Source organism: Talpa europaea (assembly GCF_964194135.1).
Source record: "Talpa europaea genome assembly, chromosome: 14".
Taxonomy (NCBI): domain Eukaryota; kingdom Metazoa; phylum Chordata; class Mammalia; order Eulipotyphla; family Talpidae; genus Talpa; species Talpa europaea.
Window position 1 is genome coordinate 78430674 of NC_140082.1, and position 72089 is coordinate 78502762.

General features: G+C 36.8%; 1 protein-coding gene across 1 annotated transcript; it reads right to left on the reverse strand.

The window, feature by feature from the left end:
* Positions 1 to 26275: 26275 nt before the first annotated feature.
* On the reverse strand, positions 26276 to 37675 carry SNRPN (small nuclear ribonucleoprotein polypeptide N). The gene is made up of 7 exons (XM_084253719.1): positions 37517 to 37675; positions 36231 to 36382; positions 28710 to 28821; positions 27810 to 27962; positions 27261 to 27399; positions 26503 to 26628; positions 26276 to 26405 (listed from the first exon to the last, which is right to left on the reverse strand). The coding sequence occupies exons 1-7, from the start codon at positions 37517 to 37519 to the stop codon at positions 26368 to 26370; spliced, it is 723 nt and encodes a 240-aa protein (XP_084109845.1). The 5' UTR covers positions 37520 to 37675; the 3' UTR covers positions 26276 to 26367.
* Positions 37676 to 72089: the final 34414 nt, after the last annotated feature.

Below are 72089 nucleotides of genomic sequence, written 5' to 3' on the forward strand. Positions count from 1 at the left end.
AAAAAGAACCAAAAGAGAAAAGGAAAGAAAAGTGCAAAGGAAAAGAATGAAGAAAGACTTCGGGAACTATCTGACTTCATGAGGAAAGGAAATATAAGAGTTATAGGAATCCTAGAAGGAGAGAAGCGAGACGTAGGAACAGAGAAAATATTCAAGGAAATAATTGAAGAGAACTTCCCAAACATGAAGGAGCTGAAAATAGACATACAATAAGAAAGAAGAACATCAAATTTCCATGACGAAAGGAAAAATACAGCAAGACACATAATAATAAAGCGCCCAAGAATCCAAGACAAGGAAAAAATAATGACGCTGACAAGAGGGAAGAAGCAGATAACATTCAAAGGAAAACCAATCAGACTGACATCAGACTTCTCCAAAGAAACACTATTATGGGCAAGGAGAGAGTGGAGGGACACAGTCAACAGACTCCAAGACAACAAATGCCAACCAAGAATACTCTATCCCCCAAAGCTTTCCTTCCTCTATGAAGAAAGAATAAGGACCTTCCCAGACAAACAGAAACTCTGGAATTTCATGACGACTAAACCCTCACTCCAAAAAATACTACAAGGAGTCCTAAAGCCAGAACCAACAGAGGGATGAATAACAACGAATGAAGGCCAAAAAAAAAGTTATTAAAAGAATAAATAAAACCAGAGGAAAGACAAACACAATGGCAAACACAGATACTAACTAACATATCAATATTAACTCTAAATGTAAATGGACTAAAAAGACATATAGTTGCAGGCTGGATTAAGAAACATATAAGCCAAAAAGAAAAAGAAAAATACCGGATGGTCTCACTCATAGCAGGAATCTAGAAAACTGAAATAAGGGACCAGGAAAATGAATAACTATAAGAAAGTTAAAATCAAAATCAACAAAAACTATGAACCAGAGACACTTTTAGGGGGGCGGGGGCGGGAGGGGAGGGATTGGGGTCAGAATGGGGGGGCTGCAATTGTATGGGGAATATAAAAATAAAATTTATTATTTAAAAAAAAAAGAAAAAAGAAACAAAACCCAACCTTTTGCTGTCTCCAGGAAACATTTAACTACGAAAGATAAAAATAGACTCAAAGTTAAAGGATGGAAAACAATCCTACAAGCAAATGGACCAAAAAAGAAAGCAGGAACAGCAATACTTGTATCAGATAAAACAGACTTCAAACTCAAAAAGGTAAAAAGAGACCCCATAGGTCACTACATTATGATCAAGGGGACAATAATTCAAGAAGAAATAACACTCACTAACATATACTCACCAAATGAAGGAGCACCAAAATATATTTTCAAAGATGATCATAGTTGTCTGATAGACAGAGAAAATACGTATGTAGTAGGTGACTTCAACACATCACTATCAACAATGGATAGATTAATGAGACAAAAAATAAGTAAAGACACTAAAGCTCTAAATAAGGATCTAGAGCACTTGGGCTTAACAGACATCTACAGAACACTAAACCCAAAAAAATCTGAGTATATATTTTTCTCAAGCGCACACGGATCATTCTCCAAGATCGATCACATACTGGGACACAAGACAAACATCAACAGATACACCAAGACCGAAATCATACCCCATCTTCTCTGACCATGAAGGCATCAAACTAGAAATAAACCATAAAAAGAAAGCAAGGAACTCTCCTACCTCATGGAGATTGAAACCCACACTACTGGAAGACCACTGGACTAATGAGATCAAAGAAGGAATTAAAAAATTCTTTGAGTTGAATGACAAGGGGGACACCAATTTTCTAAATGTATGGGATGCAGCAAAAGCAGTAATAAGAGGAAAATATATAGCAATAAAGGCTCATATCAAGAAACACACTATGGGGGCGGGGGGGAGGGGGGAAAAGGAAGGACTAGAGTCAAAATAAGTGGGGGGTGCAATTGTATGGGGGATATAACCAAAATGAAAATGCATACATTGTGCAAAGATGAAAAAAGATGCAAGAATTATATAAAATATTTAAATAAAAAAACAACCAAAAAAAAAGAACTCAAAGAAACAACCTAATCTCAAAGCTCAAAGAACTAGAAAAAGAACAACAAAAAAACCCCTAAAACCAGTAGAAGAAATAATAAAAACCAAAGCAGAAATAAATGAAATTGAAACTAAAAAAACAATCCAAAAGATCAATGAAACCAAAAGCTGGTTCTTCGAAAAAATAAATAAAACAGACAAACCCATAGCCAGGCTGACAAAGGAAAAACGGGAGAAAGCACAAATAAACAGGATCACAAATGAAAGAGGAGAAATCACAACGGACACAGCAGAAATAAAAAGAATAATCAGAGACTACTATGAACAGTTATACGGAAAGAAGTTCAACACTTTAGAAGAGATGGACTAATTCCTCCAACTCTACAATCACCAAAAGCTACATAGAGAAGAAATAGAACACCTAAACAGACCAATTACATGCAGCAAAAATGAAATGGTAATCAAAAACCTCTCCAAAAACAAAAGCCCAGGACCTGATGGATTTACAAATAAATTCTACCAAACATTCAGAGACGAATTAGTGCCTATCCTTCACAAACTCTTCTAAAAAATTGAGAAGGAAGGGATAATACCAAACACATTCTATGAAGCCAACATTACACTAATACCAAAACCGAACAAGGACAACACAAAAAAAGAAAACTACAGGCCAATCTCCCTAATGAACACTGATGCAAAAATCTTCAATAAAATTTAAGCTATCAGAATCCAATAATGTATCCATATGAAGTTCATATGGAATCACCAAAAACCCCGAATAGCCAAAGCTCTCCTGAAAAAAAAAGAAGGTAATGGAGGCATCACACTCCCAGACTTCAAACTATACTACAAAGCCATAGTCATCAAAACTGCATGGTATTGGAACAAGAACAGACACACAGACCAATGGAATCAAATACAAAATCCAGAAATAAACCCAAAGATTTATGGTCAACTAATATTTGACAAAGGAGCAAAGAATATGCACTGGAGCAAAGAAAGTTTGTTCAATAAATGGTGTTGGGAAAACTGGGTGGCTACATGCAAAAGAATGAAGCTTAACCACTATCTCACATCATGCACAAAAACCAACTCAAAATGGATTAAAGAACTAGACATAAGACCTGAAACCATAAAATACATAAGAAAATATAGGGGAAACACTACATGATATGCACCTCAAAGATTCTTTACAGACACATCACCCAAAGCAGTAACAGTGAAGGCAAAGCTGCTCCCCTCAGCAGTGTACTTCAATCAATCTACATGTTTTGTTCCCCACTTTGTCTCTGGCAAATCCTCTCATCCCCCCAACACCTCTTGCTTGTAACCCAGTATTTGTATGCATAAATAAATAAATCTTTTTTTTTAAAAGAAAAACAACCATGTTTTTTATGCCAATATGAGTAAAAATAACTTGCTACAGAGTAATTAGCAATTTGAATAGTTTCTATTGACTAGTTGCCAGCAAAATTTCACTAATTTTACTTAAGAAAAGCAGGCCTGTCTAGCCAAAGTGCCCCTCCATGAATATTACAAGCATTAAAACATCCTTACAATCTTATCACTAAAGGGTTATTCCTGAGAGCAGAGATAAGACTGAAGAGCTCTTAAATAAGAAATACAGCAACAGGTCTGGTGTACCATTCTTGGGATTAAAAACAAGATGATAAAAGTATCTTTTCTTCTAACTGTAATGCCCTGTCAGAAAAAAAAAGAAACATTTTAAGGTTAGGATATGTACCATTCTGATGAAAAAGCTGTAGTAGCAAGTTAAGTAGTAGCTCAGACTGACTTTGTTACCATTAACATTCAGTAACAATTTCTCATTAATTTCTATAACTGACTCAACTTTAGAAGAGTCAGCTATGGCTTCATTGACTTATTTTCACTATCAATACAGTTATACAAGTATTTTCTTGGGCCAAGACAAAGCATCTTCCTACAACAGCACTTCTTATTCTGGAATCTTCTTACCTGTGTCGTGCAGTTTAGTTGCATGAATTAAAAGGAACAGAAATGCTCTGATGATGTTACTTGTCCTCAGTAGCTCACTAGCTACCACCTCAAATTATATGCAAATTTTTTATCATGGTCACCTGATGAGTAAAAGATATAGCCAAAGTTACATACAAATAGGACAACAGATATAAACAAAGATATAAACAAGACATGACATTAGAATGGAAATGGTAAGGAATATTCATAGAAGATAATTACAAAACCCGTAAATATTACTGCAAAATATATTAACTTTCTACTTTCTTAAAAAAAAAACTTTTCTAAGCACCATTAGCACAAATGTAGAGAATATAAATTTCATTCTAATTTTGAAAATCTTAAAACACCAAAGACCTATAAAATCCACTGACTGAATCAGTCACTATACAAGTAGAAAATCCATTCTCTTATTACTCACATAAATTAAAGCAATTTTCAACCAATGCTAAGAGACTCTCCAACAATTTGTTTGACCTAGTCAATAAACTCAAACATGGTAATGCCTTAGGAAAATTCACCCTCTTTATAGACTGTTTCAATGACTACATTCATTACTCATCTATTGCCAATCCAAATATAAATAAATGCTTATTTAGCACCTACCTCAAAATCCCATTCTTGTCCCTTCTTCTTTCCTTGGGTAATCCAATACTTTTTTTCACTTGTAAAACTTTGCTGCGCTAGTCTCTAAGTCACATATTCTTCATGGTCACTCAAAACTCATTCACAATGGCAACTTGGAATACAAAGTTTGATATACAAGCCCAATGCTTTCAAGATGTTGACAGGCAAAAATGAAGACAGGAACAAATTGGTGTACTCATTAAAATTCCCTTGATTAAAAGTGTTCATTTTTGACATAACATTAAATTTTTGATTGCAGAAAGCAGAAGCACTTCCCAAATCCTATCCCTGTATACAATACTGTCATCATTTTATCATGTTCTTCCAGGCAATTTTCTATTCAATAATTTGAAAACTCATTTTAAATTGTCAAGTAGCAATGTACAAATATATAGACAATGCTTTTGTATTTATCTCAGATGTACAAAATATCTAAAAAAAACATTCAAATAATAACTCATTTTTACTTTATTATAATTAGGGTTTTTCCTGGTCCCTTATTTAGGTTTTCTAAATTCCTGCTATGAGTGAGACCATCCGGTGTTTTTCTTTTTCTTTCTGGCTTATTTCGCTGAGCATCCCCTTCCAGCTCAGCAACTATAAACCAGAGACACACTACAGGGAGGGTAAAGGCAGAAGAGGATGTAAGATCAAAACAAGAGGGGTGGGAATTGTATGGGGACTATACCAAGATGAAAACGAATACATTGTGCAAAAAATAAAAAAAAAAATGTATAAAATAAAAAAATAAAAAAAATAGGAAGGTAGAAAAAAATACTCATCATAATTACTGGTGAGTAAACATTAACTCAATAATCTTATCAAAGACAATCCCCTTTTCCAGGAATAATGATTATCATTTCAGAAAGTAGTGGCATACACACATGTCCCTGCAACTAAACAATTAGCTGACATTTGTTCAAAAATGACATAATTTTCAAAAAAATCAACGTGAAGTACCCACCCTATGTCAAGTTACTTTTTTTGGTATTTGATATATTCATTGGTATGATTATAAGCTATAATTATTATAATCTTTTATTGATAGGAATTTGATACATTCAAATTATGTGTCATGCTCAAATTTTAACATACTTGCTGTTTTGTAAATTTAAGTGCTGGAACAGATAAAAATCCAGCAGTAAGCTACATAATTTTGGAAGTTTTATACACTCAATTGATTGTCATTGCCCAAATGTTCAAAAAGATGATCAGAAATTTAATCAATACTGAGTAAATCTTTGTAAGAAATTCTTCATTATTTACACATTTGTTTCAAATTTTCAAATTTGTTTCAAATTTTACCACTTAACACACAAAAAGTAACTGTTTTCTGAAAAATCTGATAAAGTTCTCAGAAAATGATAATTAAATTTTATCTTTATATACATCTTGTATCGATGTCATATTATATATGAAAATAGAAGAAAGATATGGACCTGTTTGATCAGTTATACAAAAATTAACATTTTATACATGAGATGGGCCTCTTGAAATGTTTTTAATGTTATAAGTAAATTATTTCTATAATCTTCAAATAAAAATAAAATTTAAAGCAATAAGCTAATAAATGAGGAAAAAGTAAAACACCTGAAGATGAGTGACAGTTGATCTATCCTGCTAAAACTAATTTCACATATTTAACACACATGTATATGCCTATAAATATTTAAATTTGCAGAGTATACTTATATAGCATAGCAAAATATGAATACTTTAGCAATGCCATTATCTGCTAAGTGAATGCATCTGATTAAAATGGCCATTTCCTTCATGTCTTCCTCTTTTATTGACAAAACTATATCCCAAGACTATTTACATTTGTTATCAAATATACTGTAATCTTAGACTCGAGAATCTAAAATCTGAAGACATGTAGGCAATAATTTCACTCTTTCTAAAACCCACTGAACAAACATGAAAATGTTACATAGCCCAAAGAGGTTGATTATTAATTACCTATTTGTTGTACTGCAAAAACATTTCCAGAAGCCATTTTATGATATTTTACAATGAAATTATTTACACAAATGTATACTTGTGTGCTTGATTCATCTAGAAATGTCAGTTTTAAATGATTATCTGACATTTAGCAAATTGTCTTGAATACTGTCATGCATCTTGATACAAAATTATATAATTCAAGAGGGAGAATAAAATTCCTTATAAAACACATTTCCTATGATTAAAATACATAATGCCCCATTAGCAATACACTATAAAATTATGATTTTGGCTTTTTGAATGCATAATACTGCAAACACTAAACAAAGGTTAAAATCTAAAATCTGAATTTTAAATGAGAATGTAAAAGTGAAAATATCCTTTTCATTTTCTCCTTTCCCTAACAATTCAATAAACAAATATCAAAATATGTATAGCTCAAAAAATAATTCTCATCAATTTCAATGTAAAGAAATTGAAGGAAACAAGGAAAACATGATATTTTACAATGAATTATATACAAAATTATACTTTATGAGACTCCAATACATCTAGAAATTCTAGATGTTAAAATTAAAAATCTTGTATATACCTATTATTTACAAAATTGTCTTGAATATTGTCATGCAACCAAGGGAACATATACAAAATTGTATAGTTCCAAGAGGTAGTATAAAAGCCTTTTTTAACAAGTCACTTATATCATGAGTGCTAAAAAAAAAAATCAAACACAAAATAAACGAAAGGGGAGATATGAACAGGCAGGACACAGAGGATCAGAATGCTGTGTACTGATGTTATTCAAAGGATACCTGTCATTCTACATCTGTGCAAGTCCTAAGTATACATCACCAAGAGTTGACAGTAACATAATGTGTGGACTTTGGATGATTATGATAGTTCAGTGATTGTAGTTAATTAATTTTTAACAAATTGTACAACTCTGCTGGGGGATGTTGATAGTGGAGATGGGGAGCTATGAATGGAAGGGGAGAGTGAGGGTATATGGAAATGTCACCTCATGCTCAATTTTTACTTAACTTAAAAACTGTTCTAAAAAATTAACTTTTTATAAAAAAAATAGTAACATTAAATAAATATTTCAGGAAATTTGGTACATCCAGAAACACCAAATCAATTTACATGGTGTGTTTTTAATTATAGATTCACACTTGATGCCATGGTGAAGTTCTACATGAAAATGGGGTAGATGCATCATTTTGTCAATTTCTCCTCTTAACCAAGTATGATAAATCCTGCAAAAGCTCCAACTGCCTGTTCATTAAGAACTAACATGCTAATTATAAATGTACTAACAAACAGTACTAAGAAATCTACAAGGAGATATTTACAAAATTATACTTTGTGAGACTCTCAATACATCTAGGTATACTAGATGTTTTAAAACAAAACATTTCAACTACCCATTATTTACAAAGTTGCATTGGTTACTCTGCTAAGTAACAAATGAAAATAGAAACAATTTAGGAGATTCTATAAAATATACTATGAATCATGAATCTCAGATCATCTGGAAAAATAAAATATACCTACATGTTCGTTATATAGGTTGAGGTATTTTCATATAATATAGAGTCAAACAATGTTATGACTACAATCTAAATTTTCTTCTAAATAAAAATGAGGTAAAAATACTAAATGACTCTAGGTCCTCCTTAACATAACAACATGTATACAAAAATTATAGTTGAAAAAGGATTTGACTCAATTTGAGTAATTTGTCTTTAATAATTCTAGCAATCCAATGAAGACTACACAAAACTAAAATGGAAATATCAAATATTAAAAAACTACCACTACCTTCTCTTTCCATTTATAAACAATTTTATATCTTTACACAATAAAAAATATAATAAAGCAACTATTATAAACACAACTGTTTAACAATAAACCCTAATGAGCCCACCCATGTTTTCTAAGATAAGCTGCAGAAGTTAAACAATTTTAACTTATAGTCTGGAAATGGCATGATTACAATACTTATATGCCCACAATCTCTATAAACCAGAAAGAACAGATATAAAGCAAAAGTATATTATAGATGAGGTCAGAAATCCTAGTCCATATTCCTCACAACAACAAACCACTGTACACACAAATAAAAGCTAATTATTATATTGGAAAAAAAACTTTCTAATATTTAAAAGTATAATAAGAATGTCTTTACATAAAAAATTAAGTGTTTAAAACTAGCTGTATACACAGCAGTGTAGAAATCACACTCAACAATATAAAGGCTTGGTGTACCATTTCATTTCTACAAGCAAAAAAAAAAATGCTATAATTTTAAGTAAAACATGTTCAAAAGTGAGATATTTCTTCACATCTAAAGTTACATGATATAAAAATCTATGATCACATGTACAAAACTATCAAATAATTCCCTCAAATATATCAAGCAAGAACATATAGGAGTGAAACAGTTCTATTGGTAATAGAAATTTTTCACCACAGCTCAACATTACAATATTTATTGTATGCATGTGTATACACATGTATGTGGAGAGGACATCTATACACATTTAAGAAGTTCAAATGCTACACAAGAAGCATATGTATTATATCTATAATTACTACTTACTACTCTATTCCAACATTCAACAACTGGATGTAATTAAGAATTAAATTATACACATACAATAAGAAATGGCAGTGATTTCTGTAACAAATATCTAATTAAAAGCTAAAGAATATAAAAATAAAAAAACAAAATGAAGGCTAACTGATCTCTGTGTCTGTGATTTAACAGTGATTCTACCAGTAACATTTCAATGAAAATATTCTGTAATAATGACAAAATTACATATCCTCTCCAAAAATATTTTATGAAGTGACATTATCTTCTACATAAGAAACAAGCAAATGCCATCAACCAAAAACTTTCCAATTTGCCCAAATAGTGTTTTTACCTTTATCTGTTGGGTATTAAAATTGTGTCTATCAGCAAATCTTATGTAGATGTTAAAAAATAAAAATATTTATCTACCATGTATGTAGCCCTCTCAGAATATGGTCCACCAACATAATAAAATTCATAAACTTTAACTATGTCATGATCCCTACAACAAAATACACGGATGATTGACAAAAAGCTTTCTGTGAGTTTCCAAAAAAATTGTTTTAAACACACTACTACAACTGTGCATATATGTATGTGTAAGTGTGTTTATAAACAAACACATGTCAGCAATTCCCAATAAATCAGGGAATAAAAGTTTAAAGCAAAAATTATTTCATATTACATATTGTAATTATTTTATATACAATCATCTAACAAAACACCCTTCAGCTGCCAAATTATTTACACAGAGATAGTCTGACATTAGTGGAAAGTAGCTACTCTACATAGAATATATTTACAAAACATGCAGAAATACCTGTTCCTTGTTTCTTAAAAAATAGTTAACTATTAATTATTTTTACAAAAATACCAAAACATTCCTTTGGTCAGCCCAAGATTTTATGAACTTGCTAACGTGCCACATAAAAACTTAGAAGCTACCTATGAAACTAAAAATAAGAATAATTCAAAACAATAATTCACTATCATTAAAATTTAAATTGTTTTGGCAAATGAAAACTTAACTATCTTATGCTATTTTATCACATGCATATTATACAAAGAATTCTTTTTGTATCCAAACATAGCTGAAAACCATAAAAAGGGGCTGACCAATAGTTAAAGATATTTCTATCATGATGAAATTTGTCATAAAATAGTAACAGTAGATTAATATTAAACATTGAAGGTAGATTTTACACATTAGGAATATGACATACAAATCAAGTATAATGATGCATTTTTTACCAAAAATGATTCTAGCCTTATAAATTGATAATTACTCACAATGTCAATACATGTAGAATATTTGATGTTAAGCCAATAAAATTAACATTATAATGTTGTTTATAACAAAATGTTAAATATCTATCAGAAATGCATTATGTCCAAAGGCAACTTAACATTTCTACTGGAGAAAGATGGATTAAAAAATTCTTTGTTAGAATATTAACACAGATTCCCATCATCTGGCCCTTTAAAAACTATCTGTGCACATACACTCTATATATCCACAGAGGCCTCCAAAATTCCTTAGTGTCTTATCTCGTAATTCAGCTCTTTACAAAGTGATCTAGAAACACCTCTCAGCAATCAACAAATCATAATAATTGAATGGCCATATGTATCAGTCATCTATGTACTTCAGAAAAACATAACACACAGTACTTTTTCTACTCTATACACAGCAATATATGTTTTCTCAATCCTGAACATGCATGTGTTCATAGAGGCTCGCCTCCTGTGCAAATATTCCATTCCTGTAGAAAAATCTCGTAAATCACAAGAATTTTCAGAGATCATTAGGGAATGTCATCTACATCAACAACAGCCTTACTGAAATTTCTTACATGCCTACTGCTAACAAAATAATTTCCCTCCTCCCAATAAAACCCCATAGCAATAAAATAATTTTTAACATCAGTTTTGTTAACAATTCTATTTCTTTCATTGTATTGAAAATATGTCATCAATTTAACCAAAGTCTTTGTTGGCAATCACAATTCATTAAATGTCACAAAGCCACTATATTTTTGATAATTTCATACACAATATTACCAAGGTTCACAAAACTGATGACTTACTTTTTCTCTAAATAAAGTATTAATAACTTATTTTCTGTTACCCATAAGCAGTAAAATCATGAATATAGAATTGCGTACAGTTTTACAGAGTGATCTCAAAATTCTTTCTGAAATATTTTTCAGAAGACAGCCCCAAACATGTTTTTAGAAACTTTCTTAGGAAATTAGCTATGTCTTATCACAGTAACAATTTCATAAAGCAATTTTAAAAGCAGATATTTTTATAAATGTATACCTCTGTGCTAGATTATTAGATTACTGAACTAGATACTGAACTAGAATATTTAAAAATTTATGTTTAATAGCAATTCTTTTCATCTTTTAATATCCAATGAATAGTTCATACCTATTCAGTCACTAAAGATTTCACTTTCATTTCCTTATTACCCAGACTCAACTTTCCTAATTAAACATTCTTATGCTATTTATGTCCAATAAAGTAGTTAGTAGGATAATATGCCGAGCCATTCAAAAGTGCCAGGAGGGAAAAAAAATATGTTTTGTTTTTTGTGTGTACAGATGTCACATATGCAGGTATTTTTCTGGCAAACCTTTAGAAGACAAATTGATGTTCCACAGCAAGAAAAAATTCTTTGTTTTTTTCTGTTTGCAAATCCCAGAATTGCCAGTAACAAGCAAATATTTAAAAAGCAAGATTAAGTTTTCAAACTGATATTTTGTTTGCTGATTTTCTGATTGTGAAACTTTTCTCTGGAATCAAGAAGTATTGCCTTTCCCTTTCTATCCAAATACAGCTTCAGAGTTGGCTTCAGTCTACTTGAGATTGTTCAGAGAAGCACAATTCTGCAAGTTTTATCCATGTAATAATTCAGTAGATAGAACCCTTCACACATTTTTGGTTGAAATCTTCAACGTCCTTACAGTGTTTGGCAAGGCAAACTAAGTAGAAAATCTTAGGACACAGGAAGGTGGGGGCCAAAGATCTCCTAAGTCTACCTGAGGTCCACAGCAGTCCAGAAGACAAAGTTCTTAGGATACTCCAGAAGAATTTTGAAACAATGTTACTGATGCAGTTGTAGTCACTCATGCTGTACTCTCCTACTATGTTAATGGCAAAAAGGTTTGAAAATGTGTTCTACATAATCCCAGGCTGGAATCATTCATTACTGCTATACACATTTCTAGAGATTTTTATGGACTTGAGGATAAAGATGAAGGTATGTCATAAAATATATGAATCTGTATGTTCAGTGACTAAAAGTAGAAAATTCCCAGTTTTTGGTAGTGGTGAAAGAAGCTCTAAATATTTTATGTTTATATAATATTTGACATATATTCTGATTGTTGGTTATTTGTAAAATTCCTGTAACATATCACCTGAAGATTTATTTAGAAGTGTGGCGGCATTCTTCATGTTCTTTCCCAGAAACTGCTTTGGCAGACAGATGAATTAATGTTAAAATTCAGGGGCTTGATTAGAAACTTGTAAATATAATTAAAAGACAGCAGAACTTGCATCTAGAAAGTTATCCCAACTACAGTCACATATACTAGTTTCAACAGTGTCTACCTAAGTAACAAATTTCCTATGTTGAATGAAATCCATGTCCATCTGTCTTAGGTTCCATTAATGTCCATGAATAAACAGCCCTTTCTTACTTGGGATCATAGTTTTAAAACTCTGTAAAATTCATAGTTGAACATATCAAACAATGATTTTTAAGGGATTCTTATGAGTGATTTTGAGACATTTCAAATCCACAATCACATTTTCTTCTTTGAATTACCTTCAAGTTTTTGTCATTTTAAAATCATTTCAAATTCCTCTGTTTTAGTGAGTTGCACAATTTTTTATGTATATTACAAAGACTGTAATAATAACCAGTACATTTCACCATTCAAAATAATACAAATGATGACTTTTCACATATTTTTATGCAATCAAAATAGTCATTCATTACCAACAAATAAAACTGTCATATGCTCATCAACAACAAAACCCCCCTTGATTTCTATTAGATTTACAAAAGGGACAAATTCAAATGAACATATACTTAAAAAAAAATCATGGATGGTTCTCTCCAGCCAGCTAGCCTGAAGCAGGTGAAGTCAACTAAAAAATAGGCAAAAAAGGAATGTTATCTTCTGTATCCACAAAACCCAAATAAAAGCTTGGCAAGCTCATTTAAGTATTGTTCTAATTGCTGGAGCATTACTCAGTATGGCACCACACAACGTCCTTATTTCGTGACTCAAACTCCTACAAAGAATGGGAAATTTAGGTTTACACTAGAAGGCAAATTTTGCCTCTACAAAAGGCAAAATTACACCAATAAAGTTATTGAACTCTCAAAATTATTTATGTAAATGAATGAAAAGAATCAATGAAACATAACTAAAAATAAGTAAAAACCAGTAGTACCGATACCAAAAGGCAATTATCTATCAAACACCTACTAGATGCTGACTATCATTCTAGGCCTTGGTGATAGTGGGATAGCGAGATAGTGTTTCACTTCCATAAAGAAAGAGTATCAGAGAAGTCATGCCTTCTTGAAACCATTTTCCAAATCTTGTCATGTTATATCATCTTAGACAAACAAAAACTATTATTCAGTAAGCTTTCACAAAAGTTTCTTCTTTGGAATTTAAGCAATTTTTGAGGGAGGGAGTTATTTCTTTTGTTATTTTGACATCACTTATGGCCTTAATCCACTTAGGAAAACATCCAATCTATCTAAAATACAAAACCACTGCTTTGTACCAAGCTCACTGGAGAGGGTTACCCATCATGCAAAAGGTAATTAGGAAAAAACTGTTCCACATTATCTGACACCCAATAAATATAACAAAACCAGAATCACAGCAATATCTTACTCTCAGAAAACCCACAAAGTTACATTTTTTTTTAAATCCTGTGATTTCTTCTTGTATTCAGTTTAAGTCACAGAAAGAAATCTTGTTTCAAATGTCTTGGTTCCTTCTTCAGTGGTTCATAGCACAGCAATAGACTGTGCAGCACTTCCAAACTTGGAGGAATGCCAAATAAAAAGCTAATCTTCAAAGCTTCTATGTAACATTTGAGAATCCCTTAATAACATCTGTACAGAGAAACATCATTAGAAAACAATTCTAGATTGCAATAACTAAATACACCCAACACAGAACTCTGTGCCAAATTATAATACATATGTGGCAATTTCCTCAGAAAACAGTATTTCTCTAACTCAAAACCAAGAAAGCCACTAGTATATACATTTTATGGACCACTGAAAAAAAGTATCGAGAAGTGGATACAAAACATACCAAATGCAAAGTAACAAAGGTTACACATATGCTAGTCACATCAGCAAACCCCTTCCAAAGTTTTAATTATTAAGCAGAAATGATCACATCTAGAAAGTCATGTTATTCAGTAAAGCACACCTTAAAAAGCTTTTCAAAAAACTACTGTTTTCTGGAAATTTCTTTACTGGTCATTTTTATCCAATGTAAACTTAGTGAAAACTTGTACAGTTGATTCATAACTAGGAAAATTAGTAAAAGCAAACCTGTTTATTCAAATGATATACATAATTTAAATATATACTGGAAGCTTATTCTGATAAAATATTTGCACTCATATTCTCAGAGAAATTATAGGAATGTCTGTTTTCCCATGTACTTCATTCCAATGACCAAAACCAGTCATTCCGACTTTTGTAATAATCTTCAAAGGATAAAAAAAAGGTATTTTGATTATACAAGTTGATGAATTTTCTTTCAAAATTCAATGTTCATTTCATATTTATAAACATATAACATATTTCATTATCCATACTCACATAAGTACTTATATTCCAAATAAAATCCAGTTTTTTCCTGTACACACCTGAGTCAGAAACTTAGTATGGGACCTCCAGGTATTTTTCATGTGTATTAAATAAGAATATTTTATTTCATATAAACTGCCTAGAAATGTAATACTTCATCTGTTCTAGTATCTGTGGTAGAGAGACAACTGATGATGGCCTCCTGGTGGCGCAAGGGATTAAGCAGTGCACTATGAAGCAATCCGCAGCCTCTGCTGCACAAATTTGATCCAGGCCGGCCAGGGAGCAACCCACATGGCACAGCAGACCTCTCCTGTCTCAGCTGCTACTCCCCTCAACAGCTGTACCTCGGTCAATCTGCCTGTTCTGTTCCCTACTCTGTCTCTGATGAATCCTCTTACCCCTGCATCTGTGGCCTGTACCCCAACTCTTGTATGCATAAATAAATAAATCTTAAAAAAAGACAACTGATGATCACATTTTGCAAATTACAACAATCTCAACACAGTAATACCTATAATAGTCATTTCAAGAAATCGTACAGAAGCTTACATGACAAAGCAGGTAGAGGCCCACACACTTAAAGATAGCACCAGTTTGTAGATGAATACTAATTCTGATGCCTATGCTACCTGTTGTGTCCTAATACTCAAACAGTGCAGTTTCCATATAGCCAACATTGCTCTCGTCACTTTAAATCTATCTTCTTCCTTCTTATCTTTCTCCATCCATCACCATGCTCACTGTCTATTATTGCTGCTTTGTTCCTTCCATTACTCTTCTCACTAAATTGCCCTTATAAATGATCTTGTCTGGACCACAGAAAAATGAAAGATGTCATCAAATGCAAGAAAACAATGCATCTAATCATTAAGACAGCCTTTGCCCCTCAAAAAATTCTAAACAAAAACTAATCCTCTTCCCGACATTGACATCTACAGGCAAATTTATTTAAATAAAGAAATAGCATCCCGGGATGGGGTTAAGATGTGGCTGAGCTGCCAAATATAACTGTATCTCTTTTCCTACTAACTACCCACTCTACATTGCACCAAACATCTGAACTTATTAAACAATCTTAAGTCAATACCATACCTCAAGAAGACCTGAACCTCATTCCTTCCCCTTGTCACGCAACAGTATGAAATCTTTCTAGTAATTCAGTTGATAAAACAGGTAGCTCAGTAGGTTCTCAGTTCTTCCAATACATCCACACTGGCCAGGATTGGCAACACTGAAGACAACCTAGACAACTCTGAGAGGTTATAAATACACTATTTATATCGGAGCCTCCCTGGTGGTGCAAGGGGTTAGACACAACCTATGAAGCTTTCAGCAGCCTCTGTAGCATGAGTTCGATCCCCCAGCCGGCCAGGGAGCTGCCCACATGGCACAGCAGATCTCTCCTGACTCACCTGCTGCTCTCCTGGGCAGTCAGTCTGCCTGTTCTGATCCCATTCCGTCCCCGGTGACTCCTCTAACCCCCTCACACCTCTGGCCTGTACCCCAGATCTTTTATGTATAAATAAATATTTTCAAAAAATAAATGCACAATATATGGCCAAAAAAAAAGACTTGTAAGGGAAAGAGGGAAATAATTAAGAAAAAGGCTTACCAACCAACCATACAATTCTCTGAAACCCTGATAACTTTGTATTATAAACTGATCACCTGTCACAGTATTAATATCCTTATACCATATATGTGTACATATATATACATGCCCATATAAATAGACATACATACACACATCTCAGCAAATTAAGATGACTATTTGAAAATAAGAACTTGGTATAATTAACTATCCCTGATTGCATTTTTATACAGGTTTTCAAAAAGCTATTTTTTCAGCACCTACTCACAGAATGCCAATCACAGATAGCAAAATATTCATTATTTATATTTGCAAGGATTAATTTTAAATAGTCATCTTAAATATTCAGTTGATAAAAATGCATGGTATTTAGCAAATCAATTTCTTTCTAGGGCTTAACATAGACAACTGCAAACTGACAATTTCATTGTCTTCAATCACAAAGACTTAAACTCTAAATTTCCATGTATTCTTTGTCAAGATGCACAGACAGTTAATTTATTAAGAATAGTCCCTCTGGATGTGACTTAAACATCCTGCCAAAAATTAAGTCAAAGCAATCAATATCTCACCAATAAATTCGTAATTTCATATCTGTGTGGTAATTGGAGCTTCCTCATAGAGGTTGGAACCAGGACCTGAGGAATCTTTTGGCATGAGTTTGGAACTGCATGATGCGAATAATGGAAAGGGAAGTAGTTATTTTCTCAAACTGATGTATCAGTTGAAATGCATTATGAAAAAGACGGGTGAGATGTACAAATGCTACAAAAACATAGACAGTACTATCCAAAATTAAATTCTAATGAATCTAGAACAAACTTCCCTGTATTTCACTGGAAAAACCAACAGTTCCATTCTCCCTAACATGCACAGTATTGATGGAAAAAACCCTTTTGAAATTTAAACTTATGTTCAAAAAATGTATATGCCTTTGGATTGACTTTGGATTGACGCTTCGGCTGGACTTCAGAGTACTCACATTGAGCTTCACATCATCATGCTCAGTAAACACAGCTCATCATAAATCCAGTCAAGGTCTTTCCCAACAAGAAGTAAACTATATAAAGAAAAGTATACCAGCAGGCAGTGCATCTTCATAAATGGAGGAAAATCACCTGGTCTGGGAGAATGATCATCTTTAACAATGGATGATATATATAGCAGCACTATCAACAACTGATATAAACTAAGGCAACAACAAAAAATCAAAGACAATAAAAGACCCTAACAATCTCCTAGAATTACATTGAGATCTTCCATGTCACTGAAATACATATAATGGCTTACATTAGATTTTAATAGTCCAAAAAAAAAAAAAAAAACCTGAAAGTAAGACATTCAAATGTCACCACAGATACAAAAAATAACTTCATATTTTCCACAATAACTTATTATAAACCAATTAAAGACCGACATTATAGTTAAAACATCCACCAAATATTTCAGAGTTAAGTATAAAAAATGCCAAATAATGAGGATACTCAAAATTAAGGCAGATGAAATAGGTAAAGCAGAAAGTCCAACAACAGCTCTATCTGATACAATAAAGGTCATATAAGCCAAGGTCTAACATTTCTGACACAAGGGACCAAATTGGAATGGTAATATAATCCAAATTTTACCATGGAAATAAAAGAGCATACTATTTTTCCAGTTATATATCTCCTAACAGATGTGAAATTAATGATATGGGGAACTGTATTTTTTAAAACTATCTTTGACACCATAACAAATGATAAGATACAAGGAACAAGGAACTCTATAAATATGCTACACAAATTTTATGAGTAGGAACCCCAATGAATTGAGATGTACAAATAGCTATACCTCTATGTCACTGTATTATCCTTATCAGCTATACATTAAATGCAAAGTGACTCATAATAAAAAATTCAAATGAGGAACTCCCTGGTGGGAGTTAAGTAAGGGGTTAAGTATCAGAACTATGAAACTATCCACAGCCATTGCAACATGAGTTCTATCCACAACAGGGATCTAACCCACATGGCACAGCAGACTTCTTGTCTCCATAGTTGCTCCCATCAGCAGTGTATTTCAGTAGATCTGCCTGTTCTAATTCCCCACTGTCTCTGGTGAATCCTCTCACCAACCCCTCCTGCCTTACACCTCTGGCCTACACCCTAGTTCTTGCATGCATGAATAAAAATTAGTCTTTAAAAAATTCAGTTGAAATATAACATTTTTTGAATCTTGACTACCTTTCCTAGTTTTTAAGATTAATCTTGTCACTCAAATTAAATTAACCCAGTAAAGTCTCCTACAAATGGTTTCTGTTACACATTAGAACTTCCTAAATCATAGGCAAAGGAACATCATTTTAGCAAAGCAGATTCAGAACCTAATGAGATGACATTCAATGTGTGAAAGTACCAGTAGAATTGCTTCTTCTAGCCTGTATCCCTGGCACAAGAAGGTGACAGATACCCCTGAGGATGACAGCGATTCCCCTTTCAATACAAGGCAGAAGTCATTTGAGGTTTCTTCATCTACTATTTGGGGGCTCAACGAAGTATAGTATACTCAGCTCTTAGCTGCTCCCCTACACTAAACTATCGGTTTATTCCTGGCAGAGCAAAGCTACTTAAACACCTGAAGAGCCATTTATCAACATACTCAACAATCATGTCCTTAGAAGCATCTATCAAATGTTATTAGATCTTCATCACATCACAAAGCAAGGGAAGTGTTCTCACCTCTGTAAACTCAAACAGCATTTGTAGTTCCACATTTTTACCAAAAATAACCAAAACTTAATTGTACAAATACACTGTAAGAATTATGACAGGTTACTCTACAACATTAAGACAAGTCCTGAGCCTTCCTGGTGGCGCAAGGGGTTAAGCACCGTACTATGAAGCAATTTGCAGCCACTGAAGCATGAGTTCGATCCCGGAGCAACCCACATGGTGCAACAGACCTCTCCTGTCTCGCCCGCTGCTCCTCTCAGCAGTGTATTTCAGTCAGTCTGCCTGTTCTGTTCCCCATTCTATCTCTGGTAAATCCTCTCACACACACACACCCCGCCCCTGCATCTCTGGCCTGTACCCCAGCTCTTGTATGCATAAATAAATAAATCTTTTTTTAAAAAAAAGACAAGTCCTGGTTAACATGAAATGATTAGGTAAAGTGGTGCCTATGTAAGATGGGCTAACTAGAGTGTAGACTTACATATCACAGGGGTATAGAATATATCAAAATATTCCACAATAAACAATTTAACTTTCTTATATTTAAAAATTGTATTATAAAATTTAAAACAATTATGAGTGTTGACACATGCATTTAATTAATATTTTTTAAACATCTATTGTATTGGCTCTATAATTGTGAGTCAACTTCATAGAAAAAAAATAAAAATAAATAAATGTCCCTCAAACATCAACAACATCCATGTGAAAGCACTCACCAGAGACACTATGTTTCATAAATACGTTTCCATAAATATTACTCACCCTCCTTCCTGTACATCACTTAGACACCTACAATTGACATTCAATGTTCATTCTAACAGGTGGTAGTTACTTGTTTGCACGTACTTTCTTCCATCTCATCAAGTACATTTGCCTTCTAGGATCCATGAATGAGCCTTCCCTTTTTTTGCTTTCAACAACACATAGATGTAGTATTGAAAAAAAAAAAAAAAGAATTAGCTCAGAATATATATGAAAATAAAAAAGGTTGTTTGTAGACTGACAAAGTGTAGTACTACACCGGCCATTTCTATTTATCTGAAGATTTTACATGCCAAACCAACATATTCTATTGAGAATAATGTTCTATGAGAAATCTAAATCAAGTGAGGCACATTGACTAGATTTCAGAGTGTCATTTTAAGCTCAAAATTTAAAATCATTATATTCAAACAAGGTCCTATGTCATCATGAACCTAGCCAAGGCCTCTGCAATACAAAGTTATTTTTTTTTTTTAAACAAGGTTATTTTACCTGGAGTGGTTTACATTTGTCCTAAACGCAGTTAACATGATCTCAGCCTCGGTGCACCACTACTGGATAGGATTCACAGTGACATGCCAGAAAAATCAGTGATCAATTCTCTTTCAGTCACCAACTAAGTGATCAAAAAGGCATTGTATAAGACTGAAAATGTAATAATATGAGAAACTCAAGATAACATGCTTTGCTTTTATGCTATAAAATCAACTAATGAGTAACTATAGGTCAGTCCTAAGATAACTGAAATGCAAATATGAGAAAGAATGTAGCAATACTACCAAGTATATATTATATATTTAAAAATGTAATATGGGGCACTCCTGGTAGCCCAGAGGTTGCGCCGCTGGATTATGAAGCTGCCTGCAGCCTCTGCAGCGCCGGTTTGATCCCCAGCCACCCAGCGAGGGTCCCACATGGCACGTAGACCTCTCCTGTCGCCCGCTGCTCCCCTCAGCAGTGTACTTCGACAGTCTGCCTGCTCTGCTCTCCCCTCTGGCTCTGGTGAATTCTCTCACCATCCTGAGCTTCTGACTTTACCCAGTGCTTGTATAAATAAATAAATAATTTTAAAAAAATAACTAAAAATGTAATGTAGGGCCTCCTCTGGTGGCACAGTGGTTGAGCCCTGGGTTGCGAAGCTGCCCGCTGCCTCTGACCTCTCCTGACTCACATGCTGCTCCCCTCAGCAGTGTATTTCGTCAGTCTGCCTGTTCTGTTCCCTGCTCTGGCTCTGGTGAATTCTCTCACCCTCCCGTGCTTCTGACTGTACCCAGTGCTTGTATAAATAAAATAAATGAATCTTTAAAAAAATGTAATATAGAGTCTATAAGAATTCAGGCGGGCCTCCCCTGTGGTGCAGGGGTTGAGCACTGGGTTGGAAGCTGCCTGCAGCCTCTGCAGTGCCAGCTCAATCCCTGGCGGCAGGCTAGGGTCCCACATTTCATGTAAACCTCTCCTGCCGCCCACTGCTCCCCTCAGCAGTGTACTTCGTCACTCTTCCTATACTACTCTCCGCTCTGGCTCTGGTGAATTCTCTCACCCTCTTGCGCCTCTGACTGAACCCAGTGCTTGTATAAATAAATAAATCTTTAAAAAAAAAAAAGAATTGAGGCTACTAGAGTGGGAGGAACTGAATGGGTGGGAACAAAAGGGGACAAGTCAATATAAAATAACACCTGAAAAAAATTGGAAATGTAGATGCCTAAGTACATATTTGATAGAGTCTAAAATAAAATTTAAGATACACCATTATTTACATACCAGTAATGCTACAATTAAAAAATAAAGTATAGGACCTCCTGGTTAACATGGTGGCGTAGGGGTTAAGTCTCAACACTATCACTACTATGGCCTGAATTTGATCCCTAGCCAGGGAGCTGACCCATATACTGAGCAGATGTCTGCTATCTTGCCCACTGCATCACTTAACAGTCTATTTCAGTAAATATACCTGCTCTGGGCCTCCCTGGTGGTGCAAGGGGTTAAAACACAACCTATGAAGCTGTCCGCAGCCACTGCAGCACGAGTTTGATCCCCAGCTGGCCAGACAGCAACCCACATGGCACAGCAGACTCTTGACTAGCCTCGCTGTTCCCCTCAGCAGTGTCCTTCTGTCAATCTGCCTGTTCTGTTCCCCACTCTGTCTCTGGTGAATCCTCTTACCCCCATACCTCTGACCTATACCCAGTTCTTTTATGCAAAAAAATAAATAAGTATCAATTATAAGATTATTAAGTTCTGGGCTTTAGTGTAGATCTCGGTAACCATAGTTATTAGTATTGCATTTTATACTTGAAACTTGCTTTAGTTGATCATAAAAGTTCTCAACAAAAGATTAAAAGGAAACAAATGCTGAGCCTCCCTGGTGGTACAGGGCTAAAAGTCTCAGTGCTATCAAGCTAAAAGTCTCAGCACTATTAAGCTAAGTCTCAGCACTATCAAGTTATCGCCAGCCACTGTGGCATGAGTTTGATCCCCAGCCAGGAAGCTAACCCACATACTGCACAGAAGACCTCTCCTATAGTGCCGTCTGCTCCTCTCAGCAGTGTATTTCAGTAGATCTGCCTGTTCTGCTCCCCATTCTCTCTGGTCAATCTTCTCAACCCTTTTCCCCACTCACCTCTGTCCTATACCTCAGGTCTTGTATGTATAAATTAAAATAAAGCTTTTATATAAGACAAATGCTTACTATGTAAGGTGGTGGATGTTTTAACCATTTTGTGGAAACAACTTCATAATATATACACATCATTATCATCCTATACATCTTAAACTTACACAATGGTCTATCAATTTTATATTAATGAACTTGAAAAAATGTAAAACTTCTAAAATGTGACATAATTATATGATTATGTATCAGTAAATTTAGAAAGGGAGGAAACTACTTTTTTTTAAATATCCGTTTATTCTCTTTTTTTAAATTTATTTATTTATGCATACAAGAGGTGGGGTAGTGGCCAGAGGTGCAGGAGGTGAGAGGACTGACTAGAGACAGAGTGGGGAACAGAATAGGAGGATTGACTGAAATACACTGCTGAGGGGAGGAGGTGGCAAGACAGGAGTGGTCTGCTGTATCATGTCCATGTGGGTAGCTCCCTGGCCTGGAACTGAACTCAAGCTGCAGTGGCTGTGGATAGTATCAAAGTGTTGATATTTAACTCCCTGTGCCACCAGGGAGATCCACAACCTTTTATTCTAAGTTCAGTTTACCAACATGATAACATACAATTAAAAATATCCTCAAAAACATAAAGGTATTAGGTAGGCAAATGTTAGACTTACAATGTTTCAAGTTTACAATGGTGTGAAAGCCATTTGTAGAAATCAAGGATTACAGATTTCATTAAAAGTTTTCTTGAGAATTCAGAGGTTAAAAAAAAAAAATAGAAAGAAAATCCCACGGTAAAATACTCTCTTGTGATGCTGGACAGTGCCAGAAAACTGATGTTCCCATTCACCATTGTGTACTTAAAGTGATTTTTTTTACAACATAGCCTAATCATTTGTAGATCTGTGTTGACATGCCACTTGTATATAATAATGGAGTCACAGTTAATAAATGTGAGAGGAAACAATTACGTTGTTGCCTGTGTTTTAGATGACATATATACTTATTGGAATATAGGATAAACTCTAGAGAATACTGCATGTATCAATGGCATGTCAGTAAATATTCACAATGACATTATCCAGCTTAGATCTAGCAAACCATAAGAAAAAGACCCAGGCGCGCAGACCTCTCCTGCCGCCTGCTGCTCCCCTCAGCAGTGTACTTCATCACTCTGCCTGCTCTGCTCCCGCTCTGGCTCTGGTGAATTCTCTCACCCTCCCGCGCTTCTGACTGTACCCAGTGCTTGTGTAAATAAATAAATCTTTAAAAAACTAAAAAAACTAAAAAAAAAAAAAAAGAAAAAGACCCATACCTTTATGTTAACATACACATTTATAAGATTGTAACCCATGTTGCCTATCAGTATATACAATCCACAAATAATCAGGGATCTCAAAAAATTGAAGCACCTGAAAGTGACTAGTATCATCAAAACAAAATACCTGTGTCTTACAGAATCTAGAGTTATAGTCACTCACACCTTTGCAAAAGAGGCCATCTATAGTGAAGAAATTATTAGAGAACAGGTTTTCCTCAAATGTGATACATTATCAATCAAGCCAAAGTCCAAGGGCCATCTATGAGAGGGATATTTTCTTCTAAAACCAAAAAGGGTGCCTCCCTGGTGGCGCAGTGGTTGAGCGCTGGGCTGTGAAGCTGCCTACAGCCTCCGCTGCAGGGCGAGGGTCCCACATGGTGCGCATACCTCTCCGGCTAAGCCAGCTACTCCCCTCAGCAGTGTACTTTGTCAGTCTGCCTGTTCTGTTCCCCACTCTGGCTCTGGTGAATTCTCTCACCCTCACTCACTTCTGACTGTACCTAGTGCTTGTATAAATAAATAAATCTTTTTAAAAAGGTGCCATATATTATTAGTATTTGGTCCAGGGAGAGCATCCTTAGTGGCATAAGGGGTTAAGTCTTAGCACTATGAAGTTATCACCAGCTACTTCAGCAAGAGTTTGATCCATAGCTATGGAGCTAATTCACATGACAAAGACCCCCCTTGTCTTTCTTGCTATACCCTTTAGCATTGTATTTCAGTCAATCTGCCTGTTCTGCTCCCCACTCTGTCTCTGGTGAATACACACACCCCTCCCCCTGCACCTTGGGCCTACATCCCAGCTCTTGTATGCATAAATAAATAAAATAAATCTTAAAAAAAAGATTTTGGCCCAGGGAACAGACTACTGGGTGAAAAACATGGCTCTTTACATACTACCCACCTGGTTTTAGAGCAAAGGTATTTGTAATATATGAGTTAATTTTTTTCTTAAGAGAAGGGCTTAGCTTCCAAAGATTCATATAAAGCACTTTACCTAAGATTCTGTTGAGGAAGTTACTTGTATCATTCAGATGCTAAAAAAAAAAAAAAAAAATCACCTCTGTATTATGTAAATTTCCTAAACAAATGAAGGCTTGATTACTGTTCTTTACCTGAGAGTAGCCATGAAACTTAGAAGTACTCAGAGCATATAACATTGCTGACAGCAGAGGTAGTGACTGCGAAGGTCAATTTTCCTTAGGAGTCTATTACTTGACAAGGAATGAGTTAAAAGATGATAATGGTGGCATACACATAGCATCTGCTGATAAATCAAAGAAAACAAAATCAATGATAGTCTTGTAATTTTAATATATATTTTAATAACAATCTTAATTATATTTTAGAAACTAACTCATAATCAGTATTTCTCACTACCTAGTTGAAATCGTACACTAAAAATCTTCCCTTTTTCAAAAAAAAAAAAAAAACTTCATTATTCCACAGCTAATTAAAACTGAACCTAAACTTGGTATTTTTTTATTTATTGCTATTTAATTTATGAGACTGTGTATTCCTTGAATACTTATAATTGGTCACCAAATTCATAGTTGGACAAAAGCATAATTTTTACTTTATAGTACTTACTATTTACTGGTATGTTATTTATATTTTAAACAATACAACTATTATCAAAATGCAACTACTATTCATTTTCTAAAATGCAACCCCTTGGGGTTCCTAGTACCCAGACTATCATTTACTTAAAAACTAGAACAAGTAAATACTTACTATGGAATGATGATTATTCCAGGATCATGCCATCTACTATGATCACACAAGGCATAAGGAAACTCTCAAATCTGTTTATTAGGTAAACCTTCAAGGAAATGGCGTACCTCATATCCCAAATTACTTGAATTAATGAACCAAGTCTCATTAAGTACCAGTTTTCCAGGTGGTCTACTAGGTCTTTCATTCCATCCCTACTTCCTTTCAGGACTACAGAACATTGAAAAGTGGAGGAGACCCTATGTATTAGTTTGATCACTTAACCATATGGTTAAGAGTTTCCTTATGTGTAAAGATTAACAGACATCCGTCAAAGCAAAAATTGAAAGTTAGGAAGTTGAAAACAAGTATCACCAAGGTATTGTAAGAATTAAAGGGAAAATGAATGGTTTAAATGGATTCACACCATATCCATATTAGCTGCAACAGAAAAATCCCAGTGTTCACTCTGACCTCGATAAAATTAACAGGCAAAAAAAATTTACAACAGTAACTTGAAGTTGAATTGCTCTATGCATTTATTAGCTAATTTTATGTAGCAAGGGCACAAAAAGCTCACAAACACTCTACACAGTTTCACAAGACGCATTGCAGGAAAAAGTGACTATGAAGGATTGATAGAATCCTAGGGTCTTGGTGGACGCATTCCGGGTGGAGGTGGACCTAGAAAAAAAAAGGCAAAATTCCATAAAACCATCAGAAAAAAAATATATATTCAAGGGCCTGGTGGCACAGGTGAGCCATCTGTGCACCGACTCACCTCTAATTCCTGGTGGAGGGGGTCTCATTCCTGGAGGAGGCATGCCTATTGGGGTCCCTCGAGTAGGGGGAAGCCCAATTGGAGGGCCCATAGGTGGTCTCATACCAGGTGGAGGAGCCATAATGCCTACAAAATAAAAGTGACAAAAATGAAGGACTGGTAATTCAATTAACAGAATATAAGATATATTCTTTAAAGATTTATTTATTTTTATTTATTTATTTATACAAGCACTGTGTACAGTCAGAAGTGCAGGAGGGTGAGAGAATTCACCACAGTCAGAGCGGGGAGCAGAGCAGGCAGAAGGACCGAAGTACACTGCTGAGGGGAGCAGCGGGCGGCAGGAAAGGTCTGTGCGCCCTGTGGGACCCCCCTCTGGTGGCCAGGGAGCAGCAGGGGATCGAACCGCCAATGAAGAAGCATTCAACCGAGCTCAACTGCTGTGCCAACGGGGAGACCCAGAATATAAGGTATTTAAATAAATGGGTGTAGATGCCAAAGAGTTGTACTAATTTTTCTTGACCATTACCATGACAATGGGTTCAATTACAGGCCATAGTCTTTCATACAGAACTGGTACCCCAAAACCGGAAAATTATTCCAGCTACTAGTTAGGAAGGAACTTAGGCTGGGTCCTAATTTAATATTATAATCATGTTAAAATGTTTATAATCATCACTATCTTAAGATGATGAAATCTCTCCATAGAACATACCTATGAACCAAATTCTGCTACCTCTTATTCATTAATTCTTTACCTGGAGGTGGGGTTGCTCGGCCCACAGGTGTGGGTGGAGTCCCCCGTCCTGGTGGATACTGAGTTGGGGCACCAGCAATGCTGGCAGTTGCAGCAACTGCAGCAGCTGCTACAGTGCCTCTTCCCTGTGGAGTCATTACCTAAGTAGGCATGGTAGGGAGTGAGAGTCAAGGTAGGGCACACTGACAGTTTTCAAATTCAGATAATAAACACATCATGGTCTTTAAAATATGAAATAATAACTTTGTAATTCTTGCAACATTCTCATATAAAAAAATCTTTGTCCTTTTAAAAAAAATTGCCCTTTTAATCTAATAAATCCCTTTTCATTTTCTCAATTCTGGCTTAACTATTCACATTTCCCCTTTCTTACCACCAAGACGTGGTTACTCTTACCAAGGTAGCTTTAACCTATTCCCTTTCAAATGTGTATTTATCCCTCAATTTCCTCTCCAGCATATACTATTTCCATAGTATAAGCACATTCAGGTTTACTTATCTTTTCAGCTCTAGGTACTTCCCCACAATATAAAGCATTCTCCAGGTTCACCTGTTGGGATGGTCCTCCAACCCCTCGGACAGGGCCTGCTAATCCAGCAGGAGCTTGGGGAATTGGGACACCAGCTGGTACTCCTCTGCCAGCTGCCCTGCCAACCCCAGGGCCTCCTGCAGCTCCAGCAAGTGGTACTCGAGCAATGCCAGTCTAAGAAAGAAAAAAAATTTACTTGAAACCAAGATTTACCAAAGTTATCAACAGTCTTATTCATTAAAAAAAATTTACTCCTTCACCATCATATTCTCATACTATCAATTCCATATTTGGTCTAGATTTCAGGGAATAAAAGTCACCTGCACCAAGGAGAGATACTGTGAACTAAGTGCACTTTTATTTTTTTAAGATTTATTTATTTATTTTTACACACATACAAGTACTGGGTACAGTCAGAAGTGCGGGAGGGTGAGAGAATTCACCAGAGCCAGAGTGGGGAACAGAATAGGGAGACTGACGAAGTACATGCGGGCAAGACAGGAGAGGTCTGTCGCGCCATGTAGGACCCTCACCGGTGGCCAGGGATCAAACTGGCACTGCAGAGGCTGCAGGCAGCCTTACAGCCCAGTGCTCAACCACTGAGCCACCAGGGGAGGCTCCTATGTGCACTTTTGTCACATGATACATACATATATTTCTATGAGCATACCAAGAGACAATAAATTCGTATCTCCTATCCTTATACATGTAGAGCCCAACACATGAATTTTTCTGAAAACCTTTAATGGCTGAGTAAAGACATACAAAAACTGAAGTGGCACACTGAGCACACTGACAAAGGCATGTTATACTGTGACCCTGTTGTGCCCTGGCACAACTTTTAAAAATGGCACACACACTCTTTAAAAAATGTAATGTCCTTCCACAATAATGTTCTGTCTTGCCCTATATAGTCCTTACATCTTTGGGGGGTGGTCCTTCCACAGTCATGGAAACCAAGTTCTCCCCACGCAGCAACACCAGACCCAAAACCCGTTTTTCTTCACGCTCTGGCTGCTTTGCATTCTTTGGCCTACAAATCAGAAATAAATTTTAGGAAGATAAAAGTAATCACTAAAATATTTACAGATTGTCAACTTTCAATTAATACTTGATGCCAAGTTGCCCACAGGCTCAGTTACTATGCTGCGGAACAGGAAAATGAACTCAGTTGATCTTCAAGGGTGATGAATTGCTCTATTTGTATCAAACTTGAGTCTCCTGAATGTTCTCTTATTTTATTCTACAGCAGAACTGATTTTGTCAAATGAAGCTGCAAATGACATGTTAAAACTGAAACCTCAGTATCAGTTAAGATGGGAAGTAAACTTTCTAAAATCATTTTTAACTAAGTTAATTTTTTTCTTAAAAAGATTTTTAAGATTTATTCATTTTTGCATACGGAACTGGCGTGTAGGCCAGAGGTGTAGGGGATGACAGGATTCACCAGAGACCGAGTGGGGAGAACAGGTAGAATGAGTGAAACAATGTTGCAAAAGCCAATCTGTTAGCAACATTTCTCAAATTTTAAAATACACATAATATAACTTGATTTTGGTCATACTGTTTACTTTTAGTGCATTCATGGATATATTACCAAACTTAAAACAAAGATGCTGGGGTGGGGGGGGCGGATCAACATGGCGGTGAGGAAACCCTGCGAGTAAGATCTCCCATTAAAAAAAAGTTAATGGGGAGGAAAAGCGGCAGGTCCCAGTGAGAACTGGGACACGGAAGATAAACGGACGACTCCAGCAAACTACCTGAAGAAGAAAGTTGCCATAAAAGAGGACTAGAATGGAGGAAAGCTCAGAACCCTGCAACACTCCCCCACCCACAGACTCAGCACTCTCTGACCAACAGGAAGGAGGAAAAAACAAAAAAACTAAAACAACGAAAAAGAACAAACTACGCATCAAGCGGGACTGTGAGTGGAAAGGAACTATTTCAGCCATCACACCCCGTGAACTGGAGCTGTGGAGAACCCTGCAGGATTCGCAGCGGAGGTGAGCGAATGGCTCCAGGCGCCATTAGAGAAATACAAAGACTCGGGAGACCTACACACAGCCCCAGGCCAGCCTGTAAGCTTGTACGGAAAAGCAGCGCTTGAAAAAGCAAACGCGGATGGAGGCTGCCCAGGTCCCAGCGCCTGCGACCTAGGCTTGTGGGGAGACGCACAGGGGCCCTCATTGAGGTGAATGTCCCTCCCTGAGTAATCAGAAACCAGGCGCCCAGTCACGGGAGCGGGGTTCAAAAGGCGCCATTTCTGCAGACACTGAACTGGGCTACAGCCCGCATCATGGACCTGAGGGCTTTGGAACTGAGACCCGGGGCACAAAATTCAGGGCGTGGGTTCCCCACGACAGTGGGGCACAAGGCAGACACAGCACCCCAAAGCCGTTGAGGCTTTCCCCACCACTCCCACTCTGTTCCCCTGTCCCACCGGGTAAAAAAAACAGCTCCCCAAGGACACTAGGAGAGATCTCTGGCACCACCTAGTGACCAGAAAAAAAATCACCAACACCCCATAGAATAGGGAACTTTCTTCAGTAAAGACTGCCTGAAACCGGCAGAAGGCTCCCGGAGGAGCAAGAGGTAAGCTGGGAAGTTTGCCCACAACAGGCCCCTTCTGGCCAGAAGTCCGAGCCCAGAAGGGAGCAGGCACCCACGGCCGGGGCAGACTGGGCACGCGGAAGAGTGTGCCTGTCTCCAAATTGCCATTTTAGAACAGGGACCTTTCTTCAATAAAGACTGCTTGAATATGGCAGAAGGCTCCCTGTGTAGCCAAAGGGAGACGGTTCACTGCACAGTCAGAGGTGAGCTGAAGGCCCCCATAAGCCTGGTTCTACCTGGCAGTAAGTCGGAGCCCAGAGAAGGATCAAGAGATTTGGAACCCAGAGTGCAATCCAGCTGCCCCACCTGCAGGGAAGTCTGTGGGACTTCAAGACGCACATTTGAAACTAAACACAGAAGGAGGAGAGATTCTGTGACAGTGACCGTTAACATACTCAAAGTACCACTGCCTCACTGGACTTCGGGCATAACAGTTTTTGACTCGTTTGGATTGCCAGTTTCTGAAACTCCCGAAAGAACACACCAAAAAGATGCCAGCCAGTACCAGCAGCACAGTGTCCCAAAGCATAAAGCAAATTAAAAGACAGGCAGCAGGGAAAAGAAAAACTATAAGCAAAGTAGCAACACCTCAAAAATAAGACACATCACCAAAAAAACAAACAAACAAACAAACAAAAAAAAAAAACCCACCCACCAGCATGCAACTACGGTGACTTGGAAGAACTTCTGATCCTTCCAGAAAAATAATTTAAAATTGCCGTGATGGAAAAACTGATAGAAGTCATTAAGGAAAACAATGCTTAGAAGAATGAAACTGAGTCCCTAAAGAGAGAAGCCATTAAGGAAAACAACGCTCAGAAGAAAGAAATTGAGTCCCTAAAAGAGGGAAGTAAAAGAAATGGAGAGATCAAAGAATTAATGAAAGCATAAAAAAACTCTGGGAAAAGCAATGAAAGCAGAATAGATGAAATGGAAGAACGAATAAGTACTCTTGAAGACACAGAAATAAAAAGAACCAAAACAGAAAAGGAAAGAGAAGTACAAAGGAAAAAGAACGAAGAAAGACTTCAGGAACTATCCAACTCCATGAGGAAAGGAAATATAAGAGTTATAGGAATCCCAGAAGGAGAGGAGAGAGATGTAGGAACAGAGAAAATATTCCAGGAGGTAATTGAAGAGAACTCCCCAAACCCGAAGGAGCTGAAAATTGATATACAAGAAGCAAGAAGAACACCGAACTTCCACGATGAAAGGAAAAATACAGCAAGACACATAATAGTAAAGCTCCCAAGAATCCAGGACAAGGAAAAAAAAATGAAGCTGACAAGAGGGAAGAAACAGATAACATTCAAAGGAAAACCAATCAGGCTGACATCGGTCTTCTCTGAAGAAACACTACGGGCAAGGAGAGAGTGGAGGGACATAGTGAAGAGACTCCAAGAAAACAGATGCCAACCAAGAATACTCTATCCCGCAAAGCTCTCCTTCCTCTATGAAGAAAGAATAAGGACCTTCCCAGACAAACAGAAACTCTGGAATTTCATTACGACTAAACCCCCACTCCAAAAAATACTACAAGGAGTCCTAAAGCCAGAACCAACAGAGGGATGAATAACAACGAAAGAAGGCCAAAAAAAAAAAAAAAGTTATTAAAAGAATAAATAAATAAAATCAAAGGAAAGACAAACACAACGGCAAACACAAATGCTAACATATCAATATTAACTCTAAATGTAAATGGACTAAATTCTTCAGTAAAAAGACACAGAGTCACAGGTTGGATCAAGAAACAAAACCCAACCTTTTGCTGTCTCCAGGAAACACATTTAGCTACAAAAGATAAAATAGACTCAAAGTTAAAGGATGGAAAACAATCCTACAAGCAAATGGACCAAAAAAGAAAACAGGAACAGCCATACTTATATCAGATAAAACAGATTTCAAACTCAAAAAGGTAAAAAAAGACCCCAATGGTCACTACATTATGATCAAGGGGACAATACTTCAAGAAGAAATAACACTCATTAACATATTCATCAAACGAAGGAGCACCAAAATATATCAGACAACTATGATCATCTTTGAAAACAGACATCAGAGAAAACACATACGTATTGGGAGACTTCAACACACCGCTATCAACAATGGATAGATCAACGAGACAAAAATAAGTAAAGACACTAAAGCTCTAAATAAGGATCTAGAGCACTTGGACTTAACATCTACAGAACACTAAACCCAAAAAAAATCTGACTAAACATTTTTCTCGAGCACACATGGATCATTCTCCAGGATCAATCACATACTGGGACCCAAGACAAACATCAACAGATTCACCAAGATTGAATTCATACAAACCATCTTTTCTGACCATGAAGGCATCAAACTAGAAATAAGCCATAAAAAGAAGGCAAGGAACTCTCCTACCTCATGGAGACTGAAAACCACACTACTGGAAGACCACTGGACTAATGAGGAGATCAAAGAAGAAATTAAAAAATTCTTTGAATTGAATGACAAGGAGGACACCAATTTCCTAAATGTACGGGATGCAGCAAAAGCAGTAATAAGAGGAAAATATATAGCAATAGAGGCTCACATCAAGAAACAAGAAAGAACTCAAAGAAACGACCTAATCTCGAAGCTCAAAGATCTAGAAAAAGAACAACAATAAAAACCCCCAAACCAGTAGGAGAAAAGAAATAATAAAAACCAAAGCAGAAATAAATGAAATTGAAACTAAAAAAATAAATCCAAAAGATCAATGAAACCAAGAGCTGATTCTTCGAAAAAATAAAATAGACAACCCCTAGCAAGGCTCACAAAGGAAAAAAGGGAGAAAGCACAAATAAACAGGATCACAAATGAAAGAGGAGAAATCAAAACGGACACAGCAGAAATCAAAAGAATTATTAATAATTACTATGAACAGTTATATGGAAACAAGTTCAACAATCTAGAGGAGATGGACAATTTCCTACAACTCTACAATCACCCAAAGCTTGATAAAGAAGAAATAGAACACCTAAGAGACCAATTACAACTAGCGAAATTGAAATGGTAATCAAAAACCTCCCCAAAAAAAAAAAAAAAAAAAAAAACCCTCCCCCAAAACAAAAGCCCAGGACCTGATGGATTTACAAATGAATTCTACCAAACATTCAGAAATGAATTAGTGCCTATCCTTCACAAACTCTTCCAAAAAATTGGGAAGGAAGGGATAATACCAAACACGTTCTATGAAGCCAACATTACACTTATACCAAAACTGAACAAGGACAACACACAAAAAGAAAACTACAGGCCAATCTCCCTAATGAACACTAATGCAAAAATCCTCAATAAATTTTTAGCTATCAGAATCCAACAATGTATCCATAAGATAATTCACCACGACCAAGTAGGATTCATTCCAGGGACACAAGGATGGTTCAACATCCGAAAATCAATCAACGTTATCCAACACATCAACAAAAAGAAATACAAAAACCATATGATAATATCAATTGATGCTGAGAAAGCTTTCAACAAAGTGCAACACGCATTCATGATAAAAGCCCTTGAAATTCTTGGGATACAAGGAATATACCTCAACATCATAAAGGCCATCTATGACAAGCCAACTACCAGTATCATTATCAATGGCGAAAAGCTGAAAGCATTCCCATTAAGATCTGGGACAAGACAAGGACATCCACTCTCACCACTGCTTTTCAATATATACTGGACGTCCTAGCCACAGCAATATTACAAAAGAAAGACATACAGGGAATCCAAATAGGAAAAGAAGAAGTCAAACTATCACTATTTGCAGACGATATGATAATATACATAGAGAACCCCAAAAACTCCACAAAAAAACTAATTCAACTCAATCAATTCTGTAATGTGGCAGGATACAAAATCAACATGCAAAAATTAGTAGCCTTCCTATACACCAACAAAAAATCTGAAGAAGAAATAAAAAAACCATCCATTTTACTATTGAAACAAAAAAAATCAAATACTTGTGAATAAATCTAACAAAAGAGGTAAAGGACCTATACAAAGAAAACTATAAAACACTGTTAAAAGAAATAGAAGAAACAAAGAAATGGAAAGACAACCCCCTGCTCATGGATTAGAAGAATAAACATTATTAAAATGGCCATCCTACCAAAAGCAATATACAGATTCAATGCTATTCCAATCAAAATTTCAATGTCATTCTTCAAAGGGAACAATTATTGATGAAATTCATATGGAACCACAAAAAACCCCAAATAGCCAAAGCTCTCCTGAAAAAAGAATAAGGGAATGGAGGCATCACACTCCCAGACTTCAAACTTTACTAGAAAGCCATAATCATCAAAACTGCATGGTATTGGAACAAGAACAGACACACAGACCAATGGAATCAAATACAAAATCCAGAAATAAACCCACAGATTTATGGTCAACTAATCTTTGACAAAGGAGCAAAAAATATGCATTGGAGCAAAGAAAGTTTGTTCAATAAATGGTGCTGGGAAAACTGGGTCGCTACATGCAAAAGAATGAAGCTTGACTACTACCTCACACCATGCATAAAAACCAACTCAAAATGGATTAAAGAACTAGACATAAGACCTGAAACCATAAAATACATAGAAGGAAATATAGGCGAAAACACTACGTGATTTGCACATCAAAGACATCTTTACAGACACATAACCCAAAGCAGTGATAGTGAAGGCAAAGATAAACAGCTGGGACTACATCAAATTAAAGAGCTTCTGCACAGCAAAAGAGACAGTAACAAAAACAAAGAGAAACCCCACCGACTGGGAGAACATTTTTGCACACACTAATGATAAAGGACTGATCAAAAAATCTGCAAAGAGCTGATCAGACTCAACACAAACATAGGAAATAATCCAGTCAAAAAATGGGCAGGAGAGCTAAAAAGAAATTTCTCTGAAGAAGAAATGCAAATGGCCAACAGGCATATGAAAAAATATTCAACATCACTTGTAATAGGGAAATGCAAATCAAAACTACAATGAGATACCACCTCACACCAGTGAGAATGGCACATATTAAAAAAACTAGCAACAACAAATGTTGGCGAGGTTGTGGAGAAAAAGGAACTCTCCTGCACTGCTGGTGGGAGTGAACTTGTCCAACCACTATGGAGCACTGTGTGGAGATTTCTTGAACTACTAAACATAGAGCTTCCATATGATCCAGCAATTCCACTCCTAGGTATTTACCCAAATGTCACAGAAACAGGAATTCCAAAGGGCACCTGCACCCCTAAGTTTATAGCAGCACTCCTTACAATAGCTCAGCTATGGAAACAACCCAAATGCCCAAAAATAGATGACTGGATTAAGAAGATATGGTACATATACACCATGGAATATTACTCAGCATTCAAAAAAGATAAACACATGCAGTTTGCAGCAACATGGATGGAGCTAGAAGGGATCATGCTCAGCGAAATAAGTCAGAAAGAAAAAGAAAAATACCGGATGGTCTCACTCATAGCAGGAATCTACAAAACTTAAATAAGGGACCAGGAAAAAGAATAACTATAAGAAAGAAAATATCAAAATCAACAAATAACTATGAACAAGAGACTCTCTATGGGGGGTGGGGGGTGGGGAAAGGAGGGTTTGGGGTAAAAATAAGGGGGTTGTAATTGTATGGGGGATATAAAAAAATTAAAAAAAAAAACAAAGATGCTATGCCTTTATGACAGGGAAACACTGTTTCAACTTAGAAATGAGGTCTAGAGATTAGTCTTGCAATACTTTCCCAACCTCCTTAATTTTCTCTCCAAGTCTTTATTCTAGTTTTTCGCAGAGCCTCTCAATTTCCAATTACCCAAATCCAAAGTGGTCTTACTTGATCTTCCTGAACTCATCACAGTCACAGAGGATCAAGTTCATATGCTTGTCAAAAGCCTTAAACGTGCCAATGAAGATTCGGCCATCTTGCAGGATACATCTCATTCTGTAATCAATGTGCTGCAGCATCTTGCTGCTTTTTCCCACCGTCTGGAAGGAGTAAGGTCCAAGTCAGTTCATCTGCAGCTACTTTGAAATATGCTCCCATTCCTTCCCTACTTCTAAGTCAAATCTAAACTTTTTTTTTTTTTTAACACATCCATACCTCCTACATCTTCAACATTCTTCCACTTTCTGAAGATACTAGACCAACTGTGGACCTTACACCATTTTATTCCTCTACGGAATCCCCTACTTCTCAGTATCCCTCCCGCACAATTTCCATCATTTTAACTATATTTCCTCCCTTACTGAACCCCAAGTCCAGTTCCTCTTTTAGTATTCATCTACTTCCCCAATTCTAACCCCAAATACAACTTCCCACAGAACACATGAACTGGTAGATTAATTTTACCCTGGATACATATAACCATATTATAGGAAATCCTTACCTTTATTTAAAACTTTGTAGCACCCATCAACCCAACACAAATATAAATGCAGTGTCTCTTAGTTCCCCAACAGCTTTTGCCCTAATTTCATCAGAACTGACATCCTCTATGATGTGAAAAATGTATCCAGAATTTGGATGTTTTTTCAAACTTTTTTATTTTTGTGCAACTAAGGCACCTTTTAAAAAGGTGCTTTAATTACACAATCAACCATAATTCTAATATACAGACATATTGTATCTTTATTTATAAATTGTGAACATTTGGAAAACCAGAGGATCATAAAATCTAAGGCCTTCCCACTTCTCAGAACCAATTTTGAACCCTTTATTTTAACCTAGAGTAGCTAAACTAACATGGCCAGAACATTTAGGCTACTGTATCTCCCTCAGACTAACCAAGACCCAAACCCTACATTTTCCAAATTGATTTTAAGTCTACTGTAACTTCATCTATGGTACCACATGTGCAGCATGACTACTTACTACTGTAATCATGACCAAAAATTACTGTGTATTTCCTTACATCATAAGATTGCTATTAAAATGTTTTCTAAACATTCTTACCTTTATAGCTGGGCAACCAATAGTGCTCTTCTACAGTTGTTATTTCATACAATGAGATATCATTTCTACAAGCTGATTCCAAGAACCCCAAATCATTTGACACTCTGATAAATCATTACCTTGGGCCCATACAAAAACTCACCCCTTTATCTTAACATACATCTTACCATGATTGCTGTTCCACCAAATCCAATGTCCACAGTAAATTTCAGGATCCTTAAAACCTAAGGGAAGGCTACAGATAAAGGTATGACGAAGGTTCTCCTACAAACAATGCAAGCTGGGGCAGAAGCTTCAAACAGTTGATGGAGCCTGCAGAGGAAAGCATGATCTAGCTGCACTGCAATCTACCATGTTTAAAACAGGCAGACAATTTTGCATGAAAAACACAGTAACAGACATATTAAAAAACCCACCATGCTCCCATACCCACCAAGTGAGGCCCAATTTAATTACTCCCTTACTTTAACCCCCACATTTAACATAACTAAGAATGGTAGAATATTAAGCACTTTAACTTACATATTAAAATGTTTCACACAGAGTTAATACCAAGTTATGTCCACTTTTAAGTTTGCTATTTGTTTCTCTTAAGGAATTAAATGTAAGTTGTGAATTACTCCAGTTAGCTCAATTCAAAGGTCTGCTCCTAGAAAGCTCCCTCAGAAGCCAGAGATGGCTCCTGGAGGAGCCAGAGGGGAGCGGGGAAGTTCACCCAAGATGCCGGCCAGTCTGAGCAACACAGTGTCCCAATGCATACGACAAATTAGAAAACAGACAGTAGGGAGTAGAAGAACCACACGCAACCTAACAACTCCTCAGGAAAAAAGCACACCACAAAAAGAAAACCATCCCCCAGATTGCAACGACAGTAACTTGGAAGACCTTCTGCGCCTTCCAGAAAGAGAATTTAAAATTGCCGTGATTAAAAAAATGACAGAACTCATAAAGGAAAACAATGATCAGAAGAAGGAAATTGAGTCCGTAAAGAGGGAAGCAAAAGAAACGCAGGAGATCAAAGAATTAATGGAGGAACTAAAGAACTCTGGGAAAAGCAATGAAAGCAGAATAGATGAAATTTAAGAACGAATAAGTACTCTTGAAGACACAGAAATAAAAAGAACCAAAACAGAAAAGGAAAGAGAAGTACGAAGGAAAAAGAACGAAGAAAGACTTCAGGAACTATCTGACTCCATGAGGAAAGGAAATATAAGAGTTACAGGAATCCCAGAAGGAGAGGAGAGAGATGTAGGAACAGAGAAAATATTCCAGGAGATAATTGAAGAGAACTTCCCAAACCCGAAGGAGCTGAAAATTGATATACAAGAAGCAAGAAGAACACCGAACTTCCACGATGAAAGGAAAAATACAGCAAGACACATAATAGTAAAGCTCCCAAGAATCCAGGACAAGGAAAAAAAAAATCAAGCTGACAAGAGGGAAGAAACAGATAACATTCAAAGGAAAACCAATCAGGCTGACATCAGTCTTCTCTGAAGAAACACTACGGGCAAGGAGAGTGGAGGGACATAGTCAAGAGACTCCAAGAAAACAGATGCCAACCAAGAATACTCTATCCCGCAAAGCTCTCCTTCCTCTATGAAGAAAGAATAAGGACCTTCCCAGACAAACAGAAACTCTGGAATTTCATTACGACTAAACCCCCACTCCAAAAAATACTACAAGGAGTCCTAAAGCCAGAACCAACAGAGAGATGAATAACAACGAAAGAAGGCCAAAAAAAAAAAAAGTTATTAAAAGAATAAATAAATAAAATCAAAGGAAAGACAAACACAATGGCAAATACAAATGCTAACATATCAATATTAACTCTAAATGTAAATGGACTAAACTCTTCAATAAAAAGACACAGAGTTGCAGCCTGGATTAAGAAACAAAACCCAACCTTTTGCTGTCTCCAGGAAACACATTTAGCTACAAAAGATAAAAATAGTCTCAAAGTTAAAGGATGGAAAACAATCCTACAAGAAAATGGACCAAAAAAGAAAGCAGGAACAGCTATACTTGTATCATATAAAACAGACTTCAAACTCAAAAAAATAAAGAGACCCCAATGGTCACTACATTATGATCAAGGGGACAATACTTCAAGAAGAAATAACACTCATTAACATATACTCACCAAACGAAGGAGCACCAAAATATATCAGACAACTGTTGTCCTCTCTGAAAACAGACATCAGAGAAAACACATAGGTATTGGGAGACTTCAACACACCACTATGAACAATGGATAGATCAACAAGACAAAAAATAAGTAAACAAACTAAAGCTCTAAATAAGGACCTAGAGCATTTGGGCTTAACAGACATCTATAGAACACTAAACCCCCAAAAAACGGTGTACACATTTTTCTCAAGCGCACATGGATCATTCTCCAGGATCGATCACATACTGGGGCACAAGACAAACATCAACAGATACACCAAGATTGAAATCATACCAACCATCTTTTCTGACCATGAAGGCATCAAACTAGAAATAAACCATAAAAAGAAGGCAAGGAACTTTCCTACCTCATGGAGATTAAAAACCACACTACTGGAAGACCACTGGACTAATGAGGAGATCAAAGAAGAAATTAAAAAATTTTTTGAATTGAATGACAAGGAGGACACCAATATCCTAAATGTATGGGATGCAGCAAAAGCAGTAATAAGAGGAAAATATATAGCAATAGAAGCTCACATCAAGAAACAAGAAAGAACTCAAAGAAACAACCTAATCTCGAAGCTCAAAGATCTAGAAAAAGAACAAAAAAACCCCAAAACCAGTAGAAGAAAAGAAATAATAAAAACCAAAGCAGAAATAAATGAAATTGAAACTAAAAAACAATCCAAAAGATGAAACCAAGAGCTGGTTCTTTGAAAAAAATCAATAAAATAGACACACCCCTAGCCAGGCTCACAAAGGAAAAAAGGGAGAAAGCACAAATAAACAGGATCACAAATGAAAGAGGAGAAATCACAACGGACACAGCAGAAATCAAAAGAATAATCAGTAACTACTATGAACAGTTATATGGAAACAAGTTAAATCTAGAGGAGATGGACAAATTCCTACAACTCTACAATCACCCAAAGCTAGATAAAGAAGAAATAGAACACCTAAACAGACAAATTACAAGCAGTGAAATTGAAGTGGTAATCAAAAACCTCCCCCAAAACAAAAGCCCAGGACCTGATGGATTTACAAATGAATTCTACCAAACATTCAGAGACGAATTAGTGCCTATCCTTCACAAACTCTTCCAAAAAATTGAGAAGGAAGTGACAATACCAAACATGTTCTATGAAGCCAACATTACACTAATACCAAAACCGAACAAGGACAACACAAAAAAGGAAAACTACAGGCCAATCTCCCTAATGAACACTTATGCAAATATTATATAAAATTTTAGCTATCAGAATCCAACAATGTATCCATAAGATAATTCACCACGACCAAGTAGGATTCATTCCAGGGACACAAGGATGGTTTAACATCCGAAAATCAATCAACATTATCCAACACATCAACAAAAAGAAATACAAAAACCATATGATAATATCAATAGATGCTGAGAAAGCTTTCGACAAAGTGCAACACCCATTCATGATAAAAGCCCTTGAAATTCTTGGGATACAAGGAACATACCTCAACATCATAAAGGCCATCTATGACAAGCCAACAGCCAGTATCATTCTCAATGGTGAAAAGCTGAAAGTAATTCCATTAAGATCTGGAACAAGACAAGGATGTCCACTCTCACCACTGCTTTTCAATATAATACTGGACATCCTAGCCACAGCAATATTACAAGAGAAAGACATACAAGGAATCCAAATAGGAAAAGAAGAAGTCAAACTATCACTATTTGCAGATGATATGGTAATATACATAGAGAACCCCAAAAACTCCACAAAAACTAATTCAACTCATCAATCAGGTCAGTAAAGTGGCAGGATACAAAATCAACACGCAAAATTCAGTAGCCTTCCTATACACAAACAATAAATCTGAAGAAGAAGAAATCAAAAAAAACATCCCTTTTATTATTGAAACAAAAAAAATCAAATATTTGGGAATAAATCTAACAAATGAGGTAAAGGACCTATACAAAGAAAACTATAAAACACTGTTAAAAGAAATAGAAGAAGACACAAAGAAATGGAAAGACATCCCCTGCTCATGGATTGGAAGAATAAACATTATTAAAATGGCCATCCTACCAAAAGCAATATACAGATTCAATGCTATTCCAATCAAAATTTCAATGTCATTCTTCAAAGAAATAGAACAATTATTGATGAAATTCATATGGAATCACAAAAAACCCCGAATAGCCAAAGCTCTCCTGAAAAAAAAAGAAGGGAATGGAGGCATCACACTCCCAGACTTCAAACTATACTACAAAGCCATAATCATCAAAACTGCATGGTATTGGAACAAGAACAGACATACAGAACAATGGAATCAAATAGAAAATCCAGAAATAAACCCACAGATTTATGGTCAACTAATCTTTGACAAAGGAGCAAAGACTATGCATTGGAGCAAAGAAAGTTTGTTCAATAAATGGTGCTGGGAAAACTGAGTTGCTACATGCAAAAGAATGAAGCTTGACCACTACCTCACACCATACACAAAAATCAACTCAAAATGGATTAAAGAACTAGACCTAAGACCTGAAACCATAAAATACATAGAAGGAAATATAGGCAAAAACACTACGTGATTTGCACATCAAAGGCATCTTTACAGACACATCACCCAAAGCAGTGATAGTGAAGGCAAAGATAAACAGCTGGGACTACATCAAGTTAAAGAGCTTCTGCACAGCAAAAGAGACAGTAACAAAAACAAAGAGAAACCCCACCGACTGGGAGAACATTTTTGGACACAACACTAATGATAAAGGACTGATCACAAAAATCTGCAAAAAGCTGATGAGACTCAACAACAACAAAGAAAATAATCCCGTCAAAAAATGGGCAGAAGAGCTAAAAAGAAACTTCTCTGAGGAGGAAATGCAAATGGCCAACAGGCATATGAAAAAATGTTCAACATCACTTGTAATCAGGGAAATGCAAATCAAAACTACCATGAGATACCATCTTACACCAGTGAGAATGGCACATATTAAAAACACTAGCAACAACAAATGTTGGCGAGGGTGTGGAGAAAAAGGAACTTTCCTGCACTGCTGGTGGGACTGCAAACTGGTCCAACCACTATGGAGAGCTGTGTGGAGATTTCTGGACGTACTAAACATAGAACTTCCATAAGATCCAGCAATTCTACTCCTAGGTATTTACCCAAAGGACACAGAAACATCAATTCCAAAGAACCCCTGCACCCCTATGTTTATAGCAGCACTATTTACAATAGCTAAGCTTTGGAAACAGCCCAAATGCCCAAAATTAGATGACTGGATCAAGAAGATGTGGTACATATATACCATGGAATATTACTCAGCATTCAAAAAAGATAAACACATGCAATTTGCAGCAACATGGATGGCGCTGGAAGGGATCATGCTCAGCGAAATAAGCCAAAAAGAAAAAGAAAAATACCGGATGGTCTCACTCATAGCAGGAATCTAGAAAACTTAAATAAGGGACCAGGAAAATGAATAACTATAAGAAAGTGAAAATCAAAATCAACTAAAAACTATGAACCAGAGACACTTTTTGGGGGTGGGGGGCGGGAGGGGAGGGATTGGGGTCAGAATTGGGGTGTTGCAATTGTATGGGGAATATAAAAATAAAATTTATTATTAAAAAAAAGAAAACAAAGGTCTGCTCCTTTCTGAATCACTAAAATGTTTTCAACCACAACATACCCCCAACACACATGCAAAGCCACATTAAAATGTTAGTAATCTACCATCACCAAGAACCAAATATCATCATGTGCCTGCTTCAAACTGCCTTGGTCAAAAGGAGACACATATATATGGATATATAGCAACTTTCTTAGTAATCAAAGGAACATATAGTAAAATTTTTAATCATTATTTTCATTAAAAAAGGAAACACACATTGTATTACTTCTGAAAAGAGAATTTGGCTTTATGAATCTAAGTGGTCCAAAATGTAATAAACAAAACAAGATATATTAACACAAACCTTTCCAAGAAGTCTGCTCTCCATTCTTAAAGAATAAATTTGGATACACAGCAAAGTTAACTAGCTAAGAAAATTTTGAATCTATTATTTCAGGATATGAAAATGAAATCATTTAAATGGTGATAATGAACAATAAAAATTACTGAAACAAATAATGTTTTGAGGATGGTTTTCCATATAGAACTATGTTACTAGAAGAGAACATAATAATATGAAAGAAAAATAGCTTTGTGCAGGTGACAGAGTATTTCCCGATAGTAACCAAAATTTAAGGGCACTACATTCCTGGGCCTTCCTGGTGGTTCAGTGGTTAAAGTCTTAGTGCTATCAAGCTATTACCAGCAAGTGCAACTTGAGTTAGATATCCAGCTGGGAGCTAACACAATAGCACAATAAACCTCTCCTCTCTTGCCCACTGCTCCCCTTACCTGTGTCTGTCAGTAGATCTGTGTTCTGTTCCCCACTGTCTGGTGAATCCTCTCACCAACACCACTCCCGCCCCCACACTTCTGGCCTACATCCCAGCTCTTGTAAGCATAAATAAAATCTTAAAAAAATTCCTGATCACTGTTCAGACGCTCTCCCAACATTTTTCTCCACATGAAAACTTCCAAGAATCCTTTGTGCAGCTTCTTCCTGAAACAGTCTACCCATAGCCTCATACTGTCCACATTCCTCTAATACCTACCATAACTGATTCCACTATCTATAAACTTGACTCTTCTCCCATATAACCAAATGTCCTCAGATACAAGAATGACCCCAGGGACATTCCTATATCTGGTATCTGAAATATGTGTACTTTTTTTACATAAACTATGCAAAGATCTTAAAAAGTCTATTTAAATCAGCAGAGTAAACCCCATGCCCAGTAAATGTAGTTTACATTTACACAAACACCCATGAATTAATGTAAGATCCATAAAAGATATTCTGAAATGACAGAATTCTTTATAAAGTCTAAATCCATTTATCCATATACCAAATAAGTTTGATCATTAGTTCACAGAATATTATCTATTAAGCCAGGGTATTCAGCAATTGATGGGACAGAAAGCATATTAAGTGTTCTTTTGAAATGGGGTGTGGAAATAAGGAATAAAAATGGACATAAAAGATTATACTGAGCAATGGTATCTACAAGGATCTTGCAGCAATAATGGTATGATTCTGTAAATGTACTAAAAATTTGATGAACTTTATAGTATATAAACTGTCATCTATAAAGCTTTTTTAAAAGTAAAAAGTCAGAACCTTTGAAAATACTGTACAAAGCTCATAACTTTTTGTTGTCATAATAAGCATCAACAGTACATTTAAGGTAGGAACATGTAATCAGTCACCTCTCCAAGGTTTAAAAATTCAGACATATCTTTTACCATTTGATGGAAAAAAATGTTTCAAGGTACAGATTTCCCCATCTGGCCTTAGTTTCAAATGTTCTATCCCAATGGACAATCAAGTGAACACATACCTATTTGCCCTAGTTGTTCATGGATCTTAGCTATAATGAACTTATTCAAACAAGATTTCCCTGTACAGTGGATTGGAATAAAAAAAGGAAGGACTGTCATTGTCCTGTCTGTTCATCATTCAACCTCTTTAAGGTCCCAAACTTATTCCTCCCATACTCAAGATATTGTTACCCATTTATCAAGCATAAACATGCACCTGTGGGTTTAAGTAATAGACTAATTAACTGAAGATCTATATAATTGGAGTCAAGGACATGTAATTTGTATAAAAAATCTGTTCAAGTAGATACATTTCACTTAGTACTCAGCCTAGGGGTCGTTTCCCTTAAAACTTGAAAAAAGTTTCCCTTAAAACTTGAAATGCAAGGAATATTTATTTCTTACCCCTATACTTAGCAAATCATAATTATGTACTTTTTTAAACTATATTCGATCACTGTTAAGATTTTATTTTATATTTTTTTAAGATTTTATTTATTTATACAAGAACCACGGTAAAGGCCAGAGGCATGGGAGGGTGAGAGTATTCTCCAGAGATAGTGTGGGTGCAGAACAGGCAGACCGACCAAAAGCACTGCTGAGGGGAGCAGCGGGTGAGACAGGAGAGGTCTGCTGAGCCATGTGGGCAGCTCCCTGGCTGGCCAGGAATCAAACCTGTGCTGCAGAGGCTGTAGACAGCTTCACAGCGCTACACTCAACCCACTGAGCCACCAGAGAGGCCCCAATACGTACTCTTGTAAGGGAAAGGAGATCTGTCAACTTTTAAAATGACCAAATTTATCACCAAAGCAAAGTAGAAAATATTTCATGAGGACAAGACCACTGATATCACACTGCACTGACTTTGACAGTTAAGGGTTATTGCCTAATATCGAAGGACACATAAGCAAATAAATGTTCGCAAGTCCATGACTCAACAATGCCCTGAAAAATCTCCCAATTTTATGAAGTGTGGACTCTGAAATGATTAAACTGCATAAAAATACATATAAAGTTTAATTCAAAGTATAAGGTGATCAGATTTTGCCAAAGCACATACAATAAAAGACAAGAGGATCACAGACTGTTCATATACTAGTGTTCAATGAATCTGTGAAAAAGACCCCTCAGAGAAAGGTATGTAAAATGTAATGAAGTTTAACAATAAGAGAAAATCCAATTAACTGGAGAATACTTATTCATAAAACAATGTCCATTAAAACCACAAAAAGTAATTTTCCACTTTGGAATTACTTGTATGTAATCAAAAAATGTGGTGCTGAGAAACAGTCTAGTAATTCTTGATGGCAATCAACATGCTTATGATACTGTTCAGGCAATGTAACAAATTATTTCATTTAAAAACTGGATTTTTTAAAAATTAAAGTACTAAATATATTAGAGATATATTCATGACAGCAGAGTAAACTAGGAAAAAAAAACACAAGTGCAAGGGAAAAGTAAATCATGAGCAAACTTATTTATTCATTATAAATGAAAATTTTAAGGACTGTAATAAAATAAGGAAACAATGATATACATTTAAGTGGAATAGAACAGAAAGTTTAATAGCATGATTCCAACTACCTACAGTTTCAAAAGAAAAGCAAATGAACAAATGAAAAATACCAACCTCACATTCTGATAGAAAACATGGATACAAAAATGTTTACTTTTGGTTTACTTTCCCGTTTTCCTTGTCTACCACTCTTGTTTTAATTTTTAATAATGAAAAAGGTACCAAGTAGTAAAATGTCTTTAAAAACTCCACATTATAACAGCACAGTTGACTTCTTTTTAAATTTAATTTTTATACAGCACAGTTGACTTTAACATGTTTCTTAGACCGACGTCTTACTCCAGAAATGCATCTGGTTCCCTATCCTGTAATGTTTACTTCATAAAAACTCTTATAACCCATTTTTCATCACTACTTCCTACAATCCCCACTGATCCCATCTGTGGTTTTCTTTCAGGGTAGTTCTCTAAAGCAGGAGTCAGTCAACTCTTTCTTTTCAAGAGAATGAAAAAATTTTAACCTTAGTTTATGTATGTCACAACTACTCTAACCTGCAAATAGAGCCATAAATTGTATGTAAATAAACTGACAATGCTGGAGATAAGGGAATTTTTCCTAATAAAAATAGGACGTGGGATCAGATTATTTTATTAACCCCTGATTTGAAACAATTCTATCAATGGAATATAAGTAACAGAAGAAAATACGCAGGACAAAATACAGCAAATACAAATCTTTGGACTACCAGAGTGAACAGGAGGAAGGAAAGAGGGGTTGGGGATGAAAGACAGGGAAAGGTAGCTTGGTGGAGGGTGACCGGAAAAAGTGCATATATGGAAGTATAAAGATGTACCTAAAAACTATAATTAAAAAATCCCATGAACTAGTAGTTTAGATAAAAGTGGCACTGGAGACTAGAATACAACATTATCATCAGAAAGTTAATGGTCCTACTTGCAGATCATAATATATGATTTATAACATACTTCAAAACTTCTAAAAGCGTATGAATTTCGAGAGGAAGATTCCTGCTTAAAAAAAAAAACAAAAACTGCGTACATTTGCTTATTTAAAAATACGCTGTGGAGCAACTGGGTACAGTGATCATATTCTATTATCTTGTACCGAAAGCTAGGCAATCAATAACTTGCAACTGTCAGGTAAATAAAGGTTCCAGCAGAAGGTTCCTCTCATGTTCCCCCCCCCCTTTGCTTTAAAACTCAGAATGGTGGCCATAAAACATGCCAATAAAGAAAAAAAAAATTGAAACTCATTTTTAAGTTCCCTTTCTTGGATCATCTTAGTCTAAAAGGTATTGAATCTCTGTGATAAGGCCATTCTAATCTTAAAATTTGTTTAAAATCATAAAAGGATGCACCCTCATGTTCACTGCAGCATTATTTACAATAGCCAAGATACTGATACAACCTAAGAGTTCATCAATAGACGGAGGAAAATATGGCATATTCAATATGAAAGAGCTCTTTAGTCACAAAAATCTTGCCATTTGTGACAACACGGCTGGACCTTGAGAGCACTGTGCTAAAGACAGAAAGATAAACGCCATGTGATCTCAATTACATGTGAAGCTTTAAAGTTAAAAAAAAAAAAACAAGTGCAGAGAACAGACTGGAGCAGTGGGTAGGTAAAATGGGTTAAGAGTCAAATGATATAAACTTCCAGTGACAAATAGGTCAAATGGATGGTATATACAGCAGAGCAACTACAGTTAACGCTGCACTGCAGATTTGAAGGTGGCGAAGAGAGTAAACCTTTATTTTTACAACTCCAAATGGTTTTATGAGATAGGAGAATACCATTTTTTAAAGAAACTTGTCATTTTTGAATAAAATTGATTTACTCAATTAACAGGAATCATTAAAAAATAGGTGATTTAATCGAATTCCAATGCAAAAATGAAAAATGATTTAAAAATATATAAAATATATAAAATAAGTTTAAAAAAGGTTTCATCACAACATAAAATTTGCTACTAAATATATATGTATTGACTTACGGTGGTTATTATGAAATATATACAAATATCAAATCATTATGAAGCTAATGTGATGTTGTATGCCAATTAAACTTCAAAGAAGTCACAAAAGGGAAAAAAATTAAATAAAAATGAACTTCGGAATAGCTTTTTCCTAAAAATGTAAGCACCAACATAAAGACAGACTATAAATAAATCTACATCACATTGAAAATCATGGATAGTATCTTTATTACATTGTTGGCTGATTCAAATACACTGGTGAAAACAGAAAAGTGAGAAAAAGACAAAACAAAAAGGAATAATTAGTAAATAAGCATGGGAATATTTACGTTCCCAATTAATAATGGATGTGATATATATTTAAAATTCAGTAGACAAATGACATGTCAGTAAAATAACCAATGCTGATGAATGTATATTATTAATAGCACTCCATTTATTTTGAAGGCAAGAGACTAATAACTTTGTAATAATCTTAGAAAATATTAATTAAGTTCACATAACTTAGTTCAGTTTATTTTTACATCTGCATATCTGAGGATTTTATCCTTTCTCGTGTTTCATGCAAAGCTACTCACTGATGTTTTATTCAAATCACCTGCAGAAAAAATAAGTCTTTTACAAAAGGTAATTATAAAATATTCAACAGCAAATATTCAACAGCCATTTATAATAGTTTCATATTTTAAGTTGAAAACTGGTACAAAATAAACTGTAAATAAAACTCCCTAAAAAGTATGTATACTATGATGACTGGGAAATACAAAAAACATGACACAAGCCTCAAGGCAAGAACTTTATGCTCTTGTGATATTTTTTAAACTTCTTGCCATATGCTTATTTCAGAAGATTTGAGAAAAAAAGTTGTTTCAACATGTTCCAAATAATTACATGATCTCCAAACACCCTATTCTTTATTTCTGATCATGACTGCATCGGCTCTAACCTTGTTTTTGCCTGGAATCAGCTACCTTGATCTTCCAATACTGCTTTAACCACCTCTTGGTGTCTCAGCTAAGAATGCCTGTCTCAGTTCCGCCTGGAAATCCACCACAGGTACTTGCTGCAGCTGAGATCGCCTTGGGTACAGCTGACACCTATGTCAAGAGCACAATACATATAAATGAAAATACATTTGCCTATATAGGTAACTACATGAAAAGAAAAAAAAAAAAAACAGACCACCTCTTGTATGTGAAAAAATTCTCATTTAGGGTCTGAGCATACCATTTTTGTATAAGGAGCTACAAAATAGTAAATAAGAGTCTGTACATAAAGGGATACTTACCAACTTCGGTGATCATTAACAAGGAAATGAAAAAAAAAGGCTCTTTAAAAATCTTGGAAAGCTCTTCAGTAACATACACTCAATCATTCTACTCAATATCTGTAAACAATCCTTTAACCCCAAGAGGGGCATGGAAAAGTCAGACATTAAGGTTGTCATCCATGCCCTTCCTAAGAAGTCAGTCCCTGAAAGAAAGTAAAGTACTTCCAGGACACAGGCTATTTACGCTTGTGAACTATTCATTTATTAGTAAGCAACAAATTACAAAGAAAATCCCTCATTATACGCCTATAGATCAGTAATCTGGCTATGTATGGACACGTGAATAAGAAATGTAGAAAAACTGCATAGTTTGCTGACTAAGCAAGAGCAGCATAAAAAAATACCTATCAGCAGCAATTCTTTGATGATAAATTATATATATTATATATACACTCAACAGCAGTTAGATTTTGAAAAGGAACTTTGATAAAAATGTTTTTTACTCCATTCAATAGTTTTTAAACATTTTAATATGCTGTTATATAATAATTAGGCTGGATTTTGTTGATGGTTCCTTACATTTCCCAACTGACAGATGTGTCTTTGTTATTGTGGTGGGCCCAAAGGCTACACCAATGTTAATGTTATTGAGCTCATGTAACAAGGCACAAGACCAATCATGTCATTAAAAGACTGGGGTACTGAGACTATCCTCCTTGTAAGGGACAGGAGCTGGAAACTGAGTGAGACTGAAGTCAATCAAAAGGCTGAAGGTTAATCAATGTCTTGGTAATGAGACACTAATAAAAATTATAGCACCCAAAGCTCTAATGAGCTTCCTGGTTCACAATATACATTACTATGCCGAAAGTGTATCATATTTTGAAGTCATGGACACTCCAGATCTTGTCCTATGAGTCTCTTTATCATTTAGTTTATCTTGATTTCAACCTTTAGTAATAAGGACAGTGTTTTTAAAGACTTTTTAAATAACTAGTTTTAAAAAGTTAACATGTGCATAGTAAAATTAAAAAAAAAACAAGATGTAAAGAATGAAGTCATCCATAATTGCAAGCAGTTTAGTTTGAAATGTCCTTCCAGGTCCTATGTATATATTTACGTAAGTAAGCTTCCATTTTTTTATAGTTAAGATCATATAGTTATGTAGCATGCTTTTTCACACCATGAATTATTTCCTATTTCAAAGTTCCATAGCTCTATGGATATTTTACTTCATCCTTTAATATTAAGATAGGATCTTCTTGCATTCTATACATCTAACAAATTATCAGATATAAATGAGTAATCCTTAATCTATAGCCAACTAGAGAGAAAGAATTGCAGATAGCCTGGCAACACTGGAATGTTCTTGGAACCCAAGTTATTCTTGTGGAGCCTTTAACATGTCAAATCTGCAGTAACTCTAGGAAGCAAGGTAAAAGTTGGAGTAATTTTCCCAGTCCATGACTGAGTAATGAAATCCTTATTTGGTCATTCTTGGCTCCAATTTTTTTGTCACCAAATGACACAAGTTCAATGAGCCAGCCAGATTTTAATAAAAGTTTTTAGTCAAAAAAAAAAAAAAAAAAAAAAGGACAAGAAAAAAAGACATCACCACATGAAAGAAAACGGCAAAATGTCCATTATAAAAGACAACTATATATATAAAATATTTACTTATAAAATACCCAGAAAAGTAAGCAGGGTAAAATGGAGAAATTTTTGCCCTCATCAGTTATTCAAAATGAGCAAATAAATATATTGCAAATATATATTTTTTTTTTCCTGAAACTCATCTTGCAGTGTCCCTCTGGGTTAAACTGAAATCCACCTGGAGACTAAGAGTGGGAATATGCAGTACATATAGCATTTAATTGACAAATGCCTAAGTCTGGAAAGGTATTTTTAGGAGTGCATAGATGACTTCCAAATCCCTGTGTCCAATTTCTCTAAAACTCACAATACATCAAGAAACAGGAAGACATTCTCTAGCTCCAAAAAGTAAGAATTGATTTGGTGATATGTCTGCTGGAAAACAGAGTAACTATCAATTTCAGAAGAATAAAGCAATGAAATATGATTAATATTTATGTTTATTTTAGGGAATGTTTTATTTGCATTTTGTTTATTTTTTTACTCAATTTTACTTTGTAAATTGTGGATGAGATAAGTACAACAATCCTTTATTGGTCTTAGAACTGGTACACACAACTCTTCTAGAAATACTAACTCCCAGAATTTATGGTTTGAGAAAAATGGAGAAATTTGATGGCTTATCATTAAAATGAACACTCATACTATAGTTATTAAGTGCCCCAATCCTGAGAGAATCCAAAGTTTTGGTGTCATTAAGTAGAGCTTTAAAATGTATTAGTACTGTTTACACATTCCTATAATCCACTTATTCTGAAGGTAGAGGTCTCTGTGAAGTTACACTACTTCCCTTACTCAAAATTCTCCTCAGATCTTTCCCCTATTCAACACCCTCTAATATTTATACATTAATATATACAGCAGAGGTCAGGAAAATGAAGTTAGTTATTCTTCAAAACCAAGAAAATAGAGCTGGATAAGCAAAACGTGTGTAGAAAAAAAAAAAAAAAAACAAGATAAGGATGAGATCACCTCTTATCCTGGTCCATATTGTTGCTGTTCCAACAAAATATAACACCAGAGCATTCACCCACTAATAAGAGATCTTCCTGCCAAGAGATCCCCACTACCCATATCTACGCCACAATGTCTAAACTGTCTCAAGATATTTGTAGAAATTCTAGGGGGGAAATGGCATTTTTTATAACGTTGAGGTTATAAAAGACTGAAGGAAAAGACATTACCATGTGAACAAAAACAGCAGAAAGTCTACTATAAAATACAAGCAATAAATATTTATAAAATAATCCTTTTCAAAGCAATTTCCAAAATTAAAATGTAGTAAAGGAGAAAACATGTCTCAGGAGAGAAAACTAAACAGGGGAAAATAGGGAAATCTTTATGCTCATCAGTAATTCAAATGAGCAAATAAATATACTGCAACTTTTCACATATAAAATAACCAAAATAAGACACAAAAATGCTACCAACATTTTATAACAGAATTTTCAAAAGCTTTAGCTTTGAAGTGAAATAAAATGCAAAGCATCAGAATTAAGAGCTAGTGTTAATTATTAGATTAAGTGTACTTATCTTCATTGTTTATATAAGAAATGTAAAATCAAGTATTCATCAGTATGCTAATGATAAATATAATTGTTTTCACACCACACATGTTATGCAATTTGTAAAGTAGATAAGATAGATTTTTATCTGTTGACATGAAAAGATCCCTGAGGCATAGTTACAGAACAGTAAATCCCACTTAAGAACACAAATCACAGATAAAGCCTCCCCAGCTGGGGCAGCCCCCTTATGCATGCATGCACATATACACACACAGGAAGTCTGAAAGGATAGAGATCAAAGTACCTGAGGACAGTGTCTAGGGAGGGAAGGGCAATGAACTGATGTTGTCCTGAAGTAGATAATTACTTCTTATTTTTCAAAATTATGCATTTAAACACAGTATATTATTAATGTTAATAATATTAATACTTAGAATTTTGAAAAAGAACAGCTTTAAGGCAAGAAAAGTGGTAATACAAAATGCTAAATATTCAATGTTTTGGTCTTTAAAATGTTCATTAAAAAAAATTAAATAGCCCTTCTGGGGAAGGAGGGAGAGGTGAGGAAGGGAGGGAGAGAGGCAGAGAGAGAGGGAGGGAGAGAGAGAGGGAGGGAGGGAGGGAGAGAGATGGAGGGAGAGGGAAGGGGGAGAGGGAGGGGAGAGAGGGAGGGAGAGAGGGAGGGAGAAAGGGAGGGGGGGAGTGGGAGGTAAGTGGGAGGGAAGGGGGGGAGATGGAGAGAGAATATATTTATTCCTCTTAAATATAAGAGGAAAAAACTAATGTTTTTAACTTGATAAATGTGCAATCCAAAGCCTAAACGCTGCTGAACAGAACATTTTACAAACACAGAATGTGATTTAGCAACTTAATAAAGCAGAAATAGTTTAAATATGCTGAAGGACCTTCAATTTTAAATGTAATGCCCACGTGTTATCAAAGATAAAGGAAATTTGTATTACTAACATTTTAACAGAGGTTGAGTTAACTTTGGGTTAACTGCTATTTTGCTACATCTTCTGTATTATGTACATGATAATTTAATTAACTTCACTTGAAATGGTGAAATTGCATAACATTTTGTTCCAATTTGAAAAAGGATTCTCATCTAAACTGTTTTTTGGCACAGACTGTACTCACTCTTGGTTGCTCAGAGAGGCGGTCCTTCTGCGTTTGACTTGGACTTCCACCTCTGGAACGTGCTGTTCAGTTGTCCGTCTCAGGTGTAAGCGGTCCCTAAACAGTAAGAGGGATTTGTTTGATATGATTTTATTAATGAGGCGGCTCCGCTGTCCACCTATGACAATGTAGGTGGCCCTTCTTTTTCCTCCTCCTCTTCCTAATAAAACTGTCCTTTTAAAATATGAAAAATTAAACCTTTGAAATATTAATTTAACATAAATAAGCTTTCTTTAAGTGTTTATAATCTTATTAAAACAAGGAAAAAATTAAATATTAGTTTTTTATTCTTCAATCTACTCTGAAACCAAATAAAAGCCAACTTTCTCCATTCATCATCCCTTAACCTCAGATAAGATGGGAGAAAATATCAGAAAATGAAGGAAAAATATAATTATACCTAATCTCTAATATTCACACCTTTACATTTAAAACTACAGGATATATATAAATGTATACACACATTTACTGACATTCTACACATATGTGCACTGAAAAAAAAACAGGTAATTTCCAGTGATTTGAAAACTATTTTTTGTATAATGTAATAACACACTTTAGCTTTAAAATTACAAAATATCTACTTAAGCAACCTCCTATGAAAATGTTGTTTTAGGATTTGAAAATAAAAAGGATGTCTAAGCAAAAAAAAAAAAAAAAAAAACCCAACATGCCTCCGCCATATTATGATCTGTAGAACTATTCACAAAATGGCTACACAAAGCATCTGTGAAAGGGTGGCCATGTTAGAAATGACAGGCGTTACCCACAAGGCTGAAGTCTAAACATACTAAATCAGACAGGACAGAAACACATTTTACAAAACTTATGCAACTTAGTATCTTTAAGGCAAAATATGAAGGACACTTCCCAAAATTGAATTACCTGAACTCTAGTCATTTAAAAAAATTGTGATGATTATGCAAATTAACCCAAATAGCTTAATAACCAAGTTGTTGTTACTTCAAATGCTTTAAAGTTCTAGTCAAACAATAGAAATAACTTTTAAAATTCTATACGCAAACATTAGACTTTAAATGATAAAAATATGTACTTTGCTAATCATCTTTATCTTTGATTAGGCATTTAAGTAGCAAACATTATCACCTGTAGAGTGTTAATTTGTTTTGTTTCAAAATCACTTTCATTAGTGAAAAATCAACTGAACACCAAAATGCAGAGTGATAAGACTCCACACCTACTATATCCGAAAAAAAGAATTCATAAATTGTATTTCATCAAAAACAAAATATTCATTTTACAGGACACTCTTAAGTGGAAAAAACAAGCAGCAAAATGAGAAAATAACTTGCTAATCATAACTAATCCAAGTCTAGTATCCAGAATATGTAAAGAACCATTAAGGATTCAAAAATAAAAAGACAAAACCCACTTTAAAAATGAGTAAAGAATTTTAACAAATTGCCTTCCAGTGTATGAATTTCCAGTTAGCACAAAAAGAGATGCTCAGTATCATTATAATTATAATTAGGGAAATGCAAATCAGAACCACCTGTATCACATTTGATCCAGTAATTCTTCTCCTAAATGCAGCAAAATAAAAGTGCACAAAATTATGCATAAATGTTACTAGCAGCATTAATCATAACAGCAAAAATGAAGGAAAACAACTCAAATTACAATACTAAATATTAAAAAATATATAGCACAAATCCATACACTTTAATGTTATTCAGGTTTTACAGGAATGAAGTACTGATTTACTCAAAAACATGCCATCAGTTTCACATGGACATTACTATAATAACAATAAAAGACTACCATGAACTTCAGGTATGTCATACCAGTAACTTAATAGTGTAATTGAAAACACCCCAATACCAAAGTAAAAACAAATCTTGAGTCCCTTTACCTCATCTTATCAGTTGCTCAGTATGAAAATGTTCCTGAGTTCAGCTGAGAAGAGCTAAGATACAAAATCCTACTCAATTTCCTCACTCATCTTTAAGTTACATGCAAAGTCATCTACACACTGTTTATTTCTAAATAATTAAGTTTATTCTAAATACTCATATAACACATGCTTTTAAAATCTTCCAAACTTCATCCCCAACTAAGAAAGCAACATTTCAAAAAATTAAACACTTAAGGAAAAACACACTTTTACTCATATGATAGGAATTTGTGTTGCTCCAAAATCACTTTCATTAATAAAAATTTATCTGAACATATACTTAAATGTATAGCAATGAGACCCCATAATTTTTTCCTAATTGCCTAATTTTCTATGACTCATATTTTGACTTATAATTCAATCCAATAAAACAAAAGTTCATGCTACTATCTCAGGAACAAAAAAATAAAAAGATAATGTGAGATAATTCCTGTCTGCAGATCCTCCCACACATAGGAAAATTAATGCCTCCTTAGCAAAACCTGTGGAATCATCAAAAGGAAAATTCTGTGCCAGCCAGCATTCAGGAACTGGAAGACAAAAAAATAAAATTCAGCCCTTCCATTAATGAAACAGGGATCTTAACTATCAACAACTCTTAAACTTCCTGGGTCATAAAAAACAGGGAGCATAAAGAACCTAATGTACATGTAGGAAAAATTTAAAAACCTCAAGTCGCTATCATATTGAGACAGTAATCATAACCTGGCTTACCTCAAGGATTTTTCCTAAAAAAATAACTAAGTAGCAGATGCAGGTCCAAATAAGGATAATTCAGAGGCCTTGACATCTTAAATGTTACTTCTTTCAGAAACAAATCTGAGCACATTAATAAAACAGGAAGATAAAGAAAATAAAGATGTAGAGTAACCATATATGAAGGAAATATTTCAGCAAGAAAACAGAAGACTGATAGATTAGGGAAACCAAGAAAATACAATAAACTATATAAATGCTAACCACATAGTAGTACCTTGTCTTAGACAGTAATAAAACAGTCACTCTACTTTGCTCTAAACCACAGTTTACACTCACTCCTCATTTTAAAAAAAATTCCTGATTTTAAGACAAATATTCACTAGGCAGGAAGCCTTCAAACTCGAGGTTCCAAAAATAAGAGCTTCCCATAGGCATCCGCCATATTGAGATCTAAGGCTAAGTGAAAGAGCACAAAATGGCGGACCAGGATAATACAAATACAAAAAACCAATTACCAGAAGCTAAACCAAAATATAAATACTGGAAACAATACCTTTATATAAACAGTAAGAACATATAAGTCATAAGTATTTCAAAATTGCAGACACCTGTTAATTTTTAAACTCCATGTTAAGAAGAAAATGCCAGAACAAAGTATTTCATGCTTCCTGAATTTACTATTTTTCTCAAATTCCAACTAGCACAAGATATATTCATTGTGCTAAATTAAATAATTGCAAGCATGTCAAAATACTGAATAGGAATACAAAATCCCTATAAATGACCCTCCCCTCCAAAGTCCTGGAATAGAGTAAGTTACTTACTCTGTTCATTATCCTTTCTCACTTAATTTTCATACTGGCTTCTACTTCAAAAATGGTCAATTCAAAAGTATCAATTTAAAAAAACTTACTAAGATCAAGAATTCCTTGTACATCCCTAGCCCTATAGTTTTCTCTCCACTTTTCTGATGCTCTCCTATTCGCCTTGAGCAATCACAACTAACCGCTCAAATTCCTAAGAGCCCAGGAGAAGCCGTGCTCCTTATTTAAGAAAAACACCTATAAAATGCATTATCCCAAACAAAATATCCAGAAATAGAGTGATGAGTCTATTGAAGATGATGCAGCTGTAAAATTATCCAATATATAAAGTTGTAATCCAAGGGTTTTTAAAATTACTTTCATTATCTAAATGGGTAGTAAATCAAATATTTGTTGAATATGGGGACCAAAAATGCTCACAATACAAAATACAATACGGGGAGAACATACAAAAATGAAAATTCACACATTTCTGAAGACTAAAAAAACAGATTTAAAATCTCAATGCAGTGATGGAGGTTGCCATAAAGTAGCACAAATAACCCAGCAATGCCTGTGCCTTTCTTGGCCTCCTGGCCTCCCTGTCTCCCTTCTAAGAGCAGAGCCCAAGCTGCCATTCCAGGCAGTGGCAGATTGTACAAAATCCCTCTCACTCCCTTCCCTGCCCTTCCACGGCGGCACACGGGGAAGGGGCAGCCACAAGGAAGAGGCTGTGCAAATACCTCTCCTTCCTCCTCCCTTCCCCCACTGCAGCACAGCAGTGGAGGAACAGACAGGTGTAGTGGGTGGATGCCAGGCCCACCAGGCAGAAGCTGTGAGAACCCCTTCCCCTGCTGACCACCTCGCCACTCGGCAGATGTGATGTAATCCCTGCTGCGTCCTTCCCCACTTGCGGCACTTGTCGGGGGAGGGCCCCTGCCACTCAGGAACGCCTCCTCGCCTTGGCTTGCGAGGGTGGGGCTGATACCCACCAAGGATGCGAGAAGACTGCTCCTCCCCTCAACTGCGGCACTGGGGGAAGGGGGCAGTAGCCCCCCACCCTGTTGCGCAAGCGCATACTCACACATCTGCAGCGGCAGCCATCTTTGGGGAGACGCACAATGACCGTACTGCGGCATAGGACCCCCATGTGCTCCTAAGCTCACCTTTGAAAATTTTATTCTGACTGCGGAGAAAAACAATGCAAACAAGAAAATGCTCCCAATGTCACATTCCAGAACCTGTTAGGCCTCTCACATGAGATGCATAAAACTCTGCACACCAAATCCCCAATCCCACAAGAAAGGCACAAATGCGCGAGGTTAAAGGAATGCAACATACAAGGACACCAACATTTCTAAAGTCAACCTTCAGTGGGCTCACCTCAATACACAAACTCAGATTCCACCACAGGTTGCAAAAATTAAAAGTTCTCTCCACTTTTATTCAAATTAATGAGTACGGACCACATACCACCACACCATCTCCCAGTCATCTAGACATCCTGCCCCCACTGCCTACCCTCTCCCTGCTCCCTTGCCACCCTCAACAACCAAGGTGGCCACTCCCCCACTGCCCCAAATCTCACCAACATGGAGATCATCATCAGCCCCCCCGGTGGCTCCTTCTGCCACCGCCTTAACCGCCACCGTTTTGACCAGCACCACCACGGACAACACTGTTCTGGTGGTCTCCCTGCTGCCCACCACCATGGTGGTCGCCTCGCCACTCCCCTCCCTACCATTACCACTAGGGTAATCTTTACGCCATCCCTCCTTACCAGCACCTGGATGGTAATCCCACATTTCTGAAGACTAAAAAACTGATTTAAAATCTCAATGCAGTGATGGAGGTCGCCATGAAGTACAACAAATAACCCAGCAATGGCTGTGCCTTTCTTGGCCTCCTGGCCTCCATGTCTCCCTTCTAAGAGCATCACCCTACCATCAAGATGGTCACCGCACAGCCCCTCCCTATCATCAAGATGATCACCCATCACCCCTCCTTACAGCAGCCACTGAGGTCTACATCCCACTGCCCCTCCCTACCACCGCCAATGCGGTCACCCCGCAGCCCCTCCCATCCCAGCCACTGCGGACACCCTCCCCTCCCCCCCAACATCATGGGGGGTCACCCCTGCCATGGTCATCGCCACCCCTCCTTACCACCACAAGGATGGTCTCCCGCTGCTCCCTGCAGTCCCACCAAGGGGGTCAGCCCGCCACTTCCCTACCACATGGCTACCGCAGTCCCCCCACTCAAGCCGACCAGCGCCAGGGCGGTCACCCCCTCGCCCCCGCCCACCATCGCCATGGCCACTCCGCCCCCTTCCTACCCATGCCAAGGTGATCGCCCACCACCGCTCCCCTCGCCACACCGACGGTCACCCCACCGCCCCCTCCAATCACCGCCGCGGCAGCCTCCACCCCTCCCCCGGCCTGCCAGTGCCCCCGCCCGCCACCGCCATGGCGGCCACCCTGCCAGGGCGCGCCATCACCTCGGCGCGCGCTGCCCCCCGGCGCCGGCGCGCAACTCCGCCGGCCATCACGCCGCCGGCCGCCCGACCCCAGCTCCGCACCTCGCCATGGCCGCCACCTGCCGCGCCCCAAGCCATGTCCCGCCAGGCACGGCCCCGGCCCGCGGGCCACCTGCGCCCTCGACCGCCGCCCCCACGCCGTGCCCGTCCCGGGCGCCCTCCCCGCGGCACCACAGCCTGGCCGGAGTGTCCGAGGCCGCCATGGCCCGCCCGGCCGCGGCCGCGGCTCAAGGACAAAGGGCCCCGGAGGGAGCTGACGCGACGCGACGCGACGGTGCGGCCGACGAGGACGCGACGCCGCCACCAGCTCCAAGGCCGCCGTGAGCCACGCCTGGGCCGCAGCCCCCGGCCTCACACAAAGACCTTCCGGCCCCGAGCCCCCCACACGCAACGGTCTAAAGTCTGAAACCGCGGCTTTGAGAATAAATAATATGACCGCGCCCGCGGCCGCCTCTCAGGGAGGAGCCCCGCGCCGCTGACCTGGCCCGCTCCATCGCGCCGCTGGCCGCTCCTCAGAAGAGCGCGTCAGGCATCTCCCGCGGACACTCGCATCTGCGCGGCGCCCGCTGCCGCAGCGCCAGTGCAGCTCACGCAGTGCCGCCTGCGCATGCGCGCCAGCCCGCCCTGCCCGCCGAGGCTGCGCACGCGCGTTGGTTTGCCGCAGTGCTGATGACTGCCGCAGTGCAGGGGTGCCAGCGCCCTCCATACCTGGAGTGTCTGAGTGCCCGAGGCTATGGTGACTAGTTGAGAGGGTCAGTCCAAGACCACCACCAACCCGGGGTTAATGGCAATAGTATCTATTTTAAGTGCGTGCAAAATATTTAGGAAATTATACTTGGTTCTGCACTTTACAGGTATTACTAGCCAAAAGATCCTGATTTACTATTGCCCTCATGTCTTCCAGTATGCTGTATTAGAAAAGGTCAATTGGAAAACTTAGAAAATTCTAGAAAGACACAGGCAAGGCAAACACAGGTACTTCAAGCACTGTTGAAAAGAAATATCTATTCCGAAAAAGATGGTACATTATTCAAATCTATTGGGATTATTTTACTATTTACTACAAGATTTTGTAAATTTTGAAAGTTATGCCACAACAATCATAATGAAGTTAGCAAGTCTCCAATACAAAATAGTTAGATCATTAAACTGGGAAAATTGGCTATTTACTTCTTGTAAAACAAAAATGAACTCAGATTACTACATTCAAAACAAAAGATTATTTGGATACATTTAAATTTCTACCAGTAATCAATAAGCTTAGGGGAAGTAGCACTTTCATATAATAACACTAAAGAACAATTAGCTAGATGATTTTCCCCCCCTAATAGTAATGGGCCAACAATACAATGAACACTTCCATAACACCCAAATTTCTACATATGTGGAATGCAGAAAAAGACAATAGTGAAGAGGGAAAGCTTAGGAAAGAATCCTGTAGCTGTATTTGCATAGTGTTTTACATAACTTTGCCCTTTTCTCCACTGTCCATATCAAAGAACCAAAGGTGCTCCACCCTTTTAGCTGTGTTCTGCTTGCAATGCTTATAGTCAAGTATGAGAAAATATAGCAATACAGACTTTTATCTTAATAAAATGTTGTACTACCAGGAACCACAAAATATGAGGACAATTAAAATGCTGATTTAATTTGTTATATTGAGACATGGAGCACGAATGTTTAAATGTTGACAGGGCCAGAACCACCTTTTTAAAAATAGGAAACAAATGCCTACCCCCTTAAATTAGATTATATTAATAGTATATTTCTGTAAGTTACTTGAAAGCAAAATAAAGCTCTTGACATTAAAAAAATAATAAAATAAAATGTTGGAGACTATGTGCCTCATGGAAGATACATAGGCCACATAAACTAAGGTATAAACAAAAAAATACAGTCATGTTTGATACACAGAATGGAGTATTATGTTGAACCATGTGAAATTGTTCATATTTAACAGTTTTGATCTCCACAAATTGTAATTTCTAATAGTTCATTTTTATATATTCATGTGAGCTTCAGAACATGCCATCCCCAAATAAGCCATGTGGCATATGACTATATGAGGTTATCCCCTACACAGAGAAAGTTGATTCTGAGCCTGACACAAAGTCAACTATTTAACACCACGAACATTGTAAAGACAGTTATGAGGAATATGATCAGAACTGTTAGAGAGCAGGTTAGAAAGTATGAATATAGATATGACACCTAATGCATAAGCCACAAAGGAAAAATATCAATAAATTGGACTTCATCACTATTGCATGAACGTTTTCCTTCAAAGAATATTGTTCAGCAAATGAAAAGACAACCAGTAGAATGGTAGAAAATATTAAAAAAAGAAACATGTAGCTGATAAAGGAAGTCTGAAAAAGTCCTACAACTCAACAACAGTAAGAAACAGTTTAAAAGTGGGGAAAAGATTTAGAGACAATTCTGTAAAAGCGATAATCGTCAAGTGAAAAAGTTACTCAACATCATTAGTCATTAGGAAAATGCAAATGAATAACTCAACGTGATGCCACTTCACACTCACTAGGATGTCTATAACCAAAGAGACAATAAAAAGTGTTATGGAGGATATGGAGAAATTGGGATATTGGAATGTTATTGTTAATAGGAATGTAAAATGAAGGAGCCAGTTTGGAAAAAAGTTGGAGAGAATCTAAAAATTTAACCATATACTTACCTCATGCCTCAAAATTCTATTCCTAAGTATATGACCTAAAGGAAATGAAAACATTCATCTCTGCAAACACTTACAGATGAAATTTCATAGCCTTATTTATAATGGTCAAAACGAAAAATAGTCCAAACATCTAAAAAAGGATGAATAGTTAAATTATGGTGCTCATGGCACATCTGCACAATATAGTATCATTTAGCTATAAAAAGGAATGGAGGGCCTCCCTGGTGGTGCAGGGGTTAAGACGCAACCTGTGAAGCAGTCTGCAGCCACTGCAGCAGAGTTAGACCCCCCCCCCCCAGCAGGGAGCAACCCTGGTGGTGCAGCAGACCTCTTCTGGCTAGCCCACTGCTCCCCTCATAGAGTGTGTCAGTCAGTCTTCCTGTTCTGTTCCCCACTCTGTCTCTGGTGAATTCTCTGACCACCCTCCACACCTCTGGTCTATATCCCAGTTCTTATATGCATAAGTAAATAAATCTTTTAACAGATAGAATGGCGTATTATGATCCATGCTATTACTGTAAGTGAAAATTCAAAATACAAAGCCCACATATTTCAAGATTTCCTTTACATTAAATGTCTAAAATTGACAAATCCAGACAGACAGAAAATTGATTAGTGATGGTCAGGAGATAAGGCGGGTCAAATGGGGAGTGATATGAGGGTTCTTTAGAAGACTACGAGATGACCCGGAAGTAGATGTAGGGATGGTTATGTTATAGTGTTGCAAAACACAGTAAGTATACTAAACACTGAGTTGTACAATCTTTAAAACATAAATTTTACAGTATATAAATTATAAATCATTATCTTAAAGTTTCAGTCGGGGGATTTCTACAAAATACCTGACTGGTAATCCTCAAAGCCATCAAGGTAATCAAAAAAATAAAGTCTGAGTTTGGTCATGTCACAACCAAAAGCCTTAATAAATCTAATGTGCTATCCTGGATAAGATTCTGGGACAGAAAAAGGATATAATGGAAAAAAAAACTTTATTTTTTAAGGACTATCTTTATTAAGTATGAACTGTAGTTAATAATAATTTATCAATATTTATTCACTAACTGCAACAGATGTACCATAGTAAAGAGTTGTTGATAATAGGGGGAAACGTGTAAGATATGAAGAAGCTCCCTGTACTATCTTCAAAATAATTTTGCAAAATAATTATTCTGAAGTAAAAATTAAGGTAAAAACTTGATCAGAACAGGGATCAGAAGAATCACTGCAATTCGAACTTTAAAAATTTTCCTATCATTTGAATTTAAAGCTGTATCAGATAAAAAGCAAACAAAAGGTTAAAAAAAAAAAAAGGCTGGTCAAGGAAGGTTGTCTGTGTCACATCCAGCTGTCATGTCCAGCTGCCCCAAGATGTACGAAAGCAGCACACTGAATATTTTGAATTAAACAGTCAAGGAATGAAAGCTATCTTAAAAACTTCCCTTTCTCCTAAAGGCAGGAGTTTTCTCTGACCCTCCTCTTCTCGGTTCCCTCTGAAAGCAGTAAATAAATCTCTATATGAAATGTACCCTCTTGGGACAGAGATAGAGTGATACCCTTCTCATCAGATAGAGACCAGAAGCTGCGTAAACAAGTTCTGCTTGGCTAACTAAATCCATTGCTCAAACCAAAACTCTCAAGAATTTCTGTGTCTTGTTTGTTCATTACAAATTTTTTGCTTTTTTGTCTAAACACTGTATAAGTTGACTGTTCTGATAATTCACAAGTTTCCATACATTATGGATCTCAGCGTGCATGAAACTCAATTTGTCTTTTCATTTTCTAATCTTTCTTGTATAAAATTACTATTTGTCCAGCCAAAGGAACCGGCAAATTTCCTATATGTATTATATGACAATAATCACAATAAACAAGATTAAAAGAGACAGGAGAACCCATGTGCAGTACATTTAACAATATCTACTCACTAGATCAAACTACATTAAAACTCCTGTATCATACTCATAGTATATAACGCAATATAAATTCTACATCACAAAGAATTAATCTCCTATAGCACCATATATAAAAAAGAAATACTATCCTCTATGACACCATCTGGGTACCTTATAATTTTACTCATAGAAATGAGTCTGTCTTCTGTCACTAGGACTTTTGTGGCAGTCTTTAAAATAGAACATTCGTCTTAGGTAAAAAGCTAATATAAAAATAAAATTGTTATACTGACTAATAAGGAAAAGGGAAATTCAAAGAAAAAAATGCAAGGACAGCTGGTCATTATTAAGCATCTGTTCTTTGTAATTCCTATGCTGCATCTGCTGAAGATCATTCTACTTAGGTGGTCCTTATGCTTTTGTCTACACAGTTTGTAGATTACCTACTTGGGCCCCAGTAATTCTCTAGCATTGAAGGACAAAAAACACCAACTTCCTCCCTGAAAGTGGAATCCACTCTCAGCAGCTACCAACCCCAGGCTACCATCAGGAAGAATGAGGAGTGGCAGGGCAAATCCTGGAAAACATAGAGAAACAGCCAGAAGAAAATGATTAAATTTTTAATCACAAGGTCTTTGGATTTTAAATGTACACATTTCTGATCTCAGATAATCTGCTACTCGGGCAAGATCTGCATAAATCCCAACAGCATTATTTTGAATTTACTTGCTTTTTGAGACAAACAGTGATAACTCAAATACATAAATTTGACATTTTCTGGTGTAATTTGGTCAATCCCAGGGAAAGTGCCTGATAGCAGGGAAGAGCAAAGAGAAAGACAGTTTAGTTTTGATGGCAGATTTCAATTTTGAGGTTTTTATTATGATTCAATATTAATAAAGTTTTGTAGTAAAGTGGGTGGTAGATGAGATGTTTTCATATAAACATTGTTTTATATGTGCAAGGTATATACAAAAAGTCCAATGGGCATAAAAATATGATGTACTACTACTTGGATTAAAGATATCTGGAGATAGTAAAAAGCACTAAAATAAAATAAATGCAATTGTTTTACAGAACAAAATATTACATTAGGTTGTTAAATGTAAAACAAAATATTATAATAGTTTATGTGACACTGTATAAACCCATCTGTTTTCTCTGCCTCTAGGAATTTAAAGCCTAAGTCTTTAAAGCCTGTATGGAATTATCTTTAGGACATCCTTTTCCTCCTAACACTAATATGAAAATAAAATAGTTAGGGTCTCCCTCGTGGCACAAAGAATTAAGTCTCAACACCATGAAGCTATCAGCAGCCACTCCAGCACTAGTTTGCTCCTGGGCCAGGGAGCTAACCCACATGGTGCAGCAGACCTCTCCTGCCAGGCCCGCTGCTCCCCTTGTTAGGGGGAAAAGGATGTCCCAAAGCTAATTCCATATAGGCTTTGTGGACTCCATCCAGGTCGTCGGATCAGGTAGGACGCATTAAAGACTTTATTTCCCTATTTTCTCCCCGAGTTGTACATTTTCCTTATTTCCTTTTCCCTTGTAAATAAACCTTTTATTAACCTTTTGTGTGTGCCTGTAGTGGAGTATTCATAAGTCCCTTGTAAGTGTGTGGGTGAGGACCCACAGCCAGGAACCCGTTTAATATCGGGGTTGCTCTATAACACCCTCAGCACTGAATTTCAGTAACTCTGCCTGTTCTGCTCCCCACTCTGTCTCTGGTGAATCTTCTCACCACCACCCCAACCCCATACCTCTGTCCTTTACCCCAGCTCTTGTATGCATAAATAAATAAATCTTTTTAAAAAATAAAGAAAATAGTTATACCCACTAAAAAACATTTTTGAACATTTAAGTTTTAGTACCAGAACTAAAACAAGCACAAAATAAAATTATAAAATAGGATGCAAACAAATGGATATACAGCTAAAATTATTTTAAATCTTGAACAATTGTGAAATGTAGATAATAGTATTGGAAATGATACTGCAAAGAGTCTAAAGTTCTTTTAATGACAAAATAAAAAATTCAGTAGCAGAAATTCAACATACAAAAAAACGATAAAGACCACCTGGTTGAAATCTGTATTGTATGTGAGCAGCTATTTTGATTCTTTTATTCAATTTACAAACATATTATGTTTACTATGCACCAGGTAATTCTCAAGTACTTTAACATTAGTTAAAATAACAACCATCAGTTATCTCCTATATCCATACCATTACCAATCAGAAAATTGAGATCCAGAGCAGTGAAGAACTCACATAGTCACACAGCTCACAGATTTGAGCACAGAACTCCAGTTCCCATGCCCCCTTAGCCTTTACATACTCATTGCTGTAATGACTTTCCATTAGGGGTACAGACTCTCTTCATTAGAATTTTTTTAAAGATTTTTTAGTTTAACTTTTTGCATAAAAAAATTGGGGTGTAGGTCAGAGGAGTGGGGGATGAGAGCATTCACCAGAAACAGAGTGGGGAGCAAAACAGGCAGATCTACTGAAATGCGCTGCTGAGGGGAGCAGCAAGTCAGACAGGAGAGGTCTGCTGTGCCACATGTGGGCCAGCTCCCAGGCAGGGCATGGAACCACAGAATTAGTACCACTGAGACTTAACCCTTAGGCCACCAGGAAGGCCTTCCTCGTAAGAATTTTTATGCCAAAAGGTACAAATGTACTAATAAATATTTATGAGCATAAAAGAAAGCAGGAGGAAAAGACAAGACAGGACACATTTTCAGCCCAAAAGTCTGAGAACTCCCCTCAGGCTCCTCCCTCCAGGCACTGAGGGACAATCCTTCAAGATAAGCACAAATGGTTCACAGAGAAGGGAGCAAAGGGCAGCCTGACAGGAAGAAAAAAATCCCTCCCCCATCTGAGAAACATCCAGAGGAAGATTAATAGCAGCTTTTTTTTTTTAAATCCCAACACAAGCTCAGGAAGAGGCTGAGTATGAGAAGAAAATACTTACTCCTTTTAAAATGTTAAAATAGGGTACAGGCATCCCCCCACAGCAAAAAAAAAAAAGAAAAGCTCTTCTCTCTCTAATTTTGCATACATTCTCACTTTGGATAAAAAACATCACACATGGTCAATACACTCTACCAAATTTCATGTACTATGTGTGTAACAGGGTGGTCTCTGAAAAAAGGAGAGGTTCCAGGTTCCCTGGCCCACGCAAGGGAGAGTGGAGCCGAGCAGGTTGGAGAAGCTGGAGAGGAGACTGCGGAAGGAAGGAAGCAGGATAGGGAGGAAGAAGATCTAGCCAGAGGAGACATAAGGAGCAGAGAGACTTATGAAGAAGCTGCACTTGCTTTTTTGGTTCGGGACTGGTTGAAACAGACTTTGGTGAGAGACCCATGGGAAGGTTAAAAATGGCAGCTTTTGTCTTGATTTTGATTTTGCTCTTTTCTCCCAGACTTGTCTGTTTCTGACTCTTTTCTATTGGTCCCTGACCGAAAGTGCAGGTTTGGGAGTTCTGGGGCACCCCTCTCCCTGCCCTGTAATATCTGGACTTTTTTTTTTAAAGATTTATTTTTTTATGCATACAAGAGCTGGGGCACAGGCCAGAGATGTAGGGGGCGGGGGGGGGGGTGCGGTGAAATGATTCACCAGAGACAGAGCGGGGAGCAAAACAGGCAGACTGACTGAAATACACTGCTGAGGGGAGCAGCAGGTGAGACAGGAGCGGTCTGCTGCGCCACGTGGGTTTTTCCCTGGCTGGCCAGAGATCGAACTCATGCCACAGAGGCTGTGGATTGCTTCATAGTGCGGTGCTTAACCCCTTGCGTCACCAGGGAGGCCCACATCTGGACATTTTTTAAATGGTTGGAAGGAAATCAAAAACATATTTCTTAACAGATAAAAACTATATGAGGGCCTCCCTGGTGACATAGGAGTTAAAATCTCAGTTTTATCAATCTACCCCAGCCACTGTGGCATGAATATGAATTCAATCCCTGCCCGGGAGCTAAGCCACATAACATAGCAGACCTCTCCTGTCTCACCTGCTGCTCCCCTCAGCAGTGTATTTCAGTTCATCTGCCAGTTGTGCTCCCCACTCTGTCTCTGGTAAATCCTCTCACCCTCTGTACCTCTGGCCTGTACCCCAGTTCTTGTATGCATAAATAAATAAATCTTTAAAAAAAAAAAAGAACACAGCTAAATGGGAGGTCCCAGTCTTTCCATCTTTTTAGGAAAACCCCAGTTCTCCACCTCCTGTGTGTTTCTCCTTTATTCACACTCTACTATCATTTTTACATAGAACACTTTTGTCACTAAACATGTAAGTTTTCCCCCACAACAAGCAGTTCTCCAAGACACCGGCACGATGTCTTACACTTCAACTTAGCTCTGATACTGTCTGTAGCATCAGATCCCACAGGTTAAGAGCTCAGTCTTCAAGACAGGTACCCAGCACACTTCAGATTATACTCACAGGTTACCCCAACTTCTGCTCAGCTTAACAATAAAGCAGAAGTGCTCATGACCTCCTACATCTTTGGGTTTGATTAGCATGCTAAAGCAGTTCATAGAACTCAAGAAAACATTTTACTTACATTTACTGGCTTACTGTAAGATATGATAAAGGATAAAGATGAATAACCAGATGAAGAGAGATATACATTAAGTCTGGTTAAGTCCCTGGTGTAGAAGCTTCTTCCCATCCCCATAGAAATGGGGTGCATCGCCTTCCCAATATGTGGATGTTTTCACTAATCTGGAAGCACTTGGAATGCTATAATTTTGGGATTTTTATGGAGGCTTCTTCATGTAGGCATGATCAATTATTAATTCAATTTCTAGCTACTTTACCCTCTCTAGATAAATGAGGCTGAAATTCCAAGCTTCTAAACAAAGCTTTAGTCTTTCTGGTAACCAGTCCCTAGACCAGGAGTGATCCAGAAATGCATAAAGAGTGAACTCATTAGAACGAAAGATGTTCCTGGAGCTCTAGTCACTTAGGAAACTGTAAGTGCTTGGAGAACTCCATGCCAGGAGCTGGGGACAGATGTCTCTGCCCCTGTCTATATCTATATCTCATGTATATCTCACAACAGCCATACTCGTTTGTTTACATATTAACTATGGTTATAACTGTACCGCTGAATAGTTACAACTGATGTGGTTTAAGATACGCTCCCCCCAAAAGATGGTACTCTGGCAGACAGAATATTTTAAGCTGAAAGAATTTGGAAAAAAAAAAAAAAACCAGAAGTAGGAAAACTACTTTCATGTTCATGCCCACCCTTCTCCCCTAAAATAGATCCTAAAAACCTCATATGAGGTGCCTTCCCTATACCTGGAAGAAAGGAATATTTCAAAAGAGAAATGGACACCAAGAAGAATCCAAATGAATTGGATTATAGATTATGGAATGTTAAATTCCCCATCCCACCATTTACTACACTAACTTCATGCTCTCTGTCAGATTTCTAAAAAAATTGTCCACTCTCCATCAACTGTATCCAGTATGTTTCTTCAGGTTTTCATTTTTAAAAAAGATTTATTTATGCATACAAGAACTGGGGTACAGGCCAGAGGTGCAGAGGGTGAGACAATTCACCAGAGGTAGAGCAGGGAACAGAACAGGCAGACTGACTGAAATACACTGCTGAGGGGAGCAGCAGGTGAGACAGGAGAGGTAGCTCTCCTGTGCCATGTGGGTAGCTCCCTGGCAGGCCGGGGATGGCTCTCATGCTGCAGAGGCTGCAGATAGTGTCATAGTGCTGTACTTAAAACACGTGTGCCACCAGGGAGGCCCAGGTTTTCATTTTTTTAAAACTTTGAAGAAATAAATTTGCATGTGCTTATTTTTTTAAAGATTTATTTATTCATGCATAGAACTGGGGTATAGGCCAAGGGGGGTGGGGGGTGAGACAGTTCACCAGAGACAGTGTGGGGACAGAAAAGGCAGATCTACATACACTGCTAAGGTGAGTAGCAGGCAAGACAGGAGAGGTCTGCTGCACCATAGTTGGGTTAGCTCCCTGGCAGGGGATCAAACTCAGGCCACAAAGGTGATAGTGGTGAGACTTAACCCCTACGCCAACAGGGAGGCCCTGCGTGTATTTATTAATTTAATTTTCAGCCTCACTCCCGGGACCTAAGTGAAAAGTTTTTTTCCTTTTCCCCCTGCACAATAGAAACCATATGGCCAGGGGCCTCCCTAGTGGTACAAGGGGTTAAGACTCAGCACTATCAAAAGCTATCTGTAGCCACTGCAGAATGGGTTTGATCCCAGCATGGGTTCGATTCAGGCCAGGTAGCTGAATCATATGGCACAGCAGATCTCTCTTCTTGCCTGTTGCTCCCCTCAGCAGTATATTTCAGTAAATCTGCCTGCCTGTTCTGCTCCCCGCTCTGTCTCTGGTGAGTCCTCTCACATATACAACAACCTGTATATTGCTATGAAGATATTTTTAGATAGGATTAACATTTAAACTAGTAAACTTAGAGTAAAACAGACTACTCTCCATAATGTAGGTGGGCCTCATTCAACCCGTTTTTCTCTTAAGTGAAAACAGACTAAGAAAGATAGAATTCTGCCAGCAGACTCTTTAGATTCAAACTGCTACATCAACACTCCCTGGATCTCCAGCTTGCCAGCCTACCCAGATGATTTTGGACTTGCCAGCCTCCACAATTGTATGAGTCAATTCCTTAAAATAAATTTTTGTCTCTCAAAATAACTCTCTTAAAATAGAGGAGAGTGGTGAGAAACAGCCACATGTATATATTCATGCTATTGATTCATTTCTCAGGAAAACTCTAAAACAGATTTTGGTACTGAGAATGGTTGCAAAGGAATCAAATCTTAAGGTTGGGTTTTCTGAATCAATTCTGGGGTTCTGCATTTGGTTCTTCAATTTGATTATATTTAAAGGCATTGAAGGGACCTCCTTGGTGGTGCAATGGGTTAAGTTTCAGGACTATAAAGCAATCCACAGCCACTGCAGCATGACTTAGATCCCTGGCCAGGGAGCTGACCCACATGGTGCAGCAGACCTGTCTCACCCGCTGCTCCCCTTAGCAGTGTATTTCAATAGATCCGCCTGTTCTGCTCCCCACTCTATCTCTGGTGAATCCTCTCACCCCCGCATCTCTGGCCTGTACCCCAGCTCTTGTATGCATAAATAAATTTTTAAAATCTTAAAAAAATAAAAATAAAAATAATGCATTGAAGACTCTATGTCCAGTAGTAAAGAGAGCGCAGATAGTGCATGGCATGACAGCAATAAAGAAATGCACATCACCCTTGGATATTCCTAATCACATGCTTAGTAGAGGCACTTCTGAGTGACCACATATGTGATACTCACAAACATTTTTGTCCAACTAGTGAGTATAATGAGATTGGTTGACATACAAGTTAAATAAGTCACAAAAGTTTATAAGTTACAAAATTTGGCACCATGGGGAGTTCCCTAGAACCATATGACAGAGAAAGGAGAAGTTCAGGGAGCATGATATGCAGATGCC

Bases quoted from the DNA above. Each gene is read 5' to 3' on its own strand.
- SNRPN (XM_084253719.1), bottom strand. The intron at 27,963-28,709 runs GTAAGGACTATA...TTTCTTTCTTAG, and splicing joins AAGGACCACCCCCCAAAGAT to ACTGGCATTGCTCGAGTACC. The intron at 26,629-27,260 runs GTAAAGAATTAA...TTTATTTTGTAG, and splicing joins CCGAGCAACCCCACCTCCAG to GCATTATGGCTCCTCCACCT.